Source organism: Zosterops lateralis (genome assembly GCF_965231275.1).
Source record: "Zosterops lateralis genome assembly, chromosome: 12".
In the NCBI taxonomy this organism is placed as follows: domain Eukaryota; kingdom Metazoa; phylum Chordata; class Aves; order Passeriformes; family Zosteropidae; genus Zosterops; species Zosterops lateralis.
The window spans coordinates 7696008-7768096 of NC_139772.1; the positions used below are offsets into that span (position 1 = coordinate 7696008).

The 72089-nt window shown below is 42.3% G+C and overlaps 1 protein-coding gene and 1 long non-coding RNA gene across 2 annotated transcripts; both read right to left on the bottom strand.

Annotated features, from left to right (window-relative positions):
* Positions 1 to 26935: 26935 nt before the first annotated feature.
* On the bottom strand, positions 26936 to 47564 carry LOC310914427. The gene is made up of 3 exons (XR_014591032.1): positions 47481 to 47564; positions 42949 to 43058; positions 26936 to 27207 (listed from the first exon to the last, which is right to left on the bottom strand). It is a non-coding gene; the product is annotated as an uncharacterized lncRNA (long non-coding RNA).
* Positions 47565 to 50536: 2972 nt separating this feature from the next.
* CBLN1 (cerebellin 1 precursor) lies at positions 50537 to 53178 on the bottom strand (the record flags this gene model as incomplete). Its single annotated transcript, XM_083869908.1, has 3 exons — positions 50537 to 51477; positions 52622 to 52741; positions 52912 to 53178. The coding sequence occupies 3 exons, from the start codon at positions 53176 to 53178 to the stop codon at positions 51280 to 51282; spliced, it is 585 nt and encodes a 194-aa protein (XP_083726034.1). The 3' UTR covers positions 50537 to 51279.
* Positions 53179 to 72089: the final 18911 nt, after the last annotated feature.

A 72089-nucleotide genomic window follows, 5' to 3' on the forward strand; every position in this document is an offset into this window, starting at 1 on the left:
GCTCTCCAGACTGGAGCGGGCACAGGCCATATCCCCCAGGCTGCATTCTCTGCTGTTCTCTGTGGTGTTTTTCAGTGTCTCTTCCATCCCACCATTATTCCTGTGCTCTTTCCTGTCTTCAGTCCAGTCTCATCTTGTTCAGCTGTCCAGGATCCACAGGCTTCTCTTGCAGCATCCCACTGACCACTCACCCTCTCTCTCCTGTGTTTTACTGCCCAGTTCCAGTTCCTCTCAATTCTGAAGACAATTCTGTCTTCAGTGTCTTGGCAATAACTTCTCCCAGTATCTCTCTGGAATCAAATGGGACAGCTTTTATTCTGTTTATCTTTTATTCTGAACTTTCAGAAATGTTTTTACATTGTTTTCCTGATGTTTTCTAAAATCAGCCTGAGAATCTTGGAAATTTCCTAGAGGTTTTCAATCTAAATACATCCTTTTTTATAAAGCTATGAGCAATTGAGCATATGACTTTATAACTGTAATACTCACAAACCTTAACAGAAGACAACCTTTTAGCCTTGCCTTTTCAGCTGTGCCAAATTACACTTTTGACTCATTGTGCCTTGTTATGCTGTTAATTGACAATATCTGATTTCACTGAAATAGCCAGCTCTTGCTATCATGGAAATTAGTGACAATATCACTGCTAGCTATTTTTTGCTGTGTTTTAAAAACATTCAAATAGATCATTGATATCAACATATAGGTGTTGGACCTCTAAGTTTAAATAAAGTCTGCTAGAAAAAGAGAATGTGTGACTGGAGGACTGAGCAGAAATAGCACTTTTTATTACTACAAATACATGTTTTTTCTTTAAAAAGAGGGCGGAAGAAGTAAGTTCCTTGGTGCTAATTCTATTTTTAATTAATTTTTAGGGCCGTTTAACATAACTAGAAAGTTTGAAGATTGAAGTTTCATGTTGACACTGTACATTACGATTTAATGACCTAGACTTATTTACACATAAATGAGTTTTTTAATGGTCTAATTAACAAAATGCATCAGTTTGCCTCTTTAAATTAAGTGACTCTAAGGTAGTATCTTTTAGTAATTTCAAATGTTTAATAAAAGATTAAAGACTCCCTTTATTTTAAGTGAGTACTTTGCTAACAAACTCTTACATTGTAACACACTACTGCTGCTTCAAAATATTGGACTTTACAGTCAGACTAAATTTTAAAACAGAATCAATTATTTTAATTTAAAATTTTGAGGAATTTTATACTTTGAGTAGAAAAAAAATTAAACTAAAGTTTAATTAAACTCCTGTATGAGTTTATTCCTGGCTCCCAGGAACAGCTCCTTTTAGAAGACAGTTCTATTTTCCCATTGAAGTGCAAAAGGTCCAGTGAGTGAAATGAGAAGTGTGTCTTTTCAGCACTAAGAATGTTCTGTTTGTCTCACCTGCTCAGTCCGACTTAATCCAGGGTGGATTAAGCCCAGTTCTAGGAGTTTGGTTTTATTAGGAGATTTAATTATGACATACTTTTGATTTTTAAGCATTCTTTCCAGCTGTGTTATCCAGAAATCAACTTAGATCAAAAAGAGACAATGTTTAAATTTTCTGCATTTTATTATCTCTTGTGTGGAGGCTTACAACTACCTTGTAGAGATAAATTCTACCCCTTTTTAAAGAGCAGGAAGCTGGGATATAGAATGAATCAGGACTTGCCCAAGATCACAGAGAAAACTGAGCAATAGAGCTCTTCATTCTTAGCTAATTCTTAATATTGTGACGCAGGCCAACATTTCTGATGTGCAATAGTAACTTAAATAAGGGGCAAACTTCAGGTACCAGAGGACCCCCACTGGCTTCCATGGGGCTGCTTGTATGAATGAAGTTGAGCATTCAGGGAAGGTATTTGCAGGATTAAGGCTCTACATATGGCAGAGAATTGAGCTTTAGCTATACTTTAAATAGATTCCCAATCCTTTGTGCTTCCTATTGTCCTGTGCTGTCTCTCACTCTGAAATAGGGCATATCAGACAGCCAGGAGAACTGAGCAGACGACTGGAAGGGAGAAGGCTGTCTCCTATGAATTAAAAAATCTAGAGGCTGACCCCCAAATCATTCGCTTCAGTTTCAATAACTTCCATGGCTTTGATATCAGTGCTGTGATTCTATTTTGGTTTGTCTTCTGGTTTTTGAACTCCTGGGGTTGGCTACACTGACATCATCTCTAAATTTGGTGGGGAGAGAAAAAGGCAAGCATTGTTAGGGTGAAGGAGCTGGCACAGCAGCAGCTGCTGATTTGCTCAGTCAACACAGTCTATTTTATCACACGGCTTGAGATCGAAGGTTTCTCAACTATATTTTTAGCACCTTAAGTAAAAGCTTGTTTGTTTTTTGACTGAGGTGATTATACCCTTGATGAGCTGCTACTGCTTGTTCTGCAAAATAATAAAGACTGTTAATCTTATGATAGACTCAGGGGTAAAAACAAGCATCACTCAAACCTCTATTATATTACATTCATATTCAGAATGTCCAAAAAAGAGACCTGCATCTTTGAAATCTTTATTATCTCTTCTTTATTGTGTATTGCATTGCTTCCAGAAGACAAGAAATAAGTTACCAGAGTCTCCTGTTAGTGCTGGGGAGCTATGCAATTTAAGTAAATAACAACAGAGAACATCAGCAACATCAGACCAGGGGGATATGTCTGTTTACGAGCTGTACCTCAGGAATATTTTTAGTCTGTATTCCTTAGAGAAAGGATTTGCAGGAAGAAACTCAATATGTTCAGGGGGTTCACTGTCACCTAAATAGCCCCTGCACTGGAGACCATGGAGTGCTGTAGACCATAATTAATCATTCAGCCTCCTGTCGGTGGTAGGTCAGTGATGTGGTGACAGAGCAGTGACCCTGGGCAGCTCATGAGGCTGTCCCAGTGACTGCTCTGGGCAGCTCTGCAGGGAGCCTGGGGCAGCAGGGCTGTGGCTGTGCCCACACGGCACCGCAGGCACAGCGACAGCACCGGGCTCTGCCCGGGCTCATCCCCCCCATGGGAGCACTGGGGCCATCCTGCAGCTCTGCCTGCAGTGCCAGGGGATTTGGAAATATCACTACAATTCTGCTTTGTGTTATGCACCTGGTGAAACAGGAACAGAGAGGGGAAATCCTGGCTCCCAGTAGAGTTCTCACGTTACTTCAGTTGGTTCAGGATTATACCCCTCGATGCTTTTACTGGCTTGGGGTTTCCCACCTCCATATGGATTCATCCCACAGCTGGGATCATCACATCCTATTCATTGCAATTTTTATTCTTCCTCCAAGTTGTTTTGCAACTGTTATAAATGGAAGAATAAAAGATAAATCTCTGGCAATGTCTTGTCTGTTTAGATAGAAAGGTCTTTAGGAACAAGGACTGCCTTTTACTGTCTGTTGCTATAGTGCCTAGCACAATAGGGGCCTGGGTCTTCATTGGAATCAATGCAGGATCCTCATTGTAGGAACAAATGTTCCTGAGGAGATAGAAAAATACAAGAGCTACTCTGTAACTCAGTCATGTGCCATAATGGCATGAAATAATTTGACATCAGACTGGTCCCATTCTGTGTGGGACTGCAAAAACTTCTCCAGTACTAAAAATAATCCTTCATAAGGCACTGATGTTCTTGCAGTAGCACAGGTGATTTTTAGAGACCCCTAGAGCTCCCAGTCCCATATACACATCCCATACTTTAACCTGGGACTAAATTTGGTGAAAAGCAGCTACCCAGGGGATGAAATGCAGGTAATTTTTAACAGTACAAGAGCTGCAAGACAGAATATGAGCTAAAAAAAATGTGCTCTGTTAATATGAGGTGGATTTAAATAGGTAAGAAATTATCTGCCAGGATGGAATTTGGCAAGAAGACCAAACTTAATTCTCTCATGTCATCCAAAATGTGTCATGTCCATCTGAATAATGTCCTCCCAAATGGAAATAGGCAGAAACTTTCCAGTAAGCACTACTTCATTAGAAAATGCTGAGCTACTGAGATCAAAAATATATCACAGGAAATTCTATGGGTCTCTGAGCTTTTCTCTTGGATTTTGTATGGCCTTTCTCCAACTCCAGGGCACTGAGCAGGCTTCCCGAAGCTTAGCTAGGAACTGAACCTAGAAACTCTCTTATCTTCCAGCTATCTTTGCTAGAGTTGGAAACCCTGAATTTCTGAGATTACTGACCCAAGTTTGGCTTCTGCTGCTTTGATCCCATTCTTCAAAAATTTGGATACCTTAATTCCTACTCCAAGCCCCAGCCAGTGGAGGTGGACACTTGGAAGCCCCAGGAAAGCTTCCCCAGTAGAGGTTCATTCTTTTGTTCCTCCAGCAGTGGTCACTGTAAATTCTAAGATTGCTAGTTAAAGTGAATGTCCATATTTCTGAGGTTCCTATTCTGTTGGTAGGTGAGAAACAAGCAATCCCAAGAACCCTGAGGCCCTCAGTTCTGCTGCTTTCATAAGGGCTCCTGTTTCCAGGTTCATCCAAGATTTTTACAGTTGGCTCCATTAGTTTTAGACAAAATAATCAGCAATAAAACTATCTATGTTTTTCCAATGTAAAATCTTCAAAATTTTAATTCCATTGAAAAATTTGAGACTCTACTATTTCATTTTCAATCAAAACAAAAACATGGAGAAGAAATCTTGAACTTGGATGAAAGCATCTGCTAGCATTGTCTGGGGAATTACTCAGTGCCTGCTCCTTGGATTACTCCACACGCTCCATGCTGAGTTGGTAGCATCACTCCAAACCTGCCTGCCTGGGGGTTTGCCATCTGGGGTTGAGTGAGTCATTCTCAGCCTGTGAGATGTGGCATATCCAGACTGGAAGGTTGATAACGTTTGGCACCTAATTCTTGGTGTTGTATTGTTTACACTAGAGCCATTAAATGTTCTATAACCTTCAGATGTGGTTTTTCAACCATGACTTTTGCAGTGTCAGGCTCTGTTGAAGCACATGAACAGTATGTTCAGTCATGGTGTGTGCAGAGTTCAAAGCTTTGTGACTGTTACACAAAACCTCCCTGTGCTTTCAGAGCTATAATCCTTCCTCTTGACAGAATCATTAAAAATAGCTGTGGATGTTAAACATGCTCCCAGCAACCCAAAACAACAACATTTCATTGCATCAGAGTTAATAGCTGTGCAAGGGCAGAGCACTACTGCCTAGTGCTGTGTGGCAAAGTGCTTGCAGGATCAGGATTGGAGAGAGCTTTGGCCAGGATTGGATTGGGAGGATTGGAAGCTGTCAATACCCAGAATCAGAAATTTTGGAAAAGGATAGTAAAGACCTTATTCAAGGCAATGCAATGGAATTTTCTCACCAAGCTGTTTTGCCAAAATTATATTAATAAACAGTTAATCTGGGAATTATTCCAGCAGATCATGCACAGAGACATCAAAAAACAAATGGTGCTGGCATCGTTTTATGTATAACGAGTGAGATGTCAGCACTGTGCAGTGATTTCAGCACACTGGTGCCTAACAAGAGAGGAAAGGTGCATGCTGGAGGAAAGAGCAAGAAGAAAGAAAAGTTTCAGACAGTATTTGTTTAAAGAAAGAAATCCATCATATGGCTTTTTTAAATGAGGATAAAACTACTCTCTCCAGCTGCATACAAATGGGAGAGCAGCTCACATATTAAAATGGATCTGGGACTTTCAAGTACTTCACTCAATATGCAGAAAATTATACTGGATGTTGACAGCTTTTCTCCACAGAGAAGACAGCTGTGGGGGTCCTTTTATTAGACAGCATAAAAAAAATCCTAAAGTGAAGTTTTGCCAAGTAAATAGGCAACTATTCGATAAAACAATCAAGTACTGTTTTTATTTTGCTGTTCAGTGTGGAGTTTGTTACATTTCCTGCAAATAATACAGAAAACAAATCCCTTTTTAGGACTGTGGGAAGTACTCAAAAATGACAAATGGTGATTGGTACACAAATGTGCTGAGCTGGTAATGTCTGTGTTCTCCAGAGCCTGTGAATCATCTGACAGTGCCAGTGTGATGTTAAAGTAGATAAAAATATTTTCCTTTTCCACTCTGGAACAGAACCAGGGAACCTTCCTGATAATTAGAGATGATGCTTTGTGAAACCACAAATCCTGCCCATTGTCAAAATCTCTGTCCAGTTCCATGTGTGAACTCTGCATATTCCGTGTGTGAACTATACATGTCACCCTTATTCTCGCACAGAGAGAGCCAAGTCTTGGATCCAGGCTCTCAGAAGGAAGTGCTAGATCCCAGCTCCCCTGAAACTGCCTCACCCTCATCTCTCCATGGCTGGGATCAGTGTAGCCCTAAAGGCAAACTCACTGGGTTTAGATGCACAGTAATGGCTGTGGAAGTCCTTTTGCTCAGGAATGGCTTCCTGCATGTCCCTGTCAGCTGATGGTGAAAAAGCTCATCCTAAAGTAGTTCTTCAGGGATTCTTTGAGTCTTCTGCAAGAACATAGGGAAAGCTGTTTAGAAAAAAAATAGTTTATACTGTTGAAAGTGGATGGTTATATCTTTCACAAAATATTTATGATCCTTGTATGAGCACCTGGGACACAAAACAGTTAATATGCAAACAACAGAGCTAACTGGGATATTACAGAACATCAGCAAACATATATGATATAAATTTGACAATAGAGATAAAAATCAGCCTGGCAGCTCTTAATTTCCATTTCCACTCAAAAGGCAACTTCCCAGAAACAGCTGCACTATTCCCATGCTTTACCTCTCTCAGATTCAAGAAGGGCCTTTGCATTTCAGGGAAGGAATGTTTCCTCCCTGAAACTTCATATATTAGCTCTCTTGGGTTTTCCTCTCTTAATTGCTTTCAATCAGAGCAGAGGTTTCTTTGTTGTTTGTCTTTTTGTGTTTGCTTGCAGAGCTACAATTAAACACCAATTACAATTTGGATAGGTGACAATGTAATTCCATTCCTGTTTAACTGTCTTTTTCAAGTCTTGATAACATGTGTTTTAATCATAATGACTGTTATCACATAGAAAGCCAAATGCATCAAATACGGATGCTATTTTTCAGTTTAAAATTATTGCAATTTAAGAAAAGTAGAAGGACTGATGAAATTGATACACTGAGAGAGTTTTGTAAATCTCTGTAAAGGCATAGGAATGCTTCGCATTGTGCTTTATTAGATTTGTCTGCAGTTAGTTCTTGTTTAAAAATCCTTACACAGGTTCAAAAATTCATCCCATTTTATGTCTTTATAATGTGTACTTTGTTCTTCATTTTCTATAGTGGTAGAAATGAAAGGCTAAAATCATCTCCATGGCTTGTGGTTTCCCAGGTTATTGCACTGGCTCATCCTTCAGCTTTTTGCCACAAAGAACCTTTGAAGCTTGCCCAGTTCTCTCTAACTGATTTTGTACCTGACCTCCACTAGCACTTAATTGAGGGATATTTGCTAACTTAAATAGTCAGAATTGCATTTTCTGTTAAATTTTTCTTAACCTCCTTTCCCATGTCTACACAAGGCCCAGATCCTCACCCATAGCACAGCAAGGTGCATAATACAGCTGCTCTTCCCTGAGTCATCTTCCTCTATTCCTCTCCTGTATCCACAGAGCTGATCAAGGTAAGACAATTTATTGCCACTTCATTGACTTGTGCTACATTCCCACTGGGATTTCAGTGCCACCTGGGGCTTCTCAGTGCTAGAATGACATAAATGTTTCATAAAGTAAATTTAGAGAAGGAAGGGAGGCAGGTAGGAGTCAGGTTGCTCAGAAATGTTGAATAATGGGACTGGAAGGAATACTGCAGGTCCCTGTAAGCCGGAATTCCACGTTGATGTCTCTATTCTGTCATTACACAAGGCACTCCACAGTTGTTAGTTCTGGTGGGCGTTGCACAGTAAAGATGCATTAGAGTAATTATATGGTAATGACAGAAGATCATGAGTTAAAGATGCTGTGAATTCTGTATACACATCTGAAATTGTTTGGAGCTGATGTGGGAGGTGTATCCACACAGAATTTGATAGCACTGATATTGTAATTAAAGCTGAGGAGAGAGATGAGGTTTGTACTTATTTCTTACTGCTACCTGAGAATATTAATTAGCTCATGGAGCCACCTGACCTTAGCAATAATCAGCTCTGTTACATAGAGCAGAAGGGAAAATGTGAACTGCCCTCTAAATATTTATTAAGAAAGCTGAGATGAAAAGAGACTGATTGTGGTAGAGGATGGAAGAAAACAAGTTTCCTCCTCTGTGGAAGATCAGAATCTTTGCAGTTTCCTCTGCTTTGTGGAGGACAAGGACAATTCTGTCACCACAGAGGTGACAGAAATACTCCTGGTTTGGCACACAAATGAGTAAGAGAATGTCAGGTCTGCAGAGATTTCTCTGAGACTTTCTATATTCCTGCTTGCCTTCCTACCTGCATGAGCTGTATGGAGAAGTGACTCCAGAAGGCCAAAAATGAAAGCCTAAGCTCAAGAGTATCCCCATGTCTGGACACCACAAATGTTAGGTTTTTTGAGGGTTTCACATCACCCTCAGAGAGAAAGGAATTGATTATTTCATAATTTGTGAGATGAGATGAAAAGCTACATTGGGAAACCCTGAATTTTTGTATTGGGAAAAGTCCTGAGAGTTAGACTAAATAAAACTAAAATTCTAGTCCCACATCTTAGGCTGCCTGGCAAAGTAATCCTTTTCTCCATTCCCACTAGTACTGTAGTGTGGGCTTTGGGAGTACCCTGAAAATTTAGATCAGGGAGAAATTTGAATGCCTGGTTTTAACACGTAGCAAGTAAAAGCCATGGAGAAAAGGGAGATTATATGTGCAGTGTAACTAGGTAGCTCTGTTTCTTTCCCTGCTAGGACCTGGTCTTGTTTGCTGCAGTCAGGAGCAGCCTTCCTAATGGTTTCCTGCTAAGGCTCATTATTGAGTTCATATTTTTGTCCTTCTCACATCTCCCTCATCTCCTATCACAGTTCCCTCCCCAGTCATGAGGATTCGATCACCTGTGATACACAGACTTTGGAGTCTGTGTGGAGGGACAGGCTGTGTTAAAAACGAGGTGTGTTCTTAATCTCCTCGGGTGGACTGGAAAGTAATTCTCCAAAGAGGTGGAAGAGCACGACGCTGCTGTGCCCTGGTGTCTGGCTGCTGCCCTGCTGGAGATCCATGAGCAACAACAGCACGGCAAGTCCTCTTTCTTCTTTCCTGACAGCTCCACAGTACCTGTATCTTAATCAGTCAGTGTCAGACAGTGTCACAGGCTCCGAGCGCTGCTCGAAGCAAAGCACAGCACAAATGCCTCCCTGCTGCTGGTAGCTTAGGTTACCATTACCAGGCTGAGCTGCCTGATGTAACACTCCTGTGCTCCAGACAGGCTGAAACCCTCACAAGTGTTGGCACCAGCACGTGTTCAGGCCAAGACACCTCTAGCTCTGGGCATTCCTGTGCTCCTGTGACTCTGTCAGAGGCACCACAGCTACACTGCTGGTGACAGCACAGACGGGGAGCAGAGGTGCTGGAGAGGGGGATGATGAAAGGAAAAATGGTTGCTTGGGTCACTGATGTCATTTTAGTCATACATGTTATAGGGAAGGATAGATTTATGCATATTTTATACGAAGACATTGCATGCCTCTTGGGCTATCTGATTTGTAACTTCTGACTGGCATGGTTTTAATCAGAAAGGGTGGAGGGGAAGCCTACCTAAAATGAAACGGTGACATAAGATTTTTAGCAGAAACAATCAAATAGCTGACTAGAGAGAATAATTGTAGCTCCATCAAAGTTAGAGTGGTTTACTGTTTCCAGCAGTGAGCCTGGCATCAAAGGGAATCCTAAACCTGAAATCCTTGGAAAGAAGTGGGTTATCAGCAGATACAAATTGATTCATGTGGAGAACAAAGACAACATTTTGTGAGTGGGACAGCCTGGCTTTTCCCAACTCACTGGCAGCTTTCCCTTCCTGGAGCATGGAGTGATTAAGCTTGGCCTTTCACCATGTTAACACATTTTCCTCAAGGCCCTGTACCTTCAAGGTTGGAATAAATAAAGCTTTATTTTTTTCAAGTATTATATAAATTGCATCTGTTCAGAGGGTCCTGCTGGGAAAGTTTTCAAGTCCCATAAGTGAGTTAAAGCTGTGGTGTTAACACAGGGATCTGGTGAACTGTGTTCACCCGTGAGCATTGAATGAACACTCACAGCAGCTTTAGTAAAAATGTGATGTTTAAATGTTTTGCAGAATAAGAGGCACCAATGATAAACTTCAGCAACTGGAGTTTCTGTTTGTTGGCTCCCGTTTTATGTGTCCTGCTGATACTGTATAGGCCTTTGTTGTGTGTGGAAAAGAAACAATGACTTGGAGCTACCCTACTAGTAACAGCACAGAAGGGAGGCAGAGCTGCTGCCACAGAGCTGATGAAAAGAAAAGGTTGTTGTGGTGGCTGATATAATCCTAGTTGCGCATGTTACAGGGAATGAAGAAAGTAAAGTTCAGTAAGTGTGGAAATGCAGAGTGATGACAGCTTTACACTGGGTATTCCAGCTTGGCTGGGTCAGTCTTCAAACAGAGGATCTTATGTGCAGAGCAGGGTGTTTGGGGTCTCAGATTTATTGTTGAGGGTATTCCTCCTGTCCCACTTTTAAAACAAAAGCATTTCCCCTCCCTTGGCTAGGATGTGCCTCAGTGTAGAGATGTGTCCTCCACAGCTCAGTCCAGCACTCAGGCAGATGTACCTGTGCCTTCCTGTTGGATGACACAATAGCAATTCCAGGATCCTCCTGCAAAACACAAACATAAATGCATGCAGAAATCAGTGGCACATTTTTTTTAACAAGAACAAGGCCATCCACCCATTTGAGCTCTGCAGGACTGAGACCTTGTTTAGAAACAAGATGTTCAGTAAAAGCAGTATGTTGAATTTTCATTTTTTAAGTCCTATAGAGGTTGTAAATATTTTGGAAGTTAGAAAGAATACAGAAATGCTCAAGTACTGCATATTCAGAGGTCTCAGATTTAGTACAATGTTTTATGAGGCTACCTCATAATTCATTTCAGCTGCCCACAATAGTAAGAAGACAGTGGTATTTCTGGGGCTGATTGCAGAGGTCACAACCTTGTGCACACAATATATTGAACAATTCCATCATTCCTGCCTTCAAAGTGAATTTAGACTGACATAGCAGAATAGAAAAAAAATGCTTAATAAACTAAGGGTTTTATTGCACACACACAGTCTCATAGGTATGCATTCAGCAGAGTGAGGATGACTCTATAATAGGTGCACTAAAAAAAGCCATCTGTTTGTATTAATATCTCCTTTCACCACACAGAGTAAAAAAGACTTTTTCAGTTATTTTACTCTCTATCCTCACCACCTTTACATTTGTTTGACTATAGCATTACCTTAGTAGAGAAACCTTGTTATGGAAAGTGCTAAATATGAAATTTAAGAGAATGAATCTTTTATGGGCAGGAGCAGAGGCAGTGCACTGAGCCAAGCAAGGGAGTCAGGAGACTGTGCCCTGGCAGGAGTGGCCTGTGCCTGTCCTCTGGTGAGGAGAGGAACTTTCCACTGTGCTGCCCCTCCAGCCTCCTCCAGAACAACCAAAGCAGGAGTTTCCAGGGGCCTGCTCATCAGCCCAGATGCTGAATCAGCCCAAGAATATTAAACTACAGCAGAAAAATGGATCACACCAGGGGATTTTCTCCTTGAACAGAACTTTGCACTGTTTTGATTAGAGATGGAAATTTCTGAGGTATTCTAGACTTCTTTAAGAGGTCTTTTTTAATTCCACTAATTTAATTCCACTTTTAAATTAGTGGAATTAAAAATGGAAGTCATGGTCACCTTAGGCATAACCATCAGTTAACTCTTAGATGTGATAAGATTTATAAGGAAAATCTATCAGACTTTCACCACTATGAAAAGATCCATGGCAAAACTATTTGATAAAACATTCCCAGTCTTTAGCACCCTCCCATTCACAGTACCAGTTATTAAAAAGAGCTTTAGTTTCCCTAATTTCAAGATGAGCAGCTGAACTCCAGGAGGCTTAGACCAATTCCTCCAAGATATAAGAGTGCCTCAAAATGTTTGAGAGCCAGGTTCCACTGACCCTCTAGAGGTCAGAATGAAGGATGGGAAAGCAAAACCTTAAATCCAAGGCCTTCCTGCCTTAAATGTTAATCATAAACACAGCACCATCCTTGTGCTATAAAGAAGTTCCTCACCATAAATAATTCCACATTAGCAACACTTGCAGCTAATTGCTTTTCCTTTGCAGTCTCATGCAGTTGTTATGTTGTACAGCCACTGTGACCCTACTTTTCAGCCATATGTTGTCAGTCGTATTTTTGCCTCTTGTTGCATTGCTGTCAGACTCTAAGCTGTTTATGAGTCCCTGAAATGTGAAATTTTAGTCTTATTTAGTTTTCAGCTAACCCTGTTGCTTAGATGCAAGAAAATCACATTTACTATACAGAGAGATTTATTTAAAACCCAATTGTGAGTTACACTGAGGAATCTTCAGCAAACCATGACAATAAATAATGAGAGGATGTTTGCCTGGAGGACTTCCCTAATGAGGTTTGGTCTTAGGCAGGCATTCTGTTTAGAAGTCAAATACTTTGTTCCTTGAGATTTTCATGTTTCTCCCTATCTAGCAGGGCTTTCTGTGAGGTTTTGTTAATATTGACCTTGAGGTCACTCATGATTACACACAATGCAAAAAGACACCAGGAATCTATCTAGGGGGAAAATAATTCTATATACAATTCCAATGTCTAATATTTATTTATTTTAAACAAAAAAAAAAAAAAATCTTATCAAGATAGCAGATTTTGGAAGTAGGCATAGACTGATATGCTTAAAATGAGACTATAGATAGCTATGAGTTAGAAAATATTATTGTGGCCCACATTTGTTCAGAGGAGGATTTCTGCTCTGAGGTGCACCTTGCTGCACTGTAAGTTTTCTGTATGTTCTCTTCTCAAATGGATTTTCCTAAATGAACTCTCTCCCTTCTGTACTGTGGCATTTGAATTAGTTCACCCTCCAAAAGCCACTTTCTTTTGCCAGTGCCAGCCTTGCTGGCCACTCCCTCTGTGACACAGAGTGTCTATGGTGACATGGGATTGTGGCAGGAATGTGGGGGAATACTTCACCACTTCAAACCTTCATCTGTCTGTAAGGTACACAGATACACAGTTTTCCAGAATGGTGTTTTGGACACTCTGTTATAAGGAGTGATAGGAAACAGCAGTGGAGGTTTTGCAAATACACAAGTGATGTGTACATGATGCATGTAAAGGAAGAAAATCTGCAGGGAATGTTGTAACAGCTTTTTATATTTGAGGGAGATGGGTGCAGTTCTACTGATGGTCAGTGAAACCCCTGGTATTCTCCATCACAAGCCTGTAGGAATTTCACACCTGTTAAATGTGTTCTAGTATTTCCTTGTAGGTTTACTGCATGCCTGTTAAAGAGAGAGAGGAGCACTTTTTTACTTGGACACTAAGAGACACGAATGTACTTACCCAGAAACCCAGGGTCCTGAGTGGGTTCATTGTGCATGGAAAGTCATTTACTGGATGTCTCCTGGATTCTTCAGAGTAAATGGACATCCAGGTAGTGGGATAGGTAAGTCATCAGACTTAAGGATTCCCCTGTGGACAAATCTCCACCAATCTTTAAACGTTCTCAGAATGCATGTGTGGCAGACCACAATTATCAGGAAGTAATACATATGGCAAATGGTTCTAGTTGGATCTTTCAAGCTGAAATTCTAAATAAATATCCAGAATGAAGTCATCCTCCCTAGGTATATTATCTTTGCTCATTAATAGTTCATTCTCATACTGGAAAGAACTCTACTTTAAGTAGAGCAAAAGGGAAAAATACTATTGTCATACTCCTAAATTAATAAAGCAGCCCAATCATTTACTTAGAGCAATAAGCAGCACATCCTCAGGTTGAGGAGATGAACAATGGAAAAATCTATCCTTTTGCCTCAGCTGCACATCTGGTAGCCCTTAGGCAGAAGGCAGGTTTGAAAGGCATCTAACCAGGAGCTGCACACAGTGTCTGTTTCTTCAGGTAGAGCAAAGTTCAGCAGCCAAGTTAAAAAAAATGCAGGGCTCCTTTCCTCTCTGCCTCCAGCAATATCTGCTTGTGTGACAAAGTGAAAGCTCAGTAGTTCTACACTTCAAATACCAGTTTGATGTCTGATTTATAATCAAAGTGCTCAGTAACTCTATGCTTTGCACTTACCCAACTGTTTTAATCTTTCATGGTGCAAGCAACTTGATAATGTAATAAACAAAAGATTGACAGAGGATGTTGCAAGCTTAACATATCCCTCCAGTTCCTCTACTGAGGAGTGATGGATACTTCAAGTGAAGAATTCTGCTTGTGGCTTCATTGTTTTTGAGGCATCTTTCTAGATGAATTTTTCCAATGGTAACATCATTACAAAGTAGAAATGCAATCTCTCCAAGGGCTAACTGGGAAGCCCAGTCTAATATATGGGGCTATAATGCAGTAATGAATCCTATAGGCAAACCAGGACTTTTTGAGAATGGTTTCATAAGGTGAAGAGAGGGAGAAAATGTTGGATTGAGTTAGGTCAGAGTGCTATGTTTAGCCACCTTATAATTTGGGATGTTACAAACCAAGGTCTCTCCAAAAGGCAGAGCCTAAACTCTGAAATGAGAAACCCTTAAACTCTCAAAATGTGAGCTCTCTCTATGTTACATTTTTCAAAATGAAAAGACATTGCTGAGAACACTGGTGTTGAGGTATCTCTGATATTCAAATCTTGAACTGGATTCAAATTTTACCTCTCAGTGGCAGCTGCAGTATATTCTGTTTCCATTCCTTCTGGATTGTTGCAGGGTGCATAATTCCCCAGTTACATGGTGAAAGAGGCTGGGGGAATTTTATGGCTACATCAGAAGAAAGTCCCTTCCAGTTACACTGCACCTACATCAGACTCTCTGATGAGCAACAAATAATGCTTAAGATATCTGGGCCAGAGGAAAGTAGTGGAAATTCAGGCTGATATCATCCCCTCTGAGATGGCTTATTGGGAATTTTTATATGCAAAACTAGAAAAAAATCTGGCCCATCAGAAAATAAAACTCAGTGCTTGCTACCAGGATGGGGAATAAGTGAAAAAAATAAATCATGGTCAAAAGGTGTATTTCATTTTCAGCATGAGAGAGAGGAAATAGTTGTCTGAGTCAGCAGAAGTCTATATAAAGTTTTGAAAATTAGAGCCCCTTGCAAGACATACTATTTCTTTCATCTTAGGAAAACAATTGCAATCAGTTATGTTGTAATTATTATATTGGCTTCAAACTATTTGGAATATTACTTTGTGTTAATAACACAGCTTACGCTCATAGAAGATAAAAACCCAGTTTGCCTAGTTTGGAAAAAAAGAAGTGCCTTGTTCAGGTCAGAGTAAACCCATTATTCATATATGTAACTAACCATAGTGGCAGTTCAGAACAATGAAATTATCATATAGGGGGTTTTTTTGGTCTTTGTGGTCAAATTAATAGGGAAAAAATCAGTTTTCAATTTACTATTAATTGACTCCTTGTAAGTACTAAAATTTTTGTCTGTCTGAAATCAGAGCATTTCTACTGTCCTCAAATAAAGAGATTATAACAGGATTCAGTGCCCTGCAATAAACCCTAAAGCAAACCCACCACAATTGTACTTGGCAACTGTACCAAACTACTTCCCAGCAAAGCTGTAGGCTGAGAAAAGCCCACTATTTACCAAAATTATACTGAATGAGCATCAGGGCTCAAGTCCTTGAATGAAATGTGTATAGTGTGAAAATTATTTTCTTTTCAGAAGATTTGATAAAATTGACATTGTGTTTTCCTTTAAAAAAATTAAATCAGGGGTCACAGAAAGAAAAAGAAAAATCTCTGAGTAATGGATAGAAGTGGAGAAGGTAGAAAGCAGAAATTACTCTAAGTTTGTAACTAAACTGTAACCACTTCCAAAAAGCCTTTTGAGTGACCAATGTCAAAATGAGCAATGAGACAAGGAAGAATTACAGGTGTTAGTGAGCCACGATGTCACCTACAGGTCACAGGGGTCTGCCCAGCTTCCCTCAGCACCCTCTGATGCACCAAAGAAAGGAAGGGGAAAGAAAGTGGGTCCCCCTGGGGAACCCACTGGCCATCAGCTGCCTGAACGGGCCTCAGAGCTGCTTTTAATCTTGTTCAAGTTGCTATGATTTCCTTCCTTTTTATGCAATAAATGTTACACTGCTAGGAACAGTATGTGTCCCCTTCTGGTATTGCAGCAGTCATTATTAGGAAACAGCACATTTTTTATTTATACATATACACACTGTATAGAAAATTATATATTATTACTTATAAATTCATTATAATTCTAATATTTGTATTTATATATTTTTTACTCCTATAAACTATATCTTTATATACAGATTATATATATACCTTTATATATTTTTTTACGTTACTTACATTAATACTTTATCTACTGGCTGTGTTCTATGTGTATAGTATATAAATCGCTTTATAGAGTAGGTAGATATTATGTATGTATCAAATTATATTATGCATATTCTCATTTTATATGGTTAGTATATGTACAAAATGATAACAGGAAGGCTTACAGGCCCTTTCCAACCTATTTGGGTGGGTGGGGAGAGTAGGATAGGTGTTAGGAATACTTTTCTAAGTTGGTGGGGGTTTTTTTGTTTGTTTGTTTGTTTTTGTTTGGTTTTTTTTTTTTTTTTTTTTTTTTTTTTTAATTGAGTCAGTAACAGTAGCTGTCCCTGTGCCCCAGGCCCAGGCTGGTGCTAGGAATGGGTGTTGGGATCAGGAGGGAAAAGGCTTTGAGGCTGCAAGAGCTGCAGCAGCAGCCACCTCCGAGCATCAAACTCGTGCTGCGGGCGGGGTCCCGGTGGGTGGGCGGGAGATGGGGCTGCCCTGGGGCTTTCCAGAGCTCGGCCTTGCCCGGGAGCCGCAGGGACACACAGTGCCTTGGGTGGGCTCCACTGGGGCTGCCAGGGGCTTTCCAGAGCTCAGCCTCACCCCAGGACCCGCAGGGACACACACACAGCCCCGGGTGGGCTCCCCTGGGAGCGGCCCCTGCCCGGTGCCCGCCCTGTCCCCAGGGATGGGATGTCTGTCTGTCTGTCTGTGCAGGGCAAACCACGGCCTGGCGCTCCGCTTGCCCAGCGCAGGGCACGGCTAATAAGGAGCAGGCTTTTTGATGTTGCAAAATTCTCCATCTGTTCCCGGGATTTCTAATTACAGGCATTAATCTGTGCCCCTCCAATGAGCCATAATTGGTAGGCGTTTGCCTCATTAATCATTCAGGTGCTGCGCCTCTCCTCACGCTCAGCCGCAGCGGCCGCGGCCCAGCGAATGGAGCTGTGCGGGCTTTGTACGCGGTACCATTGCGAGTTTTGGAATTGTGGCGGATTCCCAAGGACATTTGCAGTCAGTGTAGCTCAGGGGCGCTTTAATATCCTGAAATGCCACAAGATGGCACTGAGTGATTCCGAGGCCCTGGTCCCGCCGGGCCCTGCCATGGCCGCAGGTGCGCCCTGGGCTACTCGGGCCTGTTTGACAGACGAGCTGCTGGCCAACTGCACTCAGCTGTTCGTGGCTTGTTTTGATGTGGTTTGCTTTGAGCTGTGCCTGTGAAATGCTATGACTCCGTGACAGTGACATAAAGCTTTTAGATTTAGAGAGATTTGATTTTCCAATGTTACATGCAATGGCAGTTTGTCCATTAAAGGCCTGAGCCAAACCATGCAAACAGAATATGAAGCGCAGGCTCCCTAAGCCCACCAAGAGCTGACATTTGTTATTTGTTGCTGAGTGGGGTGAGTTTTTAGGGAAAAGCAGAACGCCATAACCTTGGGACACTCAGAGCTCAGCTGGAGGGGTCACAAGTGGGTACTTGTAGCTCTGCAATTCACAGTGTGTTACCATGGCTGCTTCTTTACAGACCTCCTGCCACCTTGTGCCACCATGGCTGCTTCTTTACAGACCTCCTGCTCCTGCCCCCATGCTGGTGAGCCTGGCACAGCTGCTCACTTCACAATGGTTCATAATCCTCTCCTGGATTTGATCATTGGACACTCATGTCTGGACTCTCCAGGTATCCCCAGTTGGTTTGTAAAGTCTCTTGTTGTTTTCCTATCACAGTAAAGTATCATTCCCTGCTTTTGCCCAAACCATGCCTTCTAGGCTGGCTGTAGCCTCCTGAAGGGTGCTGCAGCGGCTCAGTTGATTGATGAGTTGCAAGAATTACTTTTGAGTCCCTTTGTTGTGACACTGGTTTTGAGTTCAACCCATGTATAATGAATAGCCTAACAAACATAGTGTATTATTTCATTTCTTTATTAAGTCATTTATTATATAGCAAGTTCTTTAACTGAATCAGAGAAGTTTCTGGATAGAACCAATTTGCTGTCATCATGTTGTAACATATGGATCTTACAGAGACTTACTTTCAGCAAATCCAGACATTGCAGAACCTGCCCAACACTAAAACACTAATTTTTTCATTTAACAAACTTGTAGTCAAATCCAATCTTTGTTTTGCCTGGGAACTGATTTTTTTTTCTGGTTACTGAAAGGGGAAAAATTGTCTTTTAAATGACCTTCTCATCTGTGAGAAGATACACATTGGCCAAATGCTGAAATACTGCCAAAACTCTGCTTCTTTAAAAGTAAGATGAATCCCACACTTTTTATAGGTTTAAAGCAAACTTTTTAGTCAAAAGAAAATAAGAAATAAAGACAGTGCAGACACAGAACAGATGCTTACATTTAAACATATGCCATTCAGCAGTTATGAAAAATGATTCAGACACCAACATATCAAAGGCATATTAGTGACATATGGTGTCTGACATGCTTCCACAAATGAATACATACACTGGCTTTGATGACAACCATGCAAATTGTATCTTTCCACATGAACAGTTTATCAGGAACAGTCAGATTTGTGCCTGCACAGCAACATGTATTTTGGATTTCTTGTGGAGGACACACCATGCTGTAACCACACAGTATGTCAAATCAGGGGAATGTGTGTCAAATCATTCTTCTCCTTGTTTCCACTCAGACCCAGGCTAAGGCTTTAAAGCATGTGAGCCCAGCAAGCAGCTCTGTTTGGCAATAAGGGCCAGCTGGCAGCTGTGCTGCTGCATGGGACTGTGTTACAGCTCCAGCAAGAACTCCTCCTTCTGGGACAGCAACCCTGTCCCAAAAAAAGGGGCAGGGCACCCTCTAAAACAGCCAGACAACACAGAGGCAAAATTCAGCCAGGTTGGTTATTTGCCCTCTGCACTGTAGATTTGCTCTGGCTCCTCCAGTCCCTCAGCATCTCTGAGAATACAAAACCTGAACACTGTCTCCCACCAGTTGTCACAACACAGTCCTCGTTTGGTGCATTTGCTAAAACCATTCCACACCATATCACTCATAACAAAACAGGAGCCCAGGAACAGCAGGGCCCAAGTGCTGCTGCTGAGCTGTTCTCCCAGAGACTGGCAAGCAGAGTGAATTGGACACAGGGCACTTTCTCACTGAGGGCTCTTGGCAGATGGTCGGCAGCTCCAGCACATGGGAGGTGACTATTTCACCACAGGAGAAATACGTGTCAAAGTTTATTAATATTAGGGGGAGTGGTCAGGCTAACATGGGGCTACATGTCAAGGTACTTGAGTCCTGCCTAGACTTCAGCCTGTTTCAGTGGAAAAGGTATAATTTCAGGTGCTGGAAGAGTTATGCTGGCCAAAATTAAAGGTGCCAACTCAGAGACTCTTAAAGGGTCTGAGTCTGCACCTGGGGTCACATGTGAGTAAGGGAACTTTTAGGATTTTAGCTTTAGAACTCCATGGCTCAATTTTGCCTGTGTTCCTTTCTAGAAAGTCGTCAGGGGGTAGCTGTTCAGTTCAGAGCCTGTAAAAGCAAGAACAGAATAAGCAAAGGTCATACTGAAGTTTACACAAATAGCAGCTGAGGAAGGTCAGGTTGTTGAGAGAGACTTTACTGTGCCCACATATCTAAATAAACAAGGACAAAAAAACCCAACAAAAGCCCCCCCACATACTTAAAAAATCTAAACTACCTCTATAATTCTCTTCCCCACAAAACAGCTCCACCTCCAAGACTGATTTCAGTGGCCAGTAGCCTAAATAAATATTTTTCTCCATTAAACAGCTAATATATTTTTCATCAGGATATCCTTGAGTCTATCAGTTAATTAATAATTTTAAACAATTTCCATACAATCATGGAGGGTCTCCTAAAAATGCATCCTAAATAAGAAATGCCAAATTGTTATTCCTTCTCTGGCTACATTTAGAGTACATGTGCTGGTCCCACTGATGCCTGGACAAGGCTTTCAGCTCATGGCTGGCTCACATCCTGTCACTTTAGAGAACAGAGAGCAAGCTGTCCTCCCTCCCTGGGGACAAGAGTACATCTGTTCCTCAGGCCAAGGTGCTGAAGACAGGCAGCAGCTCACCAGTGTTCAGCATAAAAATGCCAAGCAACTTGGGCTAGCCTAAAGATGCAGGTTTGATTGCAAGAGCTGTGCCTTAACGTTTTCTGTTCTTCGGCTCCCAAGCTTACTGCCCTTAAATAAAAATACTGTTAGTGTTTATAGAATTTCCAGTTTATTGGCCTCTCCTGTGTGCTCTCTCTGGTATAGAATAGGGGGGGAAAGTGCAATATATTGTCTTCTAGTCACTAGTTGGTCCTCATTTAAGGACCTTGTAAGACATTTTTTTGTGTATTGTTTCCCTGCATATGTGAGCAGCTTTACTACTTCATCCCCCTTAGGACCACTTAACAACATCAGCAAAGCAATTAAGTGTAGTTTTCAGGAAAATGCCAGAGGCATTACACTGTCTGGATGGGAGTCTCAACCCAATTATTTTCAGCTAGTTGTGAACTGTGGAAAGTGGACTTTACTTCATTATAACTTCAGTTCCCACTGATTAAAAGTCTAGGATGTTACAGACGGTAAGGAAAAATGAAACAATTAAACTTTCCATCAATAAAATTGCTGCATATTCTTCAACATAGGGGTTTACTTCTCTCCAGAGAAGTGATTAAAATGAACTGATTGAACTATAATTTGATTGACTGAAGAGCTGCAATCCATTGCACTAAAGCTGAAATTCCATCTTATTGCTCTATTTAACTCTGAATATAAAAAATTATTGGCGGTCTTGCAAAGCCCTTATGCAGTCATCCAGCTGAAATTTCTTGTTGCTCACAGGCTGCAACAGGTTCTGTTCTTTCACTGATGTGTCTGCATGATTCACAATGGATTGACGTCGAGAAAGACATGATGACACCTAAGAAATTATATTAACACAGCTTTAGAAAAAAAAAATAGAAAGAGCCTGTTATATTATCGGCTATCTTCTACCTATTACATAATCATTTGGGGATTCTAAACACAACTACAGATAAAGTGAACCCAAGAGACTGGAGAGAATAATTGTCAGGTAATATACAGTTGTTGCAGCAAAAATTAGCATATTCTCCTGATGAAAAATGCAGCTGTGATGCTCATTCCTGCTGTAGAGCTGTCTTCAGGAAGGTGTGAGGCTGCCAGATGCAAAGGTTTGTAGGTGTGCACACATATGGATGACTCCTTCCTCCCAGGGGATACCAGAGTGCCTCACTGGGTCTGGTCTCACTCAGCTGTGCTGGCTGTGAATTAGGATGCCCGAGTCCCAGTGCAAACAATGTTTCTTGGGACTCAGGACAAGTTTTTATGGTTTGCTTAGACTGCAAGGGCTTTGTCTCCACAGATGAAGAATTCTGCTGCCAGAGTCAGGGGCTCCTATGGCACGGTGAGGGCTATGAACACAAGCTCAGGAACAAGGACCTGCTTGCTGCTCTCAGCAGGCTACCAGGGCGTTCTGGTCTATGAAATACCCAGAATACCATTTCCCCTCTGAAACTTTAGTTGAAATGCCATTTCCTGTTATGAGTTTACTCCTCTGTTGTATGACACATGCTTCTCTATTCCTACCCTGTATTTTGAAATAAAACACAGTATTTGACCCATAGTAACGTGGGGTAAGAATATAATATCAAACTAAGTCACAGCAAGAACACCTTATATTGGTAATTAAATGTACCAGGCTGGGTAAGATGTGTGGATAACAGCTGACTCAAATACTTAATGCACTTCCTCTGATAGGCAGTTCAAATTCTGAATGAATTTAATACGTTTTCCCACTGAGATCACCAAGAACCAGGACATGTACTCCTTGATAATATTTACTTCTGAGCTCAGTTTGCTGTGGAGCTTTGAACTTCTGGCTGTGCTGATCTACGAGGCTGGCTCATAGCTGATCAGGCCATGGATGTGATTTGTGCCAGCTTCAACCCTTGCATATTGCCAATCCCAGTTTTACAGCAATACCTGACCACAGTCCAGGTCTATTAATCCACTAAGTTCTTTGGTTTAATGTTTACACATAGGACACATCAATTCTTCCTATTTGTTTGCCCAAAGCTACCAGAACTGTACTGGAGTCATTGAGGCAGTATTGATCTGAAAAAATGCTGCCTTCATCCAATTTAGAAGGAACACCTTTGACAAATTATATTTGGCACTTAATGATTGTTTTGCATTATTGGTCTTTTCCTTTGTTTCCTCTTTTTGATTATCAATTACTATAAATGTTATCCTCTACTTTGCCTCACCAGAGGTAACTTTGAATAAAGATATACAGCAACAGGAGCCTTTTAAAGGGAGACAAGGGCAAATACAGAACCACAAATTTGAAGGTATCACTGGAGGCTGCAGAATGTTTGCTACATTCCCTGAGCTGAGCTTTATATACACACAGCAGAGGCATGTAAGGCTCCAAACAGCTTAAATGCCTGTTTAATGCCTGTTTCATCTTTCAGTTCTTACACAGAAAGATAAATTCTCTCAATTATAAGACCTTTGCATCAAAGTTGAAGCAGAAGGTGCTGTGCTTGAAGTAATTTCTATCTTATTTTTTTGCAGGACAAGAAAATGGCAAGAAAGAGGAGCCCCAAGTGTGAAAGTAGCCTTGAGACTTCTCTAATTCCTGCATGAGAGAGTGGCAGGGATCTTGCAAAGCATTTATTCATCTCTAACAGCCTCCTACATCCAAGGCAGCCAGCAAAGCCTAGGAAGAGTTTTTTGTCACACTGACACAAGTCACAAGAAATCTGGGCAGTGCAAACAACATCAAGAGCAGGGCAGGACCTTCTCCCAAGCCCAGCCTGTGCTGGCACATGGAGGAGGAGGTGCAGACATCTGGTGACCCAAGCAATTGCTTAATGTGGTTCCCCAGAGAAGTGTCAGCAAGTCTATGGACAGCAACTGGCAAACAGTTCCACCAGACCACGCTGGCCTGGCACATCATGGAAAAAGTGAAGAATGAGTCAAGCTGGATCTGTTCTCTGTGCCTGTGGGCCTCCTGGCAGATGCACAGGAATAACCGTATCTACCAAAAAGAACATCATTTTGCTATGGATGCTGTAAATCACACATGTGACTCCTCTCTCCTTATCCTGTTATGGAGAGGCAATGATTTTCTGTGTTTCAACAAGAAGTTGATTTCAAAATCTCCAATTACGCAAATATACAAAAATGTATTTGCCAGCAGATTTTTGTTTGGAAAAATACAGCACTTTAATTACATAGATACCATAACTCTCTACTTTTATAAAAACGTGATTACTGCAATTTCTTCATTAAGGAATAGTTTCACTATTTAAGAAAATGTTATTTGAGAGGCGTGGTGTTATCTGTTTATCCCACACTGTGAACACTCCAGGAAAACATAAGCAAACACTTGAATGCTTTCCTCCTAGCAACCAAGGTCTCTCATATTAGAAAAGCAGCATACTTGTCTTTTTCTGTACCTTGTATTGAGCCAAATTTCTAGTTTGCAACCCTTTGGCCATTCAGAAACCATCAGATTCTTGGAATACAATTTTAGGTGAAAGTCTAAACCAGTGACTATGGTACACAGGGCCAGATTTTCAGGCTTTTGTGTTTCCCTTACTTCCACTGATGGAAATATTGCAAAATTAATCTTAGGACCTAAACTTCTTTATTTTTCTTGCTGCATGACTTAACTCTTCAAATTGCCAGCAGCTTTTACAAAGTGCTGAGTTTCTGCAATTCCCACTATGGTGACTCTAAAACACAGATACTGAGTATTGCCTTGGGATCTCACTCTGTCCTATCAAGGCTGGGATAATGGTGCTGTTTTTACTGAAGAAATGGGGGGTTTCAGATCTCTTGAAATCTTTGCAGAATATTGGGGCCCCAAAACCCCCAAACAAACCAGTAAATACACTATCGGAGTCCTCTCCTTGTCTGCTTCCTTCTTTCCTTATATATAGTTTTCATTTCTTTCTTTTCTTATCTAAGGGAGACTTATTGGTCTCCTTGCTAACTCTTGAAGAAAAACAGAGGAGCACCTGGGAAATCTGTCTTCCAAGGAAAAGATGAAAGCTTATAGCTAAGTGAGAGGATGTGTCCTTCTCAACACTGACAGTGTGGTCAAAGAGACAGCTCCCCCTGACTTTTCCCTGAAGAGTTCACAGACAACTGTCCAGAGGAGCACCCGGTCTCGCCGGCAGTTCTGCTAACAGCAGGAATCACTGCAGCACTCTGGACTGCTGCTGCCGTGTCATTCCAGTGCCTCTGGGGTCACCTGAGTGCATTAAATTAACACTGTTCCCAGGCAAAGCAAAATGTCTGGGAACAGGATGGTGCAGAATAATAATGGGATGGGAGGGGTAGATACACACCTAAATATGAAATGATTGCAAGGAGGGGGAAGTGCTGATTGTGACCAACGTGACTTAGTGCCAAATGCACGTTCTCACACAGATCTCCCAGCAGATTATGTGTCCCTTCAACACCACTTAACATTTTTATAGCTTATTTCAGTATTTTTTGCATTTGTTTCACCTATAATAATTTATTTATGAGCTTAAGATTATTAAAAATTTGAAGCTTCATTACAAACTATCCTGGGGGAATCTCACCTGCCTCATCCTATTACATTATTATTACCAAGTGTCTAATTTATATTTAATCAGACATCAATTGAACATCAATAAAATAATAATGAATTAATAAGCTATATCTTCCCAGAAATACTAGTAGCTTAAGTATGTAAGCAAAGGCAGTGCACTGTCTGTGGGTCAGCTATCAAATCTCTCTGAGACTATTTGACAGAACAATTTAGTATTTAGAATATGATAATAAGCCATAAAAATAGTTAATTGCGATGGTCTTCAGCTAATTATTGTGATAATTATTGTCCATACCAACCTGTGAACCTGAGCTGAGAAGTAACCCAGAGTTACATGTAAGACAGTCATTTCCAAACACTGTAAATGCCTAAGGGACTCCATGTTTCCATAAAATGAAATGACAAAAGAATTTGGGCTTGGGTAAATGCTTAATTTTTCACTCTAACACGACCTCTCAAACTGAAATTATTTTTTTTCTACACAGAAAAATAAATTTATTTTTTTAAGATTAATATAACATCTGCCGATGAACATTAAAATAGCATGATTCAACATTGCTGGTTGAGTGTTCTGTTTTAACAAAATATCAACCCAAAAACCAAGCTTTGGTTTGGCAAATACTTCTCTGCAGACAGAAGTGGCATTATTTCAGCCTGAGGAATTTCAGTAAAGACCCTACTCCTATTCCACCCTATGGCTCCACAGTGGTTGTCATCCCTAATTAGTGATGGATATCACTAATTGGGGACTATTTCCATGTGCATGTCTTCAGCTTATCCTTCCTCTGCTAAGCCTCAAGAGTCAAAATTTTCTTTCTGAATCTTTTTATTTCTTCTTCAGTTTACTACTATGTACTTTCCTTTATGGTTCAAATTTTATCAGGGATTGAAAAAGAGCCCTAGATGGAAAAGATAATCATGTTGTCAGTATTCTTCTCTGTCCCAGTCCACTAATAATCACTGAACCCTGTTCTTCAAAATGATCCCACTGAAGTCAGGGGAACTGCCTCAGCCCCTCACTTCGTCTGTATTTACATGAGGGCTTTAAATACCCAACTGTGGAACTGAAGCCAAAAGACAATATTGTCCTTCTATGACAGTCTGGTATTTTTTACTATTCACTGACTCTCTTGTCCTTTTCATCCACAACAAGTTTTTCTTTTTGAGCTGCTTGGGTCCATTCTGGCTGTCTATTACCCAAGCAATGATTGTAAGGCCAAGTTTCCTCAGGCATGCAGCATGGGCTCATGCAAAATTACAATCCCATGGAAACCTCAATGCCACTTGGGATATTGAGAAGTCCACCAAGAAGTGCTATTCAAACCTAACATAAAGATGTTCCAGTGTAACATTTTAAATGTTATTAAGTTCTAAAGGGGCCATCTGGTCTAATCTCTTATATGAGATTTTTACTCAGTTACTTCTGCATCAACTCCCACAACTCCAGTTTGAGTAAAACACATCCTATTGAAATACTTCCAGTGTTAATCTGTAAATGGAAAATCCATCATCTCAGTGGCTTACACTAGTATTTATTACCCCACACATTTATTACCCCACTTCTCAATTGAACTTGTCAGGCTGTCACTGCCTCTCACTGACTTGTCCTTCCCTCCATGCAGGGATTTAGCAGCTCATGTTTTGGTCCCAGGGATGCTGGTACACCACTACCTGAATGAGCTGGACTCATCAAAGGTATGGGCAGTTCCCCCACTCAGAAATGGGACAGCCATTGCAGGCTTATTTTCCATCCTTGGCAAATCTCTTTACTGTGAAGGATTCATCAAAGTTCAGAATCAAGAACATCTCTGTTCTTCCTGAGCAGACCCAAATACACTCCTTTTTGGGACACTCTCATGGGGAAATGATGACTAGTTTAACACAGAGAGCACCTTCCCACACCTCTGAGGGATGGTTATAATTTTTGGGCAACCCACTTACTGGATCTCACATTTTCTGCCATGTAACCACAGTCAAATTTTGAAAAAAAGAAAAAAAAATGTAACTCACCTCTCTTTTTAAAAAACTTCCACCATGGACTAGTTTCACTGTTCTCATTCAATCAAACCACTCAGTGACTTGACGGATCTTTCTCATGAGTAAGCAAGAATAACGGTCTTCCATTTCTGGATGTGCTTTGCAATGGATCCTGTGCATTTCCTGTGAAAATCAAGATAAGTAACATACACAAATTCATCTTTAGTGAGCACAAAAATAGTCCCCCAGAGTGACAGCTATGGGGTTGTACCCAGTAAGTGCTGTATAACCCCTTCTGTAAGCGCAATAATGAGTAAAGAGCAGTCTCTTACTCCTTTCTTACTCTCTAGTGTGACAGGCCCTTAATTATGGCTATTACATTAATAATAGGTTCAGAGAAACCTACACGGCCAAGGCTGCATTCCCCTCTGGACATCAAAGACAGAATTAAAACCTTGCCTGGGAAAACTCAGTAACATCTGCTGATGTTCATCCCAACCAAGAAAGTGCTCTGTTCTAGACAGCAAGCACAAACCTCCAGCTCACTTCCTCCTACTCCAGGATGATAAAGCAGGCTGCAAAGATTGATACACCATTGAAAAGGGAAATATTTATGCCTGAAAACATTGAGAGAAAAGTCCACCTCTCATTAAGCTCTGAAAAACTACCTGGTAACTTACTCAGGCCTCTAGATCCTGCAGATTTCGCCCATCTTTAATAAGTCCTGACTGACAGTGTTTGTGACTCAATAATGCAAAAACAGTATCACAAATTGTGATTGTGTAACAGAAAATTAAACTAGAAACCCCCACTAGGGCCCTGTATCACAAGCATCTATCACTACTCCACAGCAGCAATATTTTAATACTGTAGGCATAGCATTTATGGGCACCCTTCAGATATAAACATGCTTCTACAGTCAGATGGGGAGGATGTCTACACAAGTCCCCAGTGAGGAACAACAGGGCAGAATCAAGATTCAGGTTTGCACCAAACAATGAATAATTCATAAACCCTCTACACCTAGGTATCATGTAATTCGTACATAGCAGTTACTAGAAAATTAATGTAACTGCCTCTCAAGAGAATTACTAGAAAACACCATTATCCTCTGCAGGTATGCACATGCAAGCTAAAGCTAAGTCAATGTAACAGGTGATGACACATCTTGTGATAAATTAAACTTGTTTCGAAATATGTAGCAACTTATTGATAGCCAGTATCTTACAACATTGCCTATGTGGAAAGCAATGCCTGGCAAATTATCAATTCTTACTAAAGTTTTGTGCTTCTAAGTATTAGTGTTGATGCTGCTCTTGATTTAGATTCAGCTAATTTTTGTCTAGACTCAGCACTGTGGTTCATCCATGTTTCTCAATTTCCCTGAGGATTTAGAAATACAAATTTTGACTTGATGAGCCTATTAAAAAATTTAAAAATGCATGTGCAGCACTGCCCTTGTCTGTCCATGAAAGTAAAACTGATTCAGGATGCTATAAAGGCACATATGTGTACCTAAAGCCCTGGCCCCACAATGAACACTGTGTTATCTACAAGCAAATTATGCTGTCCTAAAACAACCCTGTCAAGGTGCACTACCACACTCAAGTAAACCTGGATGTGCCAAAAAGGAAAAGAGTTTTTAGACAAACCACCTCTGTAAAGGTTAGTTTCTTCAGAATTTCACAGCCACATGGTGATTGTGCAAAAATAAGCAGAATCAAACAGCTGTCTGCAAAAACTTAAGACTGTTCCATACCTGTGTAATCATCACACTGCACACTACATTGTCAAGAGCTGCTGTAAGCAAAACAAATCTGTTATAACCTTAGCAGTAACATTTCTTTGTGAATGTTTGCCCTTCCAAATATCTTTTAACCAACACCATATCCCATACTCTGTAAGCCATGATCCTCAGCTGTGGGAGCTTAGCAGTTTGCCACTCATTTAGTCAGCTCTGGGCATTGCTAAATATCAGGTCTAATGTAATTCTGAGTTCAAAAAAATCTTCTGAAAAAGGACATTTAAACTATTTATGATCCTTTTTGCAGTTTAAATCCTGTATAATATTCTTGATGGAGCTGTTTGATTTCAAAAACCCACAGTTTAAACTAAGGTCTAAAAAACCCCCTCTGATTTGCCACAGAAATCAATCTTCTGCTGTCCAATTCCATTCTTAATGAAAGAGACAATTCAGAAACCTACAGGAACATGCTTTATTGATTCAGTCACTAAAGCCTGTGCCTATGTTCCCTCCAATAAACCTAACCACATAGTGCTTCTCATGCACTGAACTGCAGGGAAAGACGATGACCCCAGATCTGTTCTGCTGGAAGTCCAGTGAGACTAAACACACCCAATAAATGTAAACACAGCACACCACTGAGTTAATGGCAGATGTGTGTAGGAGACAAAGAGACTTATATTTTCTCATTATTATTCCTTCAGCTGAGCCTCTGCCTTCTTTGTAATTTATTTACCCTGGGCAGCTGCGCCCAGATGCATACCTGTTTCTTCATGGACATCATTGTTTTGCTCAATTTTTTAGACAGATTAAATAAAAGAGGAGGAGGCCAACCTACATCTGTGAGGTCACACAGTGACCTGTAATCTGCACTGCAGCAGGTGCCCAGATTCATTCAAGTTCAACAGCTAATTTGGCATAAACCTGGAGTATAGCTGCACTGCACTGGATATTTTATAAATATGTCTTTCAATAATCTTCCTCACTTCTTATGAAAGCAATAAGAAGCTGTAAGAAGAGCAGAGCCTATATTAGGTGAGCTTTCCTATTAAATTCCTCTAATGCATCTCAGCTGTGACCTGTAGTAATTTGAGTAATCTAATAAGGCTGAATGCCCTGTAAGAATCTGGAGTGATACACTGTCTACCTCCGTGACAGAAGCAAAAGAGAGCAGCAAGATACCAGGCATCCCCCAGCAGTCAGAACAAGAGTGAACTTAAAAAATAGGTGTTAGAAAATACAGGAAAACACGTTATCAAGAAAATATGCTTTGCACAGTCCTACTGGTACTTTCAAGCGTCACCAATTCAACATTCATTTCCAATTTGAAACATTGCATCTACTTGTCCTGCTTAAGGGAATATGCTACACTCAGATTTAGCATCAGGCTTTATGGTAACTACAGTTAATCCCATTATTCCAGTAGAAATACCTTGAAGTATGGCATTTTTTAGGTTCACCCAGGTTTTGCCAGAAATCCAAACAGTCTTTTGCCTTCTACCTTATGACACAATAGATTGTATGGAGCCCATTTCTGTTCTATCATTCTAATATTCCTCTCCCTTTACATATGCTTTTGAGAAGTGTGCACAGACACAGTCAAGAATAACACTCTTTACTGCAAAACTTATCTGTCACCTGTATTAGGACTTAGTGGCTTTAGTAGGATTCTCAGTGAAGAACAGTTTCAGAAAGCAGCCTCTGCTGTTAACTGGATAAGATAAATAAGGTAACAAACAATTTAGTGGCATATAGAGGAGTTAAAATATTTTGTTACACTCTTTAATATTTCCCCTAATTCTAAAATCAGCCAAAACTCCAGCATAAAAATCACTTTTCCTTTAGAATTGCCTCTCAGCAGGGTAGTGGGCACAAGTTATCGCTTTGTGCCATACTGTATGTTCAAAGCCATCAGCATTCAATGTGCTAAGAAGTGACACTGAATCCCACAATCAGAAATAAAAATGAAAGTTTCAAAAAGATTTCAGAATTTAGATGAATATAAATAGCTGCTTTGAAGATGGAAAGCATTTTACAGATTTAAATTTTGGTCTGTTTTGTACGGATAAACAGACAAAAATATGTTTTTAAAAGGAGCAATATGATTTTCAGTTTAACACTTTCCATAATTAGAGTGTAAGAAATACTAGGAGACACAGAAAGAATTATTTATATTCACTGTACAGAGAGTTTATGTTTTGCTTCTGCTTATTACTTGAGCTTCTGAAAAGCATCTCATTTTATAACCTTAACAACTATTAATGTAAGCCACAAGCTTTTTGCAAATGTACATTCGCACTATCACCTTTCCCAAGTATGAGGATTCAAAGAAATCAGGGCACTATCACTGTTTAGTCAAGAGACTCAGAGGTTTTATCAAAGGTTTTCTTTTCTTTTGAAAGACACAACTAATGTTGTCAAAGAATTCATACAAACTTCAAATTAAAAATGTTACAAAATGTGCTCTGAAAGGAAAAGTAATTGGAAGGATTCATACTCTAACAACACTGCTTGCTGTCACTTTGCTCTTAATGACTGAAGTGTTTTTAGAGTTTTCTGTGTTCTTCCTTAGTGCCATATAATTTGATTTCTAGATACCCTGAGAGCTCTGCGACAAACCTGCAGGGTGTTTCTAGGATGTAAAGGTCAGAGCTGAGGACAATGGGCATGGACTGTGCAGAAGACAGATCTTAGAATCTCTTGCTTCAAATCTGTCACTGACACAGAAACCAGGGTCAGTAAATCACAAAGAGAAGTCTCTTAAAGGAAAATCAAACATGGTGGCAACTTTCTAAGGAAAAATCAGCTTTGGTGGAGACCTTTTAAAGATGATAGTGTAACTGCCAGCAGAATCCAAGTGACATTCCTTAAAACAAAGGAAGACAGCTTTCCCAGAGTTCAACTGCATGGAAAGCAAACAAGCTTCCCAATTTCTTGAACAAAAATCATATACTGAGGGAAGCCCAAACCACGACTTGCACACTTGTCTCATGTGTAACACTTGAAATTTAGGGAAATCCTCCTCTGCTATATTCCTGATTCCTTCCCACCCTCCAAAGAAGTCTTTCCTCAGCCAGCTCCTTCCCTGCCCTCACACCAGCCTCTAGTTTTCTGACAAGGTATTGCTCTTTTGGGCTACACACCGTATGACCTTCCCCAAAACTGTTAAATTAGTGCCAGCCAATCTCTATCTTAGGGTTCCTAACAACTTTATTATCTTCTTTATTGTTTAATTAACATAATCACTTCTTAAGAACAACTGTAATACTAGTTAGTGAACAGGTGCTGTAACTAGTAAAAAGTCTATAAAGAGAAAGATCAATATCCCACCAGATGTATACAGAGGATGTACTTTTCAACATCACAAATTCCCTTCTGGGGACCTGAAAGTATTCTCTGCTGCTTCTGCATGATGTGCCTCAGTTTTAATTCACTTGTTATTCTTTGTTTAATCAAGTTCATCTGTAGTATAAATGTGAGCACCATTATGCTAATTTCTGCACTAGACATGCAAATATATAAACATTTGTGTGCCAAATTATTAAGGTTCTGTCTATAATGTTATGCCCCTATTTACTATCTATATTTTATGCCTTATGGATTTCTAAACATTTAAATTTATATCAATGCTGTCACATATCTGCAAGCAGAGACAGTTTTATGAGCACTAAAAAAGCTGCAACACACAGCCACTAAATACTAATGACATAAATGGTATCCACTAATGGTCCCTATTTTTATTACAATGCAAAACTTCAATACATTGCAATTACCATTGCTCTAAGGCTGAGCCATACACACTGTATAATGCCAACTTCCATCTCTATAGCATAAAATGACATTATTTGTTGTTCAGCCCTGTACTGCAGATGTTGACTGAATGCTCAAGTCAGCAGTTGGAGCTAAAATTCACTCTATTTACAAAGCCTTACTGTTAACTAATACTCTAAATTGTCAGATATGCCAATGCATTAGACATTTTTCAAAGCCTGCTGCACTAATAGCATGTAAGTGTAGCACATGTCTTCTTGTACCTGTCAACAGCCCAGGAACTTTGCAAAGGTAAATCATGTCAAAAAGGGGAATTATCTTCTTATGCTTCTGTGTTAAAAAAATCTTTAGTGAGCAGTTTTTCTAAAATACTGCAATACAAAAGTGCATTCAACAGAGCTTACTCTCTTGTAACTGGGTTTCTTTTTCACCTTTTTAATGTTAAATTTCAAATCCTTCATTCATAATTTCAAGTGTCTCCTTTTACTTCAGCTACCAAAGAGACTAAAGCTTCCTCTTAGAATTTTGAGACAGTGGAAATCTCAATGTTCATAAAACTGGATGAAAACAAGAGCGCTGCAAAATCTCTCCTAGATGAGTTGTGGGTGGAGGGGTTAATTTCATTTCATCAATGCATTTTGCTTGCCAGAAACTTTCACCAAAATAAAAGACAGCTAAGTTCATCTCTCAGACTTTCTCAAGCTGCTTCATCTCACATTAAACAAGTGCAAAAATTTCCCTCCCATTGACTTCAAGTATAACCTCCAGAAAGCTGAAAATTTTGTTTGAAACAGGAGACATTTTTCCTATTTCCATGCAGCTGGGAAGTCATTTACACAAGGAAAACACTGGAGACAAAGTAGGTGTCAGACTGGGTAGCATTTTACATGCATTTTCTGACACAAGGCAGACAACAGAAACGTGCACACAAAACATTTCCTTCCAAGGGCTGGCTAGTGTGAACAGCAAAATCAAAGAGACATTAGTGTAATTATTACAGAGTTACCAAATACTCCTTGTCCTTACAAACACAATCCAGTTATCACTCATAACTTTTAAACACAGAAAACCATTCCACCTGAAAGCAATACTTTAAATTTTCTCACTCAGCTTGCAAAATCTAAACTCACACAACTGACTAGAGAAGAACACTTTATGCATTTTATGATGTAAAATGCATAAAATAATTATTTCTAAATCTTAAAACTGGGAATTACTTATTTTTTTTTCTTCTTTCTTTCTCTGCCAAGAATCTTGAACATGGGCAAGTGCTCTCTAATGCAATCTGAATCCACTTCAGTGTCCTAATATTTTGACTAAATAGGCTTTATAAAAGATCCCAGTTAAATTCCTCTGTTGTACAATTGCAGCAATAAAATATTCCAACTGAAAATCAAATGGCAGTTTTAATTTCAGAATCCAGGATTTCTCAAAAGAACAAATTCATTACTTTAAACAGCTGTAGAAAAACACAGCTTTTCTAAATAGTAAAATATGCGATGCATTTTCTCAACCAGGCATTAAAATAAGAATTTTAACATAGTAACTCATTTTTGAAATTCAAAATGTTCAGGGGTGAGTAATTTTTAATCCTCTCTATGCATCTTAAAACTTGAAACAAACCGGACTGAGTTCACTGACACAAAAATACCAGAGTACGTGAAAAACATTTTTCTTTGATTATTTCTCCATTTTTCTTGAGGAAACTGTTAGGTAACTGCAACCAATTTTGAGGAGTATTTTGCAGCTTTTGAAATTCCATCTTTGACCAACTGCATTGTTCACTGTAATTCTTCTTGCTTAATGATCACATTGTAACAAAGGAGGAAGCAGCTCTTTATAACAAGATCTTGGATAAAATCTGAGGGTATCAACTTGAAAGAAAATGTTAACTGTGTTTCAGTTTGTAAGTGTAATGCCCCCCTAGAAAGGTAGCAATAGGTCGTGGGCTGGCTAATGGTGAAACAAACAAGTTCCTGACCCATTTTTTTGTGTGTGGTTTTGCTTTTTAGTGTGATTGGTTTGCTTGGTTTTCTTTAGTTTCATTCCCCCTTTATCTTCACAAATTTGCCCTCACAACTTTCAATGCAACAAAGCCCAATGTCATTCCCCTAACAGACCACACTTGATGAGGTGCCTAATTAAGAAAGCAGCTGCCCTAAAAACTCTGTAATATCAAGGAGAGAGAATGAGACACCTGCAGAGGCAGAGTCAGATGTCTCTACTGGAGAGCTCCCAAGCTCCTAACGCAGGTGTCTCAGGACAGCAGAGCTACATGGTCTGAAACCAGCCCATGACCCAGATAGGGAGCTCTGTTTCAGCCTACAATGTGCGCATTCCATGAGGGCACAGAGGGGGAACACAGGTAAGAGCACAGCTGCTGCCCACAATCAGACTGACAAAGCTCTCTGTGGATGTTACAGACATTCCCAGAGCAGTAGGGCCCGTGGGTTTCTGAACTCACAGACCTGGCAGCTGTCTCTGGGCATCTCTCCCACCCTGTTGCTCCAGTCTCTTCCAGAGTAAAACAGAACATAAGCTCTTGTGGAGCTTAGCTCTACCTGGGTACACACAGTGAAAACATCCCTCTTCACTGAAACAATAAAAATCCATGGAAAACAGAAAGAGGCTTTCCATCCACTTCTGTGGATGGTCAATTGAGCCCTAAAGTAAAAGACTCCTGGCCCTGTTCCCTGCTTGAAGCATTTGGCTGTAGTTTTGTTTTAAAATGTAAAGACACTATTTTAAAAAGCATTCTAGGAAGGATGGCTGCCTACATCTGCATTCCTTCCAAAGGAAATGGGGTATTTACACCCAAGGCAAAGGTGTTTCTTCTGATTATAACAATACAATGAAACAGCTATAATGCCTGGGAGCTTTAGACTTCTGCCTTGTAACCATGCAGATGAATAGCTTCAACCTTTGCAAGAAATTGCAGTATGAATGTCTGTTTTATTCCACAGTTGTGTCTGAGCAGACTATTAATAGAATACTGATAAATGCTACAATAGCTATTCTTTTTCCTCCCTTTTTGCTTTTATGCTATCGTCAATACCTATCCTTCCCCTGGTGCTGTCAGCTGATGCCTGTCTCATAACTCTTGGGGTAACAGCATTAGGTGAAAAAGAAATTAAGTTCAAATAAAACTGTCAGGTAGGATCAACATTATGAGATTATGGACTGAATTGTTTTCTGAAGAGGCACATATATGCAGCATTATACCACTAATGACCTACAAAGAACTTACATATTAAAATTTAATTACTATAATATTATTTAAGAGAAGGGGAAAGATACTAAATCTGAATTTGTTTCTATTTCTAGGAGCTCTGCAATTTTTAATGGCAAGTAATAACTACATCTTCTCTGTACATTTCCTAGGGACTGTGTATGTAGCACCACACACCACACCATGTTCACACAGAACAAAAAGGTGTTACCAAGTCCTGGTAAAATGTGCATGTGGCTGGTAGGACATTTACCCAGGCCTTTGCCAATCTGTGCCATTCTTGGGCACATGGCTGCATTTGTATAATTCTCTTGTTTGTGTTCACTCTTGTGTAAGAAATCTAAAAACATAGGGAGCAGCCACTGTTGGTCCTGTGAGTAAAAAGAAATCAGTGAGATGATGGAGAAGAACACACAACATAAAGACGACACAATAATTATGAAGAAACCAAAAAATTTGTCCTTGCAAAAACTTGCAAGCCATGCAGCTAAGAAATAAATGAGGATTTGATTATGATACCAGCAGCCTCAAATTATCAGTATAGCATGCAAATCAGTGAAGTTGGTTACCACATAACAGCAGTGGTATCTGTGCTAACATTGTGTCACATATTCTAGAACCACAGTCAGATCTTTCATCTGGACTGCAGCAGCTGCTATTGCTGTCAGAAGCAACCAGCTCCTGAACTGGGTCTTTCAAGGAAGCCAAATAATGAAGTGCCATGGAGAACAAATATATTTTTTGCTCCCTGAAGCAATGTCTTCAGTGAGTTAGAGGAAACAGCTCTGTCCCAGAGAAGCCTCTAAGGCTGTAACTGATGTTTCATCTGCTTTGAAAATTTGTGTTTTTCCAGAGTTCTCAAACTATTAAGATTGAAGCAAAAAGAACACAGGTAAAAGAAATTAAGAGAAATAAAAAAATCTATTTTTTCTCATAAGTGCCTAAATAAAGTTGAGAAGAATGAGAAACACCTAGATGTTTGTCCAGTCTGAACACAATCCAAGCCAGCAACAAAAGGCTCTAGCATATCCACAGTTAAAAGTAACAGTTCTACTGAGCAGTAAATATTTATCTTTTAAGATCATGGTGGCAAGTACTGTAGAAACATGCATGCACACATTTTAGGAATAGCTAACATTTGCTTATGGCTGGAAAGCCATTTTGGTGAAGACAAACAATCTTATAAAAATGCTTTAATAAAATCAACAAGAAAACGACAAATGTAGTATGTGTGAAGTGGGATACTCACAGAAAATAAATTATGTGGTTTTTTTCAGGAAAGCTGAGTCAGCTGTGGCTCTGATAGCTGGAAATTTGGACAACAGCAGATATCAGAGGAAATCCCAAGTATGTACTCACCAAAAGAAAACTGACTGAATTTCAGTGCACAAAGGAATACACTGAACCCTATAACTGTAGTAAAACACTACTATGAGACTGGAAAAAAAATTAACAATGCTAATGGCTGAATGCCAGTGAATGCAAAAAGTATAGAAAATTATAAAGATGCAGTAGTTATGGTGAAACAGAGATCAAAATAAGAAAGGAGGTCTAAGTACATGTGGGAAGGCAGGTAAAATGGACAGAGGGTACCTAAAACAGGGGCTGATGGTAAGGAGGGACTGGCAAGATGCAGAAGAAACAAAAAGAAGTTGAAACCTTTATCAAGAGACACATATTAGAGAAATTGTAAATATATCTTATTGTTTATAAAATGCAAGTGTTTCTTTTCAGCTGGGTTTTTTGTGTACTTATCTGCAGTTTTAGAGACTGTCAGTTTTGGAGATTACATCTCATGCATATTAGTCTTCTAACATATTGAAACTTTTTTTGACCTTTCCCGAATAATAAGTGGTATTTTTATGTAAATTAGTCTGCTTCAATCTTTGTTGTGATATCAAATATCTTAAATATTGGGCATGCTTCCCATAGCAGAACTATTTCAAAGAATGAATGAACTGAGAATAAATAAACATGGCTGGTAACTTTAATTATTTCCCCCAAACTGAATGTTTGAAAATTTGCAGTTTTCTCTTCCAGAAGCCAGAGAGGCAGCACTTTTCACATCTCATGGCCACTCCCATTGATATCTGCTCCAAGAAAAGTTGAAACGTTCAGTTCTGCTAAGTCAGGCTGACAGATTTCACAAGACACAATGGAACTCTCAGTGGAACTCTGAACTGAGGGTTCAGTGTCTGGGACCTGGTTGCTGTTCATACTCAGTCTTTCCAGCCTGTGTTTATAACCAACAGGCACCTGCTATAGCAAACCCTCACCTGGCATCTTCTTCACCTCTACCTTTCATATTTCCCTTAAAACTCAAATATCTGAGATGTCTAACGATGGGAATGGATCAGAATAGATTCACAGGTGTCTGCACAAGGAAGGTTAAGAGCTACAAATCTCTCCACACAGCTCTGCACTAAGCAGTAAAGAGCTGAATTAAATGCAATAGTAACACAGAGCTGAACTTTGAGATGCAGCCCCTCCAATTGCTCTGCCTTTCCTAGTAACAGAGGTACTGCTCAAAAACATAAAGCCCAACTAGCTGGTATAAACTAACTTTACATAAGCAGTTATGACCTAAACAAAGTTTGAACAGTACATAGCCTCTGGGTACTCTTTTGAGTACATTTTGAGTTTAAATTTAGATTTTTATTGCCCTTGGAATGCTGAAATAAACGTTCAGTCCCACCGGTGCAGCTCCAGGAAGAGACTATATTAAATTTCTCTGCTCATGAAGGTGTGTGCCTTCCTTCTATTCATTACCAGGCATGCAAGTCACATAATAAAGCTGAGCTGGTTTTATTCTTGTCCAATATGTACCTTATTATGCCTAACAGAATTCTGCGAGGGCAGTTCCCACTAGCAAGTGGTACCATGTAAGAGCTGAGCATCCCATCAGGGCTCTCTGGAGTTGAACACACAGATCTGACACACCCAAGGTCTGCCAGGGAATGGTCACACAGCTTGGTCTTTACTCCTCTAGCCCTCTACTATCTTCTAGATATCTTCAATTTCCCTGTTTCTGCAGAACAACATCTAGAACTAATTCAAACCAAACCAATCAGCTTACTAAGATGACATTGTGGAAACACAACAGCAAAATTAAACATCTGAGGTTTCAAAAGACAAACCTGGATGGTGCTATGTAAGTTGGAAGTTAGGCAGATTCCTATAACCTGAAAATAGTATTTGGGGCAAGATGATGGCAACCATGCTTATGAGAAATAAACTAAACGTGGTGTGTCTTTTGATGCAATTTATCATTATTTTATTGATGTACTCCTATCAAAATCTCATTCAGTTCTGCTTTTCTTTCAAGCACAATGCCACAAGTTGTAGGTCCACATTAGTGGCAGAAAAAGTTCCATTTGTGGGAAACTTGACAGGTTATACCAATCTTTTCCTGGTAAAGAGCAGCTGTAGCTGGTATGAAATGCAGTGTTAAATGAAAGTGAAACATTTTATAATTATAGTTCTCCATTGAATTGTTTCCTTTTCAAAGTGGTATAAAAGGAAATATGGTTTTAACCATGTTCATTACAACAGAAGAGAAATTGTGATCTAACCTCTAAGAGTAAGTTTAAAGAGGAATCTGTCATTTTGATGGCTCATTTTTGAGATTTATATTTTGTGGGTTTTCAGTTATTTACAGACAGAGAGGAAGTTTGAGGAGAAAGCTGAGAGACTGTTTGTGTATTTTTAAACACTGTCTGAGCAATATAATCAAATTGTATTGTCAGTGCTTCTCTGATCCCCTTTACCCAGAGGAAAGTTTGTGGTTATTTCTTCTTTCTCCATACAACATAAACAAAAATTGCTTATCCTTCCCTTCCTCTTCAGCTCCTAACCTATTCACTTAAACTGGCATAGATGGGCTTCTCTTTTGCTGGTCTGGGGGAGTTTCTTCCATCTTTTGGTTGTTTTTTTTTGTTTTGTTTTTTTTTTTTTTTTTTTTTTTTTTAGATCTTTTTAAAGCTGTTGTTTTCCAAATAACCTGCTACTTGGGATTCTGGCCCTTCCTCCTCTTCTACAGTATTTTTAAATTTAATTTTATATCCTTTACAGGGATTTTGATTTTTTTTTTTAACCCCTGCTGCTGCCTTTCCTTTATGCTTTTACAGATATTGATAACATTATGAATTATATTATACTATGCAGAAATAAAGCTTGCTCGAATTGAAACTTCCTGCCATTTCCTTCCAGTTTCTGAGACTCCCTATGAATTTATTTTAAAATCCCCTTTAATCCTCCTGCTGGACTGATATTTCCTTTCAGAAAAGGAGAACACAGTTCCAGCCACAAGAAATGACATAGCATGAAGGCAATGAGGAAAAAAAAGTCCTGAGTCATGAAAGCAAAGAAGAAATACAAGTGAAACAGACTTGAGAGAGGACTAAAATCCACAAACTGGAAGGACAGAAAAGTAGGATGGAGCTCTAATTGAAAGGAATAGAGAACTAACTTTACATAAGAACTAGATAGATCAAGGAGGGAGAACTTGACTAAGGGAGAGCTGAACTAGCAGACACCTCTCACCTTTTAGCTCCTTTCATTATCCTCCCTCTCTCCCCAGGGAGAGCTGAGAGCCCTCCTGACAAACTTTTCCTGCTCACAGTCAATGCTGAAGCTCAAAAATGAAGCATCCAGGACAGGAGCTGCTCTCAGAGGGTCACACAAGCACTGCCAGGGGGTAGTGATGGACCTGCCCCTCCTTCCAAGGGTGGGATGAATATCTGGGCTCCAAGGAGCACAAGTCAGTTCTTCCCACAGCACCAAGAAAAGGGAAGATCTGTATCTAAGGATCTGTATCTGCAAGTTGATGTATTTTGTGAATAAGTGGGTGCCTTCTTTCCTGCTGCTCTGGATATCTGATTGCAGTGGAGCAAAGCCCAGTGCTAAGAGCAGCCCATCCAGCAGTGTCTGTCAGCAATGAGAGCACCAAACAGGCACAGACACAGCGACTGCACCCTGTGCCTGGCTGGCTGCACCTGGGCTGGCTCCCCTTGGCCCATTGCAGAGGCAATCTGGGGTTTTCTCTGCTCCTAAGGCTTCTTCCTGCTCCTAAACACTGCTTTGGAGAATCCGTGTTTACAGTAACTAAGCACTCTGCACACCTCAAAAGGAGGGCTGCAGTTAAATCAGAGCCCCTAGTTACTGATTCACTGCTGAATTTACCATTCTTGACCACTCTAGTGTGAGGCATCAGCACTTGAAACAGCAGCTGGGCCAACTCAAAAAGCTGAAAAGGGCATCATTTTCTTTAATTACTCCCACGGAATGCTGGAGTTTGAAAAACTTGATCTTTTAACATTCATCTTTCTGAATAGGATGTTAAAAAAGTAAATCCCTCTGAGCATCACAGCTATACTTTAAAGATGAGTCCAGCAATAAAAAAGATTTCATATGGATAACTGATACATTTTTCTACTAGGTGGAGAGAAAAAAAAAAAAAAAAAAAAAAAAAAGAGAGATACCCCAAGCTATGACAAGTTTGCTGTGTAGGTGATATATGGTAGTAATTGACATCCTAACAATAGGAGACTATAGAGATACCTTGAAATTATTTTCTTTTCTATTTCTTCCCTATCTGCTTTTCCTCCTCCATTTCTTCTGTAAGGCAGATCTACCAGCAAGACAATTTAATCTTCCAGGGATAAAGAAAGGCTTCCTTGTCTAAGAAAAATAAAAACTTCTACTGGTCAAGGACAGAAAGCCCAAGAGAAGGAATTATCTCCTGACAGTGAGCTATGTTTTTTTATCTCTAGAAACGGAAGCAGCAGTATTCTGGAAGAAATAACATTGATTTAGCTGGAATGTAAGGAAGACATCTTCTGCTTGATGTATGTAGCCTTCTGGACAAGGGTAGGACAATAGCTTGTATTCCCTGAACAAAATACCTCCCACTGTGTTTTCGCTAGCATTTAGTGAGAAGAATTTTATTCCCTTGTAACATTTAACTCTGAACTATGAGAAACTTCATGCTCAGTCATGAGCCTGGATGGATACTTATTTAATGAGCTACCAATAGGATAATTCTCCCAGGCTCTGTGTCCATGCATAACTGGGAGAGATAGTATGTCCCATCCAGTATGGATAATAAAGTAAACCACACCAGCCAAAGACACCAGTATAATTTACCTTCTTGGCAAACAGACAAAGAAATCAAACCTCAGCTACTGTATAACTTTATGATGTAGAGCAACTCTTTCCATGATTTTTGCTAGTGCACTTCACAACACAGCAGTATGCCAGTCAGGTTCAACAATATTTACTAAAGCAACAAACTTGCTCACTTGGGCTTATATGTAAACACAGAACAAGGCTCCACATCTGTCTTCACCAACACACTTTTGCCATCCACCTTAAAAGAAGCTGACTGTCGTTTGTGATTCCTTCTAAAGGAATGTTCCCCTTTTCAAAAGGCCACTTTTATCTGCTGGCTTAAATATAAAACAACTCTTGTACTTCTATTATCTAGCTGAAGGCATACAGAGCTGGCAAGCTTATGCTTAAGTGCTTTAACTTAAAAATCACAAAGCACGTTGCTGCTTTCAACTCTATGGACACACTTTTGACTTAAATGTTTTGCAAAATGGTAGGCTCCTCGACAGAGTAACTAGAGATATCAGTATCCATCTCCATCCTTTCCTGGGGAACCAGTCAGACATGTGGGGAGCCAATACTTCAGCCAGAATGAACATATTACTGGTTTCCAGCAGAGATCCTAATACTGAATATCAACAGGGTTCTTCTAAACAAGAAAAAAAATTAAGTTAGAAAAGGAAAAGCACAGCATGAACAACCTACAAAGATAGTGGAGAAAGCTGGAAAGGGCTACTCGAGGCAAGGATTATTTTAAGTTAATCTCAGAGATGACAGGAAGTCAATACACAAAGAGGCAGGCACAAACTGAGTTAGCACAGCCTCTCCTCCTGATGGGCAAGGCTGAAATATTCGGCCTTTTGAGAAGAAAGATCACTAAACCAGTTAAAACTGAAAAGCTGCACAACTCATGGAGGAAACTCAGCAAATGAGCAACAGCAACAGAAGGAATATACAAAAACCATCTCAAGATGTAAAGGGCTGTTGCACATTACTGATGTTGTGGACATAAACTGCTGTGGCAAAGGGTTGAAAACTCTGCTAGACTTGGTCACATGTGGCCAGGGCTTACCTTGCCTGCCCAGAAGTGCTTAGTGCCTCCTACTATGTAGCTTCGAGCTTGCAGAAAGGTTTCCATGCTGTACATCTGTAGAAAGGAGCTCTCACCATCCTCCTGTGCCCCTGAGAACAGACACGGGGTTAGTTCAACCTGGCCACAGTGTAACAGGAGGGAAATTTCCATAAACTGCCAAGGTAAAGGGCTGAGTGAAAAGCATCTGAGTCAGACAGGAGCTCACTCAGCTGCACAGTGTACAGCAGCCTTTGTGCAGAAACATTCATTAGACACCAGTGTAGGTACAGTAAGACAGAGACACAGGGTGATGTGATATGCTGTCACCATTAAGGCAGGATGTGACAGATACATTTGGAAAATATAAAATATATTCACACAGCTTCAAATTGAGAGAATACACATGAAGCCAAACCTGAATGAACAGCTCTGCCTTCTTTGGAATGTGCTGACATTGATAGCACTGCTCAGACCAGCTCCTAATTATATCAATTTATAAGCCATACCCCAATGTTGTATTTGCAACATCTTCAGCTTTGCTGAAAGCACAACACAGTATGGGAACATTAAAAACAATAAACTAAAATTACCATTCTGCAGTTAATTTCTGATTATACAGGACTCATCTTCCCAGCTGCTGAAGCATAACCAAGGGGATTTGGCTGCATTTCCATGTTCTGAGCATAAAGCAGTCATGACCAAACCTGTGGGTACTGACTGCTGGCCTAGAGAACTGCAGCTTCAGTTTGCCTGGTGTCAGGAGCCAACACTACCCTACACTATGACCATCTCAGCCACAAAGACACAAGAGAGTCAAAACCAAAAACTGTGTTTGTCCTTGATATTGTGTTCTCCACATTTTTTGTGAGCACTTCACTCATTTTGTTTGAAAAAAACTCCAGAATAGTTCAGCTATTTCCCTTCCCACACAGGACAAGTATTCAAATCTTCAGTACCATCTGAAAGACTGCTGGTAAACAGAGGAGAGGTGGCTTCTTCCTAAAACCATTGACAATTTCAAGAGAAAATAGTTACAGATACTATTTAAACAAATAGTTTACTTTATATATTACGTTTCAATGCTTTTGAATGGATTTTAGGTTTTTTCATCTTCAAAATATATTAATATTTTAAAGAGGGAAATTTGTCATGGGACTAAAACAGGTTATGTGCCTAAGATCCTAGACTGATATAAATTTACATGACAATCACCAGATAAAACTGGACCACTCAGTGACATTCCTGTTATTTAAAAACAAACAAACCAACCTATTCTAGGCATCTTTGGACAACATCTTATTGGACAATGGCATCATTTCACCACGTGTTTACCACTGAAACTATTGAATAGCTCAACAGTTATCCAGAAGACTTACATGATCTTGAAAACATGGCCAAAAGAATTCAATTGTGTTATGTAAGGCTCCATGAAAATATTGAAAAGAAATGTGAGAAGAAGAAATAGAAATATATTTCTTCAAAATTCTGGTCATCCAAATAATCCTTGTCTCGTGCAAGTGTATCTACTGCTTGCAACAATTCAGGAAATAGGACTGGGATGTATTTCTGTGACAGCAGTTTCCTGAATTCTGCCATAATATCCCACGGGCAGAATAAGTTGCAAGAATCTGCACTGCAACACAGCTATGCAAATTTATGTCAGCAGAAAAAACTCATTTAACGACCCACTGGAATTAAAACCATATCTTCAAAAGTGAGCCCTAGCATCTCTACTTTAAAAAATAAAGATCTGATCCTCCTCTTCCTACTATAGAGAGAAGCTGATTTTTCTCTCAATGTATTTGTTTCAAAGTCCTTTCTTGTCAATAAAGTCCTTCCACTATGCATATTAGGAAAATAAATATGACTTTCACAGGTCAAAATGCTAAACCTGTGCTTCAAGACATTGACATCTTAGTTCTGTACAGGAGAAAAAAAATTAATTCCAAGTTTAGTCAGAGCTGTGCAATGGCTCATGTACGCAATAAGCTAAATGCAAAGCTGGTAGGTTTACATATATTAATGGTGGTTAATTCCCAGCAGAGCTCTCAATTAGCTTAATCAAGCCACAGCAGGGACCTGGGAATATTGCAGGAAACTCAGTGAAGGTCTCTGCTCAATGCAGCACTGCAAGAGGCTGGCTACATGACAAAGTGCACAGCTACAGGAGTTAGAATTTCTGCTGTGGATATAATAACTGCTGAGCCTCATCTCACTCTTCTGGATAGAGCTGGTCCTGCCATTTCAAAGGAGGCGTTTCAAAACTGGAGGCTGCAATCGTCTGGGCTGTGTGAACAATTGAGCCTTTGGAAAGGCTCTTCGAAGACTAAAATAGTGAGATTAATCACTCAGAAGACAGCGAAGGAACAATAAAACTAGATTAAAAAGAGAGACATCAGAAGCCACTCTTTCCCCACACCTCAACAGACAGAACTGTAGAGAAATTCAGCTCTATTGTCAGCCAGGAAACACAAAACCAAAAGTAAAGAAATTATAAAAAACATTCAAAAGGGAATTATGAATCCATGCCAATCAATAATTTTAAAACACGATTCAATGTATGCTGAAAAATTTGAGGAGAATCAAAGTAGGAAGGATAACTGATCCATGAAATCTCTAGTCCTGTGGACCAGGTTTTAACAATTATAAGATCAGAAACAGTACCACATGCATGGCAAAGAACAAAACACTTCTTCATTCTTCCAGTGGAAATGGTACTTATCAGGTCAATAAATCTGGCAGTTTGACCAATATCCTGAAATTTTGATGGAAAGAACTGTAGAGTGAGCAACATGACATGTTCATAACTTTTTTTTTTTTTTTTTTTTTTTTTTTTTTTTTTTTTTTTTTTTTGTCTCAGCATTTTTATTTCATAACAGAAAGAAATATTGACCTGCTTTGGTGACAGCAACACCAAAACCAGCTGTCATGCAATTAGTGGCATGGGGATTTTATCAACAGAAAAGGTTCAGGACTGTGTTAATTTCCACTAAAATATTTATGTTTTTAAAGGGGTTGTTACTACTGGAAAAATTGGAAAACACTGTCAGTATAGAAGCAACTCAAGGAGGATGGCCCTGACTTGAATGACCCTGAAGCCCAAAACACTGAAAGCACATTAGAATTTATTAGCATGAAGTCCAACAATGCAGTGAGAATTTCCATTACAAGCTGGATGACTATTAACTGCAAACAAAGCAGGAGTCCTCCCGTGAACCTTTAGTCCTTGAACGAGTATTGTGTAGACAAAAAAAATAAACCCTGAAAATATAACTGCAGCTGAAGCACTGATAATTCACTGAACATACTGTATGCAACATAAATTACAAATGTGAATGACAATTATTCACATCTTTTGTCTTCATTTTGCTAAAACTCTTCCAACATTTCTTTCTTGGGTCTTTTTTCTTCTGATAGCTTAGCAGAATTTCAGCTAATTAGAGGGTCACCATCACCAAGAGTGCCATGAGCAGCATTCTGCATGAAGACTCACGACTAAGTCTGAGCCCATCTTTGTTAGTGATGTAGGCACAAGAGGCAGGAGACCCTTGGGTCTATTCCTCAAATCTACCTGCTCATGCAATGTTAGACCCATTCTCCAGTAGCTCTACAATTCTCTCCCAAAGAAAAACTTCACAAACTGAGTTTTTAGAATCCCAGATATGTCCTGAGTTCAGAACAACTGTTTCACTTTAGGAATCCCATACTGCAAGAATCCAAGTCCTACTGGTGAAATGGGACATGGCTCATGACCACATCTCCCCAGCTGTATAAAGCTGCAGAAAGGCAATGGCATTATCTTGTCCAACAAAAGGCTCAAAGTCATCATGGGTGAGAGCAAGAATACTCTGCACCCAGGTGTGCACAGCTGCTCACACTGGGATCAACACTGCATTTGACTTTGGACCACCAGAGTAGAGGAACCCCACTGCCCTGTATCCCAGGGATACACCACAGGAAGGAAGGAGGTACTAGTGGAAGGGAAGTGCACCTAGAGCAGGCATCACCACCTCCAGCCCAGACTGGATTTTCAGCAAGTGCTCCAAGGCACAGGGACTGATCACTGCCAGCCTTGCCCGAGCCCTCTTCTCACACACAGCTTGTTTCACTCTCCAAAAAACCACAGGGCCTCTTTTCTTCCTGGGCAAGCAACTCCAGAGGCCTTTTACCAGCTCTTAGCTGGCAGAACACACCACACTTCACCCACTGACCCGGTCTGAGGGGAAACTGAAACAGTTCCACAAATGTGTGCAGATTTCTGCACTACAGGGGTTTCCTCAGAACCTGAGTCTTCCTGCTCTCCCTCTGCACATCTCACTGGAGACACCTCTAACTAAACCCTGATCTCTGCTCTCCCGGGCCAACTCTCCTTTTTAGTGATAAGGACACACTCGGAGGTCACCCTCAGGAACACAGAGACCAGACGGAGTACACCAGCTGCTTCCAGCTTCCCCACGCCCAGCCCCCAGCACTCTCACATCCCCCTCCCCGTCTCCAACCCCGCGGTGTCCATCCCGCCCCGCTCCCCGTACCTGTTGCAGCGCGGCTGCAGCCGGGGCTCTCCGGCACTCTCCGGTCTCCGTCTCCAGCGGGCGGGCAGGACGCGGGCAGGGCTCTCGCTGCCGGGGGCGGCACTGCCGCTGCCAGAGCCGGGCGGGCCGGCCCCGCTGACCCGGGCAGGGCGCAGTTCCCCGCTGGCTCCGGCGCTGTCTCGGAGCCGCCGGCGGGGCTGCGGGGAGCGGAGCTTCGCCTCCGCCGCCTCCTCGGGAACGGCCCTTCCCAACCAACTTATTGGGCTCCCAGATGTGCCTGGGGAGCAGACGAGGGGAAATTATGTTTGGTAATGTCGAGCGTGCGTTAGCTATTCCCTGAGTTAACTGCATCTGACTTGCTCTTCTGTTGGACCAAACTCCCCGTCTCCTGCCGGAGTCATTAATCTGTACCTTCTCATCCTTTGCACAGAAGGGAGTTGGTTTGTTTCTCCCTGTCCACCCTCCTCGCCCCCGGACGCAGCCCCTAAAACCCCAACAATTAAAAATGTGGATTTTCCCTTTAATTCCCCTACATCGTGTAATTATATTCACATTAGAAATCACTCAACACTGGTCATTACCATTAGTGATACGCTCATAAAGCAAACACTAGACATGCTAATGAACTGAATGAAACATAATTTCTTGTTGTGTAAACTCATGCTCAACGCTAATCAGCAATAAATCCAATCAGACATTACATACATCAAGTGAAAACGCATTAAAGCAGGGAACAGAGCAGAGGCTGCTCATTTCTGGGGGCAGCGCTGCCCTGAGCAGCCCGGCAGAGCCAGGGCCGCGGGCTCCGGAGCCCTGAGGGGACACGGCCTCCCTGCGGGGGCCCCTCGGTTGTGGGGCCGTTCGAGGCTCCCGCCCGTGGCAGGGCTGCGGTAAAGCGGTCCCTGTTCTGTCCCCGGCTCTGCGCAGCCCGGACAGCGATGGCCGCAGCCAGACCCCCCGCCTGTCCAGCACCTGTGTCCAGTTCCTTGGCCTTGGCCGCCCCTCGGAGCCCGCTCTCCTCCCCGGGCCCGCCCGCGGCCCTGCAGCTCACAGGGCCCGGCCTTGCCAGGCGGGAAAGGGCCTTTCCTCGCCCACCCAGGTGCGGGCGGTTTCCAGGAGGAGAACGGGCTCCGAGCAGGTGCGACCAGGTGTTCATTTAACATTTCCCCGCCATAAACACGGGGCCAAAGCACCGGCTACGCGTAGGGATGGCCCTGGCTGCGAGGCTGGGTGGGACCGGCTGCCTGGGGAAGGCCAGCGCCCCGTTCGCCCCGTCGGGCGGCGGCGGCCCCGGGAGGCTCGGCAGGGATCTGGGCAAGTCTCCCGCCCCATCGGGGGGCACCTTCACGGCCTTCCTCTCCCTGCCCGCCGGGGGCGCAGGGAGGGCAGAAAGGGGCTGTTTTTAAACACAACGCGTCTGCTGAAGTAAATCACCGGGCTCGGCCCCGCCGGAGCCTCCGGGCCCCGCTGGGGGGGAAGGGGAGGCGGGGGGACCCGCCCGCCCCTCCAGGGAGCCGAGGAGGGGTCCTGGGTCATGGCCCCCGCCCAGGACACCGGCAAGGGCTCCCCGGCCCGGCGGGAGGGTCTCGGTGCGGCGGCTTTCCCTCCTCGGCCGGGAGTCCCGGCCCACCCCGGGGTGCGGGGCTCGCTGAGGGAGCAGCGCGGAGCGGACGAGGCTGTTTTGAGCAGCCACAGCGGCGTTTTGTAACAGCCGCAGAGAAGCGATTTGCTGCGATCGGAGTAATGTAATTTCCAGCTGCACAATATTAATGAGACGCTCGGAACCAGGGGAAAACTTTCAGCGGAAGGTGGCGGGTTTATTTGTTTCGCGTTAAGGGAGAGGAGGGAAAAGGAAAGAAACAAAAGACGAGCATCAGCATCATCAGCCCCCGCACCTGCGGCCATCAGCGGGATCCCCGCGGCGGGCCCGGCCGGGAGCTGCTGTGCCATGGGGGCACCGGGCCGCCCGCCTTTCTCCTGCAACCCAGTGATTTTTGTTCTTTGTCCCCACCCACCCCTTTCTCTCTCCCTCCCTGCCCACTCCCCGGGAGGCACGGGCTGCTCCGCTGGCCCTGCAGATCTGGAGAGGAGGGCACGGGGCTGGCGGCCGGGCAGGGCGGAGGGAGGCGGCGCGGTGTGAGCAGCTTTAGGGGAGAGCAATAAAGAGTCTCGCGTCGGGAGCGGAGCGTGCGGCCGGAGGATGCGATGTGGTGGCTGTCTTGAGCAGTTTGTAACTCCAGGTCCGTCATTATCCCGCCTTCACAGGTGTCAGCTGTCCCTGGCACGGCTCCTGGCAGCGCCCGCAGGTGCCGGGGCTCCGGGGAGCTCCTGGAGCGCTTTGGGAAGGGCCGGCCCGGCTCCAGCGGGGCGCCCAGCACGGCCTGGGCCAGGAGGCGTTTTTGGCCGCTGCCCGCAGGTGACAGAGAGCAGGAGCTGCCAGCAGGGTGGTGGGTTCCGCTCCGAGTCCGAGGGCTCCGGCCGGCCCCGCTCCCACCGCCGCCCCTCGCCCGCCCCGCCGCTCACTTTCCAGGCAGGACCTGTGAATAAAGCGAGAAGCGTTGCTTATTGTGCTCGTGTTAAACCCACCCCCCATTCCTGGAGCTGATTAAATTCCTCGCAGGGAGCCGGGGATTGGCGCGCCCCGCACAGAACCCGGGGCTCGTTTCACCGATTTATTTCACTTTAAAGTTTAGATACAATCGAAAATCCTCGGTACGCACCTTTTAATAAAAGTAGTAATCTCTTTTGAGTACTGCAAAAATTATAGCATTTATATCTTCAAAAGACGGTAAACAAATAATACCCAGCGGATCAATAGTGCCAGCCTCGAGTGCACACGGTCAGGTGGGTTTAGGCGGCCGTATATAAAATGCCATCTGGTTTAGAGAATATAATACAGATAAATGCTATAAATAAGAGAGACGGCGTCCAACTTCCTCCCGTGGCCGGGGCCGCTGGGGAGGAGCTGCGGGCAGGGGGGGCCCCGCCGAGCCTCCTCCCTCCGCCTGCCTGCAATTGAGAAACCTTATTTCTGGTTAAGAAAAATAAAAGTCCCATTTAAACTTTATTGAATTAAAGCAAAAATTAATTTTCCAATATTCACACATATATTACAGAGTAATAGTAAAAGTTCAATATACTTCCTGGCGTTTAGTTGGGCCACGTTGTACAAGAGCAAAAACAAGCGTCAAAACATTTAGCAGCCTTAAATTTCACAATCACTCAGAATTACATAGAAATATTGAAATACTCTAGTCAGCCTTGGCTGTGGATAGTTCTTCATGTATAAATTTTTCCTTTTGCCAGCCAGTACACAGCAAGAATTGCATTTTCCCTTCCATCATGGCATCCATGTATTCAAAAAATACTTTGCTTTTTTTTTCTTTTTTTTTTTAAAAGTCAAACTCAGAGAAAGAGTCAAGATTAACATGTTTTAAAAACAAAACTACAAAATATGCTGTAAAGGACAATGAAAATATCTAAAGTCTACTTGTGTGAGGCAGAAGCCATGGGGGAACAGTGGTAGATTACACCAATGACACAGAGATGGGAACTAATTTTGTGGGAGGAGAGAGAAGAATATAAATGGGGGTTTGATCAATTATAGTGTCTCCCGCCTGTTGGCTGCAACACAACAAAAATAAGTAGTAATTCTTCAAAGCAGATGTACACAAACCTAAGCAGGATTAAGCTTCTTTAATATTTGAATGTAAAAAGTCTGCTGTCCATGACTCTTCAAACCCAGCTCTGACGTGGGAATTTGTAAGAGATTTCTCCCTTTTCTTGGATGAGAAGTGATTTAAAGCGGGAACACTAGAAATCCAGAGAATGTCGAATACTTCCAGCCTCCCATCAAGTTTCCTCTCTCCAGTTTTAGATAAGCTCTGTCTCCTTTCTCCATCTGAATCAGGACTCCATTGCTAGCAGCTTCTCGGGTCACATCTTGGTCCCCTGCAAAGGCAGAAATCACTGGCCACCCATTTAGCATCAAACTCACCTAAAGAGCAAGATAAAACAAAGCCCTCTGTCAATTAAAGTCAGACAATGGCACCGCTGGGGCTCACCTAACAGGCAAAATGCTTAGTTAAGGAAAGGCCTCTTTTGACAGCTGAAACCCCAGCCCCATAAAAAAGAAATACCAATCTAAACCCAGCTAAGGTATGTACTCCAAAGGAAGAAGTCTTTCACCACTGTTTTAGACTGACAACGACATCAAAACACTCGGTGCATATAAAGAAGAACATTGATCCTATTTTGGAGAATTTCAATAGGGTGCCTGTGTTTTCAGGCTATGAAAAGAGGTCTGCTTGTACTTATTGAAAGATGGCTTTATGCGAAACCTCAGAGACAGCGAGGAGCAGAGCCACAGCCGCCAGAGTCAGGGCCTTTGAAGTGTATTCAAGGGGTAGTTTTCCTTTGTTAGGCAGCAAAGACAATATGCCACAACACAGTCAATAAGCTCTGCTAAGCTCGCGTTAATGATCCCGGGACTGCCGGAGCCCGCATTAAAAACACACTACCTGCCCAACCTAAAGGTGTTGAGCCACTTGCACCAGAACGGTGCTATACAGCTGTCCATCCACCTTTGCAAAGTGCATCATTATACAGACAGATTTCCTGTCTCGATTATGCTACCTGGCTTCAGGCCGGTAATTTATTAACCCTACCTAGAGCAGCAGATGCATCACACCCCACTGAAGAGGCAGGTACATACAGGGTAGCTGTATAGACATGCACAGATTCATTATCGTTTCCATGCCATAGGCACCTCCCTGAACCCCAAATCCCTACGAAACCCTGTGCCACAGGGGAGTGGGTGAGAAGCCCGCCAGGGGCCGCGGTTCCCGCGGGCTCAGTGCAGGGATGCTCCGCCGGCGCTGCGCGGCGCGGGGCAGCCCCAGGGCCCGGACAAGCTGCGAGGGGCGGCAGGAGCCGGCCCCCTCCCATCCCGGGACGGCTCACACGGACAGCGGCCGAGCGGGGGCCTGTCGGGGCTCGGCGGCCCCTCGGGCACCGTCCCCCCGAGCGGAGAATCGCCGCAGCTCTGCGCTCCCTCGGCAGCCCTGGGGGCACGTCCCGCCCGCACCGCCCCGACCCGCCCGCTCCCTCCCGCGGAGCCCGGCCACGGCCTCGGGGCTGACCTGGATGGTTTGCCTGTTGTACACTTTCACCACGTGAAAATTAAAACTGTAAATCCCTTTTCTGGGCGCGATGAAGGTGCTCCGCTCCGAGTCGAAGTTGCTGCCGATATTCACTAGTACCTGTAAGGGAAGGGCACCGTCAGCACCAACGCGGGGCCGCTGCCGCCCAGCCCCGCTGCCCCCGGCCCCAGAGCCCCCCTCCCCTCCCATCCCCTCCCCTCCCAGGGCCCCGGCCCGGCCCCGGCAACTTCTCCCGCCCCGAGCCCCGAGCCCCGGAGCGCCCGCCCCACCTGGTCGAAGTAGATGATCATGGTGCGGTTGCTCATCTCGGAGGGCTCGTGGTTGGTGCTACGAATGGCGGAGAAGGCGACCTTGGCGCTGCCCGAGCGCACGGAGATGCCGAGCGCCGTGCCGGTGGGGTCCGAGGTGGGGTTGGAGTCGCACACCACGAGGCACTTGCCCTCCAGCACGATGGGCTCCGTCTCGTTCTGCCCGCTCGCCAGCCACGCCGCGCCCAGCAGCAGCGCCAGCGCCAGCGCCAGCCCCGGGCCCCGCATGGCCGCGCTCCCCTCGCCCCGCGCCGGGCGGACCGTCCGGGCTCCGCTCCGCTCGCCGCCCTGCCCTGCCCTGCCCTGCCCCGCCGCGCTCAGAGCGGGGCCGAGCGCGCCCCGCCGGGTGGGAAGCGGCCGCGGGGAGGCACCGGAGCGCCGGCACACATAGCGCGGCGCGGAGCGCTGCGTGCGGAGCGGGCCCGAGCGGAGCCGAGCGGAGCGGAGCCGCCCGCCGCGCCGAGCGGGGCTGAGGGAGGCGGCGGGAGGCGGCGGCGCTGCCGGGGCTGCCGGCGAGCACAAAGACGGCGCGGGGCGCGGCCCCGCCTCCCCACCGGCCCCGCGCTGGCGTCAGCGCCCCGCGCCCGCCTCCGCCGCGCCCGGCCCAGCCGGGGCCGCCAATGGCCGCGCGGTCCGCCCGCCGCCGCCCAACGCCGCCGCTTTTGTGGGGCGGCGCGGCCGCGGGCGCGGGAGCAGGTGCCCGGCAGCCGCCCGCACCGCACACCGCACACCGCACACCGCACCGCACACCGCGCCAAACCGCACACCGCACACCGGAGGTAGGAGCGCCGGGGCTGAGGCGGGCGGGGCTCGGACCGCGCCGTCGGGCAAAGCCGGGCCGGGGGCCCGTGGGGCGCAGCGGGGCCGCGGCTCTCCGCGGTGCAGCCTGCCGAGGCGGGCGGAGGGGAGCGGGCTGCTGGCCGGGCAGAGGCCTGCCGCCGCCGCCTCCGAGCAGCCGGAGCATCCCCGGCTGTGGCCCCGCGCCCCTCCCGCCGCAGATCGCACCGAGGGAGGGAAGCCGCGGGTCCCCCTGTCAGCAGTGCCCGGGCTCCGCTGTCTCCTTCAGCCGCCTCGTTCGCAGCCCGGGGAGGAACAAACCGCAGGGCTTCCCGAGCAAGGAACTCCGGCAGCGTCTAGAGCCTCTCCTGTCCGCGGAGCGCCCCCCCGGCAGGGACAGCCCCTCCCGGGCCCGGACTCTGCCCTGCCCCGCCGTGCGACCGGCCCGAGCGCGGTTTAGGCTCGGCCCTGTCTCCTGAAGCGCAGACTGCTCTGTCTCCGTGGACGCCTGACCTGTCTGTGTTCGCTCTGGATGTGCTGTCAAAAAAAACACGTCGCCCGGGATTGTGAATGAAGAGATTAGAAACAAACGACTGGAACAGAGTTGTTTTCTAACTGGCAGATCTGTTTACAAAGTTAAACTTCAGAGATAAAAAACTTTTATGGAGTTTGTAGCATCTTCTCTGGGAAACTGAATGTCATCCAAAACTGGGCTCCACTGCAAATCATTGTGAATTTTGGTAAAGGCTTTACTTTATTTTATTGTGCTGGTCCGATTGTGTGATTAGTAACATTTCTTTACCTGGGAAAGTGATCTCTCTCTCTGCCATAAATAAAACTTTATTCCTATGACTGCCCTGCTAAGTTAAACGCGTGTCTGTAAAGTTGTTCAGACAGTCTGTGGAGTGTCAGAGCCTGCCCGTGGTTGGTACTGGCTGCCTGAGAGGGGACGGGATGTAGCGGGAGCCAATGGCATCAGGAGCCTCCTCGGGGAGGGTCAAAATACCCCGCGCTTCACATGTTCAGCAGTGATGCAGCCTGGAAATCAGTGTACAAATCACTACACTGATTTGTAGGGGAAATGATTGTAGGGGAAGAACAGCGGTCAGAAAGGAGTCGGGGAGATAACAAAATAGAAACAAAATTTCTCCTGAGAAGTAGAAAGTGAGTGGGTGGAGCCACAGCCTGTGTGTGTGTGTGTGTGTGTGTGTGTGTGTGTGTGTGTGTGTGTGTTGTGTTGTGTTTTACTTCAAGACATGAGCTTAAGATTCACAGTATATTATTGCTGCTGGCTGTCTTAACTGAGCCTGAAATCAGAAACTTTAAAATAAAATTAATGTTTCTAAGTGGTACTTATAAGGCTAAACCAAATTAAAGTTAGTGAAAATGAGCATTTTGCATTCTTGTCATTTTGGTGAGATGACTTGGGGAAATGGAAACTGGAGGACCATGACTATGACTCTACCCTTTTAATTTTTTTGAGTGCTTGACTCAAAGAAACATACACGTTCTTTCAACACACATGACTCATAAAAATTTCATGTATTTCTCTTATAAGACACTTCTTGTGCATGACAGAAATGAATTCTCTCATGCTATAGAGCTTTTAGGTGTAGCTTGTGGGTTTGAGTGCAGGAGGGTCTGCCAGAGCTGGCAGTTGTTTGGTGTGGTGACCCCTTGGCAGGAGCTGGGTGGGCCTTCTACCCCCAAGCTCCTTGACTACCTTGATGGTTTGGTGGATGGAGGTACCAGAAAAAACAAGAAAGGGGCACCTGGGAAAATGAACAAATTTGTCTCTTTACCTCACACAGGAGGTGGGCAGGCAGACAAGGGGGGCTGCCAAGATTCCTGTGCCAGACACCCTCGCTGTCAGGGACTTTCAGTGTTGCACACTTGACTAGCACTGTAGCATCCAGCTTCTGCAGCTCTGGCTGTAATAAAGTAACACCTGCCATGCAAATCAGACCTGACTTCATTTGCATTAAATGTCACATGCAGCGCCAGGCAGTTGTGCTGATTCTCTCTGTATTAACAACAGTCTCTGGCTCACACTGGGCACAAAGAAGAGGTGGTCAGCAGGAGGATGTGGGACTGATGGATAAGCACGTGGCATAAATAGTGATGTGAGCAAAGAGCTCCCCATCTAGGAGTGGAGGATTGCAAATCCAGATGTTTACAGAGGGGCAGGAATTAAGTTACCCCATCTGATTACTTGTTAGTCAATGCCATGGAGATCCAAGAGGGCAATGGTCATTGAGGTACAACAGAAATGGTGTCAAGGTGTTTGCAAACTGTAATAGATGCTGCAGATGTTAGTCTGAAATGGATATATTTGTCAGGCAGAGCTCTTTGGAGTTTGCTTTTAAGAAAAAACTGTTGTGGATATGGTGAAAATACATGAACTGTCCATTGTGTGGTAACTCACCCTGACCTCAGTATTGACAGATTGACTGCAGACTATGAGTTTGTACAACTCCCCTAATGTTTCACCCAAGGTTAAAGAAAAAAAAGACAAACAACTTGGAAATAATCTGCAAGGGAAAAAAAAAAATTGATCCTCATTAAGTCCTTTAAACACCACTTCAGGACTGGTTACTATTCTGCTCAGATCACAAGAGGGTTGCTTATTTTGTACCAGAAAAAAAAAATACTGTGGAGAGACCAAAATAACCTGGTTTTTTATCTCTTAACAGAAGCAAGCTTAAAGCTCATAAGTACTGAACTTTTACCTGGAGAAACCAAAATATAGTTTAGCCACCAAGCAGCAGCATTACCTGCCCTCCATTACACTCTCAGTGAACCTTAATCCTGTTTTGGGAAAATCATCCTTAAAACTCAGTATCACTACACATTTTACTTCAGCTTCACTCATAAAGAAAGTCTCTAAGGGGGACAAGCATAAGCTTCTCTGAAAAGAAGTAAAGAGAAATCTACTGGAAACCTTTATGTTTCCTTCAAGAGAATAATTTAGCAAGAGTTTAGCTCACTGTGTATAAATTCACCTTTTCACAGACTACTTGCCTTTTGATTTAATCCTTCTTTAGCAAGAAATGCAAGGTTTGGTCCATAACTGGATAAATTATATGAAGTGCAGTTTGTTCACAATTCTGAAAATGCAGTTTATTCACTGCTATATTAGTTTATGAACTACAAACAACAAAAAGCAATTCAGGGATTTATCTATGCCCATATAAACTTAAGATACTTCTCTTCCCAAGCATCTGCTGGGATTCTGTACCAAGTCTGAAGATGTGTGAAAATGAAATTTAGAGCAAGACAGCTCTTGCTGATCCATACTGTGCTCTATCTAGAACCATCTGATTTGATGCTGTAAGAGAGGTTTATGTATTTATGGTGATTTGCTTGTGGTGTCACCTTCAGATTCCACAGCAAGCAATTAAGGTATCTCAAAGAGCAGGTTGAGTTCACTGAGAGAGTGCACAGCAGGAGCAGATGCACTGCTAGGGTGCCAGCCAGCAGAATTATCTGTGATGCTCCACACTGTACAATAAAAAGGCCCAGGATGTGCCACTTGCCTGCCTGTGCAGGTCGTACTCAGCAGATAAAAAACATAAATTGGCACAGACAGGTTTGGGAGAGAACAGCACCAGGCCAGAGATGGACACCAGGGAGTGTCTGTGTGCCTGACTGCAGCTGCCAGGTTGTAGCATATAGGTTGTGTGTACTCCTGTCTCAACCTTCTGTGATTTTATGTGATCAAATGAAGCCAGGTTGCTTCCCAACATTAATCGCGCACTTTGCTCCACAGAAGAATAGCTCTGATTTCTACTTTTAGATCTCACTTCTGGCTAGAGAATATCAAGCAAAATAAGCTTAGTGTTTTCCTTGTGTCTTCATGTGTTTTGTAACGATTAAAAAACCTGATAAAATGTTGAAATAAAAATTCAAATTTTGCGGTTCACATTTTTGGCAAATCTGAGTCTCAGGAGTGGGAATTTTTGATGGATACAGGTAGTTACACACAGAAGGTCAAAGGGGAAAGAGTTACACAGTCTTAACCAAAGTGGGGATTGCAGCAATAAATTAATGTCATATTATCTACCTTGGAGGATCCTTGGGCTGCACAGGTAGTGGGGCTTGTATATTTTGAAGAACAACTCAGCTTATTAAGACAACTTAATAATAAATGTCATCTTCTGCATTTTACTGCTTGCCTGCAATACAGCATTTGACTCCTGATCTCACACATATATTACATAGGGCAACTTTAGAAATGGGAAAGAATATTAGCTCACTGCTAAGGGCATTTGAGAACTCTATTTCTGAGACAAATATTAAACATTCTGGTTTATACAATTGTAAATGTCCATCCATAGTATAGCACTATCAAGCTGATTTTTTTTTTTAAAAAAAACACATTATATTTCAGTCTTACCTTGAGATGTCTGTTTTAAGTTGCATTTACCTATGGCATGCACAGCCACAGTTCTCTGTTGCTGTATTGACTGATGATGTGAGATAATTTATTACTTGCATGGAATATCAGCAGATTCTCTTTCAGGTACAAAAATTTCCTGAGTGAGCAATGATGCCAAGGTCAGGAGCTTGATTTGTTTTTCTCGTCATGGACTTCTGTCAAAACTAGTGTATTGTTACAGAGGAATTACTCAAACTGGAAATTAGTTGCCATTCAGATAGGTAATTATATTTTAACAGGGCAAAATCCCAGGCCAAGCTGCCAGAGAAGGCTCAGCTAAAGCCAGCACGGGCTGGAACAGCGTGTGTGCTCACTGTAATTGTTCATGGGGCCACCTCGGTCATGCTGCCTCTTCAAACTTAAAAGAATTAAGACCAAAGCTGTCCAAATGTTAACTGAAACTCCTAATAATTAAGGGTTATTAGGGGCTGTTGGCTGGCTTTATTTTCTACTGCAGTGCACTTGTGCTTGTGGATTCTATTTATACACAGAATTAAGAGCTCTGTTTGAACAGGTAATCCAATCTCCTCTGTGTAATTTAGCCAATGATTTTTTTTTCTCCTGGCCCTTAATTTTGGCTGTGTTTCATGATGTACAGTGCAACTGCAATACTAAAAATAATCTCATTCAATATACTTTATCTGAAAGGATAAATAAGACCACCCTACAAATGCTGGGTAAAATTCTGATTTTTTTCTTTTTTTTACTTACGAAGGAACCCCCAGAGGTGCTGAGGGGAATTTTCTGTGTGCATCTTTCCCTCTAGTGGCTGCTCTTCTCGGGGAAAAGCAGCAAGAGCAACATTTCTGCACTTGTGTATTGGGTACAAAGGGATGGCAGGATGGAGGGAAGGAGACAGGTAGACAAACTTTTAAGTGCTGGGAAATTAAAATCTTGTGATGAGCCACATGAAGACAAAGATACAATAGCCATGGATTTGACTATATTTTCATGGAAAATGCAATGTGTTCTTCAAATTTTATGATAATTTGGATCAGTTGCATGCAAGACCAGCTTCTCAGCCACCTTATAGTCTCTCACACTGATTCTTTTTGTAGGTCTGTCATATTCCCAGTGCTTGCAGGACTCGTGGACTTGGAAAATACCTCAGTGACAGCCCATAAACCAGCTGTCCCTCATGTATCCATTCCACACACTTTTATCCTGTTTGCTAAATACTTTCTTCCTTTTGTCTGTCCTTTCATTTTTGGCAGCATTAACCCCACAGCCAAGTGTCCACGTTCATTGTTTCCTTTGGGCTGTTCCTGCTGTGGGATTAGTGCCTATCACACCCCAGCATCCCTTCCCAAAGTGCTCTGCTAAAGGGATCAGTTAAAGCCACCAAACCACGATTGTTCAGAGGGTGAGGTGGCTGAGACAGCACTGCAGAAACACAGCTGGCCCAGGTAGAAAACAAGGCTGCAGAGGGGGACAACCACCACGTGGAATATTTCATTAGGATTTATTTCTGGTCTGCATGCTGCAGTGAGTGCTGTCAGGCAATGAAGCCCATGCACTGTGTTCCATCTCTGGTCACCTTTTCCAGAGGTTGAACCAGTGTTTATGTGGAGGCTAAACACCTCAAATGGAGTAGGCAGAGAAAAAAAAGACACAGAGAGAGAATAAACCTGCTGTAATCTCATTCATATCTCACACAGATGCCAACCTGAGTTAGTTTTCCAGTCTTTTAGCTGGAGACATCTTTATTCCTCTTTGCTTATTTTCACTGCTTTGTTTTCTTCCATTTTTGCTAGTTTTATAAACAGAGTTGCTCTCTCCAGCCAGACTCATTTATTCTAGCTCAGAACTGAATGGTTTAGGTCTTTGTAACTTACAGTAGCTGAGAGATTTCCTTCACACTTGTCATTTTCTCCTCTGACAGTCTACAATAACAAAGGCTATTAGATACCTCCCCTTGTTCACTGCACGTATTGAGCATATGTGATACTTGAAACTATCACAGGGCTACCCCAGGGTGCATCCCAGGGCACACTTCCATCAGAAATCAAATCTGACAGGACTATCAGACCTAGGAGGTTAGCTTGTAACCATAAGTCACAGGCAATTAAAATCCTGAAATATTAGTATTTCAGTAAGGGCTTTTTCTGAGTAACTTATTTGTTATACAAACAGTTAAAAGTGTTTATAGCCTTTCCCAGAAGAATTTAGACCAACTCATGGTTAATAATAATAATAATAATAATGGATTGCTTACAAGATCTTTGAATTTCTACTGGGACAGTTCTTCCTGCACTTACTTCTCTTTAGGCTTGAATGGGAAAATGATTAGTAGTTATGTCTATCTTCAGCAAAAAAAAATGTAAAATAGTAATTTCCATCAAACACTGACTACAGCTACTTTTTATCATAAAATTTTCAAAGTCCCCACCAGTGAGCTCATTAGTATAAATGATAGAGCCTTATCTCAGGTGTAAAGTCAGCAGTTTTCCTTAGTTACCAAGCAGTCTGTTTTCTTTTCTGACATGGTAATGGAGGACCTTACTCCAGAGAGCAGGGGAAATTTCCTCTGTCTTTGCAGGGCAGTTGAGCAGGGCTGCTAAAAGCAGACTGAGTGGGATTTCAGCACTGTCAGTGTCCTTCTGGAAGCCTTTTTGAAAAGGTGCAAAGTCTTTGTAAGGGACAGAAGTGCACATTGCACCCCAAACTTGTTATGAGGCTCAGATGTCAAAGGATGACAGAGGAAAGAAAATAATAGATACTCCCTTTTTTACCCTCCAAAATCTTTGTGGCATACAAGCACTGCATGACACACACATTAGTATCCCAGGATACCATCACTGTGTCTCACCAGAGCTGGGGACACTGCAGGATCCTGCTGGTGACAGACACAGGTGATGCAGGTCTCCTCCTCAATTTCCACGTCCACCAGCAGGGGTAGAGGTAAGAGGAGCAGGTGGAACTGTTAAAGACACTGGCAACTACAGAGAAAGATAAAAATATTCAACTGAAAAGGATTACTTCATTGGCAAAGAGTGGAAAGGGTGGGCAAAACCCTGACCACCAAGCAATTTCTCCTGCCTTTCATCTGAAAACACCCAGCCTGGTAATTGTGGGTTAAAGGTGTCAGCCAGCACACGGACACTGTGCCATGCTGCTTACACACTGAACTCTGCTTTTCATGGACAGTGATCTTTGCATTCCTCGTGGTGCATCCAAATAACTCTAATGAACACGGTCAGGGGCTCGGGCTGGGCTGCCCAGGGTGCTCAGTGGCTTTGTTCGGAAACGGGGTGGGGGTTCATCTGCTGCTCGCTGAAACCATCCCAGAGCATATTTCCATCTCCGGAGCACTGCGGGTATTTGGAAGAGCCGCTGGTGGCCCTGGAGGAGGGTCATAGGGCTCCCGGGATGATGCCGCGGGGGCAGCAAAGCTGCGGGGCACGGGCACCGGGAGGGGAGAGCCGGGAGCTGCAGAGCCTTTGCTGCTGGAACGGCAGCGCTCCCCGGCAGGGCAATGGACAAATTAACAAACATGGGGGTGTGGGCACGCGGGTTTGGGAGGTTTGAGTTAATAAAGGCTGGAGGAGTGTAACTGTTTGTGCCGTTTCTGGAGGAAACCTGCTATCCCTAGATCCAAGGGCAATCTAGTTAGGGAAAAAAAAAAAAAAAAAAAAAAAAAAAAAAAAAAAAAAAAAAAAAAAAAAAAACCACCACCATCAAAAACCAACCAACCAAACAAAAAAAAACCACACACACAAAAAAACCCCAAACCACAAACCAACCCCCCCAAAAAAAAACCCCAAAAAAACCCCCAAAATACCAAAACAAAAAACCACAAACAAACAAAAAACCCAAAAAAACCCCAAAAAGCCCCACCCCCCCCAAAAAAAAACAAACACACACACAAAAACCAAACCACAAACCAAAAAAAAACCCCCCAAACCCCAAAAAACCCCCAAAATACCAAAACAAAAAACCACAAACAAACAAAAAAACCAAAAAACCAAAAAAAACCACCCCCAAACCCCCCAAAAAACCCCCAAAAAACCCCAACCCCCCCAAAAAAAAACCCCAAAAAACAAACACACACAAAAAAACCACCAAAACAAAACAAAACAAACAAACAAACAAAACAAACAAAAACCCCACTAACCCTGTAAGCAAACCACCTTGACTTGGAGAGGAAAGAAATACATATCACAGAAAACAAAATGTCTTCCATCGACTAATTGGAGCATTATTTAAATATTAAGCTGTGAAACAGAAAGTCACTATTAATTTGCCTGGGGTTAAGCAGTGAATTCTGTCCTCTCAATTGTAGATTTCTAATTTTGCAGCCAGCTGGGCCTGTGGTTCCCCCCATAACAGGATCCTTTGGTGTTCTGATTCCCTGTAAAGTTCCATCCAAAGCCCATCAGGCTCAGTGTCTATTTTTTCTTTCATCTTCTCTCAACCTTGAATTTATCTCACCATCCATGGACTTGAATGTTTTGTGTCATTTCTGGAACTGCAATTGTGCTACAAGATTAGGGCAGAAAAAGAATAAAGAGAATCATTTCACTTGAGGAGGACTTTTATATTGGGGTTTTTTTTCAGGTTCATGGAGCACAGGGAAGTGCCTGTTTGTTGCAGGAAGCTCTGGGCCTGGTACAAGGCTCAGGGAAATAGGGAAGAGATTTTTTTATTTGCTGAGCATTGAAATGAGCCCCTCCACGACCAGTGTGAAGGATGTCTAGGATATGCAGGGAGAACTCCTTTTCCTCAAGGGCTAAAACGACTTGTTTTGGAAATTTCTGATATAGATGAGCTTCTGAGGAGATACCAACTGCACTTAATGTAATTGTCTCTGCTACTTGGGCCAAATTCTTATTTACACTGGAGTAATTTTTGCATATATATGAAATACCACAGTGGTGGAAAGGATAGTTAATGAATATGAGTACCTAGTTCTTCATCAACACTGCCTCCACAGGTACATTTCAGACCCTGAAACAAAAAATCCAAGTTAAACCTGTCACAAATATCATATTTTCTTACATATTCCTTCCTCTAACTATATTCACCAGCAGATTGCCCATCAGTGCTGCAGGCAGCTTGTGACAAACTGCTGTTTCAGTAATTACTGAAGGTCTGTACCACATTTGTGATGCTGTTCACCAGAGGGGTTCAAACCTAGAAAGACAGACATCATCATTTTTCTTTTGAAGCTGAGACCAACTCTGAGTCACTGGGCTGGCCACTGACTGGCTCAGCAGATCAGCGGTGGCACCAAACATATTGTATTTATTGAATATATGAGAGGAACAATGAGAGGTAGGATGGTAACAGCAGAGATACAAAGGAGCAAGACAGCACTGGATAAGGAGTCCAGTCAGGTATTGGCCAGCCACCAGCATGAGCATATTTATAACAAAGATCATTTGAGGGTCATAATCAGGACATAAAGGGAATCTGCTTTGTTTGCACATCACCACCACCATTGTTCAGCACATCTTTAAGGTATAAAAATGCACATGTATTTTCCAAGATTTTAATTAAAAGTACATTTTTCTTTTCACAGGTAACTTCTTTATTATTTTTGCATCTCAAGTTAGCTGGGAGTTCTTCATTTAGGTTATGTAAAATATCTACCTACAGAGAAACCCAGCTGCACTGAATGACTCTGCACCATACCATTTTCTTCCAGGGTCAGCAAAATTCTTAAAGGCTGAAGTGTAAAAATTGTGTTGCATTGCATTTGCGCACTGCCTTCCCTCTATCCACAGAAACTCACCTCACTTGCCTCAGTCCCTTTGCATACTAGGGTTTATTTACAAATTGGCAGTAAAGTGCTGTAGTCCCTTTGACAGTTTGCAATTAATTGCACACAATCTGTTTAGGTTTCAAGATGCACTGTTCATAAATGATGATCTATTCCAAAAGGCAGCCCAATTGGCTGCTTTGCATATTGCATATATTTTTCACATTTCTGAGACAGGACATATGCAAAATCATTTTACTGTGACACAAACACAGGCAAGACTATTTGGAAGAAAGGCCAGAGGTTCTAGATCTAATTCTTTCACTCACCTGCTGCAGACTGTGGGTAAGTCATCTAATGTTTCTCTGCCTTTCTTCTGCATCTGCAGAAGGTTGTTTATTCTTCTAAGAGCTGGAATTCAGTGAATGTAACTGTAATTTATTAGTAGTAATATATTCCAATAAATGGTGTTGCAGCGCTCTAGCATTGCTTTGAAGTCGGTATTAAAGAGTATTAAAGAAAGAGAGAATTAGAAGAAAAGGTAGTTAAGTCCATCTGATGTGTCTGCATGGGAATGCTCTTTGTGGAATAACCTCCTCAGAACATGAAGCTGATAAAGGTACGTGTGCTAAAAGGATCCCAGAGCCTTGACAAGCTTCTCTTTTTCCTTGTCTTGAGTAAAGAATGACATGAGTCGTGTTCCAAACCAGTAAAAGCAACTTTTACATCATAAAGCATTTAAATGTGCCAGTAAACACCTTATATTGACATCGTATCTCTCACCATTCTTACAATGAGCTCCTATTTACTTTAATTTTTCTCTCTTTTCTCTGATGCTGCCTTCCTGTTGTGAATTATGGGCAACTCTCAGAAAAGTGACACACTTTAATGATACATGTAATACTATAATTGAATCAAACTACTTTGTTTCCCCACAAAGCTATTCTTTATTTGCTGGCAGGCTGCTTGTTTATCCTAACATTGTCAGTCACATCAGGAAAGCCATCTTAGTCATAAAATAGCTATTGTAGAGGAAGCATTATTGGTTCTGTACAGCGCTTTTTAGCAGTAATTATGTACAGCTTTTAGTAATTTTGAGAGTCACCCAAGCATCATTGATACAAGCCATTTGCAATGACATGCAATGATGCTTGTGTAGTATTTTTACAAGCAAAATAAAATAAGACATTTTGGTGGTAACATGTAAATTAGCCTTGAGGCTTGCAATGCAATGCTCATCAAGTGTGTAACATTTAATTACAAGACCACTGAGCATGAGTGAGGTCCCCTGAGCTTTTCATCCCCACAACAGAAAGATTCTCCCACTGAACTGATGATTTGAATCCTCTCATCAGATGTGGAGTGAATTCACTGCTCTCTCAGCAGGCCAGACTTGCATTTAAGGGTCTGTTGTGTTTCAGGACCCTATTTGGTAAAGCACTCCATGGCCCTGCTGCTGCTCGAGATCCCTTGTTGAATCCCATCTGTGAGGAGCTGAGAACTGCAGCTGACAAAACTAGCATGTCAGGAGGAAGGAGAGTTTACAAGAATTTGATTTAGAAAATTGATTGAAATTAAGTGAATTAACTTCAATTGATGACAAGAATCAAATAGAAAACTAATTAGCCATTTCAAATTCCCCAAGTGATGCTGTTTTCCAGTATGAGAGAAAACATTACTCTGTTTGCTGGAGATAGGAGTTTCATTTGCAGTATCTATCTAGTATGGCAAATATATTTGCTAACTTGTTATAGACAACACTATAAACAATATTATTGTGTGTTCTCCCAGTTCCACAGATGCTGGAAAATGACAGGCCTGAGGGACTTGCTGCCCTACTGGATGTGGTAAGGGAAAGCTACTCTTAACGTTCTGAAATGTCCTAGCTTCCCAACACTGAAGTGCTGCCTTTTTATGCAAATGGTAGTGGCAACAGCATGCTCAGTCTTTGTAATTTCATGATTAGTGTTTTCATGTGCAATCAATAAATCCCCAGAGCCTCTCTCTGAAATGGCCACCTTGCTCAGCCTCTCCAGTAGGGAGGTCTATTTAGTAGCAGGTTTTCAGCAGACCAAAATGTGGAATCAATACCCTGAGAATAATCTGCCCACTTGTCTTTATGAAATATTTGTATTTTTCCATGCAAGTTCTAAGAGACTGAATGATTTTTCCAATATGAAAGGGTTTAGTGCCTTGTATGGAAATGTGTCAACTACACAACTGCCAGCACACCTGAGAGAATCTCTCAAGGTCACTGCTGGATTGACTGAAGAGCTTCAACAAAGCTTTAAAGTCCAGCCATGCAGATACAGAACACCCACCTGAGTGGTTACAAACTGCCTGGGAGCTACTACAATGTGTAGGTGAGGGGAGTCTGAGTAGGACATGGAGCATTCCTCTCCTGAGCTCACTCAACATCCCTTGTGTCACTTTAAGCAAAAATGGGACCCCTCTCTGCTGTGTGCATCCCTTGCCTGGGGAAGGGGCAGTGGCTCCAGCCTGTTTTCTCAGTTGTTTTTACCTGGTGCGTGGTTTCAGCCCAGTGTGGGACAGCAAACCCTGCCTCAGTCTGTCCCTTGGGCAGGGGAATCCTCTGCATTCTGTCCCCAAAGTATCCCTCTCTGGTTGCAACTGTACCATGACACCATTTTTTTCCTTTGAAAAGTAAATACAATTATATTGTTATTAATAATTTTAATAATAATGGTAATTTAGGAGGACTTAAAAGTTATTCACAATTAGTTTCTTTTCTTGACTCCTTTAATATAGTCACTAGAATACAGTAATCTCCACATGTCTCTTCTGATCCAGGATATATCTTTCTCATCCTGGCTTTCAAAGGGGAAGCCTTCAGCAAAGGGTCTGAGGTCACATTTTCATTTTTAGCCTGGTTTCCTAAGGAAATGAAGGTCATGCCACTACTGTCTGTCTGTCTGTTCCTATTTTTCTGTCGTATTGCCTTACAGGAGCTTTTGAGCCTGTCAGTCAACCTCAGTCAGAGTTAAAAAAGCTTTGTAAGTCTCAAGAATAAATACATGCCTCTAAGACTTCATGGCCACTTTTGGCTGGGGAGCAGAAGGACACACAAATTAGAGCTCTTGCTGAGCAAAGGTGAGGAAAACTCAGCCAGTTCCATCTGCTTGGCAGCAGCAATGGACAAACCAGGGCTGGCCACTCACCAGCATGAGGCTAAATTTGGACAAGGCAGGGCAGGGCCAGCTTTTTGGCTGGTGAGGGTGCAGCAGTGCATCCAGCTGCTCCCAGGAGTGGGAGGCTCCAGGAGCACAGGGCACCTCTCCCTCACAGGCTCATCTCTGGTTCTGTGCTTTACAGTGGTAATTACAAATCTGTCATCAAATTCTGCCTTCCCTGCCAAAATAGAGTGTTCTGCAGATTACACACAGTGATACCATTCCTTTTCTAGATTATAATTTAGGGGTATAAATTATAGTCATTCCTAAAAACTACTGTCTGTCTAAATTTTGGGTTAGACTGGAATATAATCACAGGGTATCAAAATCACCCAGAAATTCTCAGAGAGTGTCTAATCCAGCTTTTTATGTAGCTGAAGTAAAGCTATCACTGAGTTTAGTGATGCAGGATCAAACTTGGGCTTTATTTGTATTTGGTTAGTAGCACTTGACAGGATGAAATAAGCACACTGTTTGTATACACTTCATATGGAGCAGCACTGTGTGGTAGGAAAAAAAGCACTGAGAGAAATCCCCACAAAAATAATTAAAAAAACCAAACAACCAATGATAGCAAAGAAAAAAAATTCACCCTGAAAAAACCCACAAAATCAATAGATTATGAAAGCTACGCCGAGGCTTCCACTGCTATTATCTCAAGGCTTTATTATCAAATATCAAAAAATCATTACTGCATCTCAAAACAGCCATAATAACAATATAAAGTTCCACTCAATCTGTTCCTGCAGGGATCTGATCTAAAATCCACAAGAAAAAAAACCAGTTGCTGTGAAAATGGCAGTTAGCCAGTTCAATCATCCTGCCAACCTGGTTCTATAATTGTACACCAGTCACTGCACCTCAGTAGTACTGTAGATAACTTCAGAATAAGTGTTCAAGCAAACAAATTATAGCTAAATCAGACAAAGAATTAAATCTTTTGGAGAGCCCCATAACTGCTATTATCAGGTGCTGTATTTGTGGCTTTGGCTTTTTCTATGTAGTGTAACTGATTCCTTATCACTTAGAAATATAACTTAGACACTCTTCCTTGTGTCTTCCTGCATGAAGCCAGTTCTTACCAACTTAAACCTTCTTCAGGTTTCCTCACCTCAAAAGCAAGAGTCACTTCAGCTTTGTTCTTGTTGCCCATGGGAATGTAGTTTTAAGGAAAACAATTTTCTATATGAAAGACTTCTGTTGTTTGAGACTTCTGTATCTTTAATGAGTTCCTATGTATAGTGGAACCTCCATGCAAATAGTTTGTAATTCATGATTGTATTTGGTGGGTGGGAGACAGGGGAGGATGGGAGGAGAAGAGGAGTGAATGCCAGTCTCCATTTTTTAGTATAACAAAAAAAAAAAAAGTTTTCTGGTCCAGTTTGTCCAGAGTGATTTGCTTCATTCTTGTTTGACACCAAAACGCCAAGTCTGGCCTGAGATTAATAAGGCCACTCAGCTCTTTGCAGTGCAACGTTGTATTTCACAGATATTTTTAAAAAAACTCCTATATTTAGGGATAAATCATAAATACACACTAGTAACAGATGTTTGTCTTTTCTTAAGCTTAAAATAAGTAAGACTCATTATAATTCCATAATAATTTGTAAAAGTTATACCTTTTTTTGTGTGTGGCTTTCTTTTTGAACGTGTGGGTAGCAGATGGCCCTTTCTGAATTCCAGAAAACTCACAGAGTTGGCTGACTAGATCAAAACAAGAAGTTATAAAAACTGAGGGGCAGGCACAGAAATGACAGGGTTAAAGCAGGATGCACAAGCTCATGTGAGCTTACTCTGTGATTTTACATTGTGGGAAAAGAACCCAAATGAGATATTTGTAGGTGAGGAACATGAAATCAAACTGGCCTGTGAGCAGAGTGCAGCTCTGGTTTCTATTCTATACTGCCTACACGTCCTTGGCTTTTCTTCTGCTGCAGGCAGGCTGTCTGAAGTCACCCTGCAGCCTTCCAGCCGATAATCTACTTCCTGACAATAACCAGCAAAAGACTAACATTGCACTTGGCTCTGCAGTAGGCTCAGAGCAGCCCAGAGGCAGCGCAGGGCCAGCCTGCTCCTGGGCTGTTTGTTTATTTTGGTTGACATTTTCCTTTGTGGAGGATCTGCTCCTTGTTATTCAGTACGTAGAGCCCTGCACATATCCTATGTGTTTAACTGTCTTTGGATAAAAGTGGGTATTTTCCCATGTCAATAAATGTTATGGTGTGAAGCTGTGAGCTGGACTCTGAGAGAACCACTCCCTGCTGAGCATCTCACTTTTGCATTGAGTTTTCTTTGTTAATCATGTGCAAAATAAAAAGGCTTTCTGTCTAGCAAAACCCCATCATTAATTTTTCATATGAGCACTAAAATCTTGAACACAATCCTTGAGTGGCTTCAAAGAAAAGAGAATAATAAAAGCAAAGAGCTACATTTTCCTTTTTTCTGTGTCTTAGTTATTTGATATTTTAAGAAAACTTTTTAATGCAGAATTACTGTTCTCTCAGCTTCACAGTGACACATTCATTCTGAAGGCTACATTTGACCTTCAACTTTGTCCTTCATTAGCAGGATTACACCTAAACACTCCTTCATTTTACTGCAAATGAGACAGATGCAATGTGTATTCTGTTTGGCCTCAGCATTAGGATTATCCCAAGAGTGGCATTTATGTTCTTGTAGTTCCTTGGTATAAATAAATATCAAAGTAGGAAGACCAATCTGTACTCCACTAGGAATAATAAACTAAAATAATATGGCACTGATTCTGTTTGGGTTGTCTAAATGTGTTTTTATGATTGTATATGTTTATGGCTTTCTCACACAGCCACCATGAATTCCAGGCAATTAAAAAGGACATGAGTTCTGAAGCATTTTAAAAGGGGCTTTGCTTTCCAAATGGTGTCTATTAAAAGTAGAATATATTTTTTTGACAGAACTACTGCAAAATCAACAGTGGCACATTTGCCCTGCTTCAAATTCCTTTCCCTTCTTCCACCCGAAATAACTGATTAGAATATTTCTGTAAGTTGAAAAGAAAGGCAGGGAAAGATTCCTTATGCTGCACATATATTAGATGCAGTGCCAGCTGAAGACTCAGCTTGGAGGCCCTAGATTTGAAAGTAGCTCAGAGGGAGAATGTAGCAGGTCTTGTGTCAGGTCTATTAACCTACCCATACTCTGTACAATCTGCTTTTTCCAGGCTGAACCAGTCCAGTGTCACCACAGGTGGGATGGAAAACATTCTGTGCCTGCTCACACTGCCTGGCCTTCACCCCTACTTGACTGAGGGACACAGATTTTTCAGTCATGGGTGTAGAGGAGAGCTGTATTTAATTGGATAAATAACTACTGTGCTCTAACCTACTTCAAACTGGTCAGTCTGTGTGCTCTCATGAGTTATTGAACAAAGAAGTAAAAGTACAAGTAGTGAAGAAGCAGTAAGTTTGATCAGACTCTTGAATATTGTTGGCTGGCTTTTGTTATTTACATCATTTCAAGTACAGGGAAAAGGGCAAGGAGAAGAAAAATATTTTTAAATAATTTTCCAGTTATGAACCAAGTTCAGTTTCAAATGGTAATGTTCAAGAAATACTTTGGAAGACTAGAGGAAACTGATTAGGTAGTTAGATCAAAAAGGTACATTTTCAAAGGCAAAAATACCTTGTTCCTCCCTCAAGTCAAACTGTCCCACATGACTTTATACATGAGAAAAAGTGAATAAATGGAAGAGAAAGAGTGATAAAGCTTGAGAATTTCCTGCTCCACAAAGTGTCCCAAGCTGTCAGAAGAACAATGTGTTTCAGTAGTAACAGCACAATATTTAAAAATTTAGAATTCAAAATTATAAAAAACCAATTCATTGAAGAGTGTGTCTACAGCTGTCACTAAAGTGTTAATAACACATCTGGAACAAGCACCTGGAATCTCTGCAAGGTCTGGAGACATGCTGTAGTAGTTCCAGCAAGTGGGTGGCACACCCTCGGATGAACAGTGGCTGCAGGGAAACATACCTAAAAATTTTGAGCCAAGAGTGCTGAAATTCAGAGTCCACAAAAAGTCATATTTTCTGAGAAAATCACTGGGGATTTCTGTCATTTCAGCGGTAAGATGTTGCCTCTGCATTGTTCACTGGCCTTTGGTCTCTCCACCTGTTGCACAAAGTACTTTACTGGGAGCACAATCATAAAGAGAACTATTTGCCCATTGTGCTGAAGTGCAGAATGTCAGCTGTTTAGTGGAAATGTATCATCGTGTCATTATTAAATATTTATTTTGTTGTAGCACCAAGAGACCAATCCTGTCAGGTTTCCTCTGTTAAATTTTTTATGAATGATAGTCCCTGACAAGCTGACAGGAATATGAAAGAGCAGAAATTGACACAAGCTTCTGGTGTTTCCAGAGGAAGGGTGTAAATCCTGCCCAGGACTCTTGTTCAGCAATGAGATCCCTTCTGGAGATAAAACAGGCACTCCTAGGATAACCTCTGCCAGGAGCAGGGCAAAGAGAAAAAAACCTGAAGAGCCAAAAGTGTTTCCAAAGGCAAGAAATAGCATTTTAGTCCCTCTGGGGGGATAGGAGGCAGAAAAAAAAAAAAAAAAAAAAAAAAAAAAAAAAAAAAAAAAAAAAAAAAAAGTAAGCAGAATGGGGGAAGTCCATCTTATCATTTGAAAATTCCCAGTTTTGACTGGCTGAATGAAACCCAGCTCTGAGCCTGGCCCAGCTGGGCACAGCCAGGGCACTGCCAGGGGCTGGAGGCAGCAGAGCCCAGCCTGGGGGGAGCTCCCTGCAGGAGCACAGCTCTTCTCCCTGCCTGCCTGGACAGCCCCTGCCTTGTCCATGACAGCAGGAAATGTTTTTAAATCTGAACAATGCAGCAGATCTGAGGGCAGACAGCTCAGATAATGAAAAAAAAAAAAGAACTATTACTTGGAAATGATTGTTGCTTTGTCACTTTCCCTTAATTTCCTCAGTAACTGGTAGAAACCGTTCCTTAGCAAATATTTAGGAAATAACATCCATAATACCATTTCCC